The sequence below is a fragment of the Cervus canadensis genome, chromosome 5, assembly GCF_019320065.1.
Source record: "Cervus canadensis isolate Bull #8, Minnesota chromosome 5, ASM1932006v1, whole genome shotgun sequence".
NCBI lineage: Eukaryota > Metazoa > Chordata > Mammalia > Artiodactyla > Cervidae > Cervus > Cervus canadensis.
In genome coordinates, this window is record NC_057390.1 from 89,041,570 (window position 1) to 89,105,606 (window position 64,037).

The 64,037-nt window shown below is 40.9% G+C and overlaps 4 protein-coding genes and 1 long non-coding RNA gene across 8 annotated transcripts; 4 read left to right on the forward strand and 1 right to left on the reverse strand.

The window, feature by feature from the left end:
• The first annotated feature begins 13,799 nt into the window (after window positions 1-13,799).
• Window positions 13,800-14,826, forward strand: LOC122442685 (olfactory receptor 1L4). The gene has a single exon (XM_043470522.1). It carries the CDS (start codon window positions 13,891-13,893, stop codon window positions 14,824-14,826), a length of 936 nt encoding a protein of 311 aa, XP_043326457.1. The 5' UTR covers window positions 13,800-13,890.
• An 8,901-nt stretch (window positions 14,827-23,727) lies between these two features.
• Window positions 23,728-27,882, forward strand: LOC122442686 (olfactory receptor 1L4-like). Of its 3 annotated transcripts, none has more exons than XM_043470525.1 (2): window positions 23,728-23,773; window positions 26,963-27,882. In XM_043470525.1, exon 2 carries the CDS (start codon window positions 27,016-27,018, stop codon window positions 27,880-27,882), a length of 867 nt encoding a protein of 288 aa, XP_043326460.1. In that variant the 5' UTR covers window positions 23,728-23,773; window positions 26,963-27,015. The 3 variants fall into 3 exon arrangements, with proteins under 3 accessions (XP_043326460.1, XP_043326461.1, XP_043326459.1); XM_043470526.1 differs by lacking the exon at window positions 23,728-23,773 and adding an exon at window positions 26,203-26,219 and having other exon boundaries at window positions 26,973-27,882; XM_043470524.1 differs by lacking the exon at window positions 23,728-23,773 and having other exon boundaries at window positions 26,853-27,882.
• A 113-nt stretch (window positions 27,883-27,995) lies between these two features.
• Window positions 27,996-50,242, reverse strand: LOC122442688. The gene is made up of 3 exons (XR_006269698.1): window positions 50,098-50,242; window positions 35,752-35,757; window positions 27,996-28,006 (listed from the first exon to the last, which is right to left on the reverse strand). It is a non-coding gene; the product is annotated as an uncharacterized LOC122442688 (long non-coding RNA).
• On the forward strand, window positions 42,727-44,688 carry LOC122442687 (olfactory receptor 1L4-like). Its single transcript, XM_043470527.1, has 2 exons — window positions 42,727-43,660; window positions 44,678-44,688. Exons 1-2 carry the CDS (start codon window positions 42,727-42,729, stop codon window positions 44,686-44,688), a joined length of 945 nt encoding a protein of 314 aa, XP_043326462.1.
• Window positions 50,243-53,123: 2,881 nt separating the features above from the next.
• On the forward strand, window positions 53,124-55,107 carry LOC122442689 (olfactory receptor 1L4-like). 2 transcript variants are annotated; one of them, XM_043470529.1, is made up of 2 exons: window positions 53,124-54,035; window positions 55,081-55,107. In XM_043470529.1, exons 1-2 carry the CDS (start codon window positions 53,124-53,126, stop codon window positions 55,105-55,107), a joined length of 939 nt encoding a protein of 312 aa, XP_043326464.1. The 2 variants fall into 2 exon arrangements, with proteins under 2 accessions (XP_043326464.1, XP_043326463.1); XM_043470528.1 differs by lacking the exon at window positions 55,081-55,107 and having other exon boundaries at window positions 53,124-54,065.
• Window positions 55,108-64,037: the final 8,930 nt, after the last annotated feature.

Consider the following 64,037-nt stretch of genomic DNA (forward strand, 5'->3'; position numbering starts at 1 on the left):
AGATCTAAGACAATAAATCTTAAGTGTTTTCATCATACACACACAAAAACTAGGTGAGGTGACAGATGTGTTAACTAACCTTATTATGATAATCATTTTGCAATATCTAAATATATCAAATCATCACACTATACGTCTTAAATTTACACAATGTTATTTGTCAATTATGGGCTCATGGTAAAGAATCTGCGTGCCAATGCAGGAGCCACAGGAGACTCAGATTTAATCTCTGAGTCCGGAAGACCCCCTGGAGGAGGCAATAGCAACCCACTCCAGTATTCTTGCCTGAATCCCATGAACAGAGGGGCCTGGCGGGCTACAGTCCATGGGGTCGCAGAGTCAGATATGACTGAGTGACTACTGACCATGACCACGAGTATTTGTCAGTACTCCAAAGGGAGCTAACAGCAGAGGGCTGTCTGTCAGCAGCTCCCCGCCCTGCAATTACTGGGGCAAATAAGTCCTTCCTTCCTAAGGGGGGATCTGGGATGTGCACGACAATATCCATCACAGGTATTGTAATAACTGTAAACCAAGTGCAATCTATAAAAATATTGAATCACAATATTTGTACATCTGAAATGAACACAATAAATGAACTTTACTTCAAGTAAAATGAGTTTGGTGCTGTCCAGGGTGCTGAAAATCAGCAATGAGCAAAAGTATTAATAACAGAGACTCTGCTCATGGAGATGATCTTCTAGATGGCATAAGGCAGTCTATGTGAAGAAAGACCATATACAAGTCAATTAAAAAAAAAACTCCGTGTGTAGATTGGTGAAACCACTTTGGAGAACTCTGTCAGTTCAGTTCGGTTCAGTTGCTCAGTCGTATCTGACTCTTTGCGACCCCATGGACTGCAACACACCAGGCCTCCCTGTCCATCACCAACTCCCAGAGTGTACTCAAACTCATGTCCATCGAGTTGGTGATGCCATCCAACCATCTCATCCTCTGTTGTCCCCTTCTCTTCCTGCCTTCAATCTTTCCCAGCATCAGGGTCTTTTCAAATGAGTCAGTTCTTTGCATCAGGTGGCGAAGGTATTGGAGTTTTAGCTTCAACATCAGTTCTTCCAATGAATATTCAGGACTGATTTCCTTTAGAATGGACTGGTTGGATCTCCTTGCAGTCCAAGGGACTTTCAAGAGTCTTCTCCAACACCACAGTTCAAAAGCATCAATTCTTCAGTGCTCAGCTTTCTTTATAGTCCAACTCTCATATCCATACATGACTACTGGAAAAATCATAGCGATGTCTGGTTTTCTTCAATTAACCACAATCTTTTCTATTTTGACTACTTGATTTTTGTTGTAAAATTTCCTATGTATCTTGTCTCCACCTTACTTCTTCTGATCAGTCTCCCAGACTGAGACTTGGGCTTAAGTCTGAGAGAGTCAATTCCTAGGCAGGTTGATAAGAAATCTAGGGGTCCCCATGGAGAGAGGGGTTTGGAATTTTCAAGGAGGAAGAAAGGACAAACTTTTTCCCCCTTTACATTCCTTAGGATTATACAACAATAATGTATCCTGCTTAAGGACAGTCTCTGGAAAAAACCTTCTGGCTAATTCTGTTAAATATGGGAGTAGGTCTGGTGAGGTCTTTACAACCTCTAGACATTCTTTTGATTCACTGTAATAACTAATTTGAGAGTATATAATTCCAGTGCTAAGGCTAGCAAGGGGGTACTCTTTCTACCCCCTTCTGATGTCTATGTCAGAAGCTTTCTTTATCTCCTTTATACTTTAATAAAACTTTATTACATAAAAGCTCTGAGTGATCTGGCCTCATCTCTGGCCCCAGATTGAATTCTTCTCCTCCAGAGGCCAAGAACCCTGACATCTTTGCGTGATTCAGAAACAACCTTTCAATCCTTAGTTTTGTCTGCTGGATAAAATAAAATTCTCAACAAGAAGGTTGTATTTTTTTTTCAATCAACATCAGGCAGCAACATAAATTTATTTGCATTTCCTGAGTATAATAAATAGTCTCTAGCTACTTACAAAAAGATAAATTTCGGTAGGTGAAATAACCTATGGTGCATCCAGGCAATGGAATATTATTCAGCAATTTCAAAAAATGAGCTACCAAGCCATGAAAACACATGAAAGAAACTTCAATGCAAATACTAACTGAAAGAAGCCCATCTGAAAAGGCTACAGTGTATTTCAATAGTGTATTCCAGAAAAGGTAAAACTATGGAGACACTAAAAAGATCAGTAATTACCAGAAGTTGGGGAAGGAAAGAATGAAGAGATGGAGTACAGGGATTTTAAGGCAGTAAAAATTTCCTATGTGACACTCTAAAGATGGATACACATCATTTTATTTTTGTTGAAACACCTAGAAGGTACACCACGCAGAATGAGGCCTAATGTTAACTACAGACTTTGGGTGATAATGTGTCAATGTGGGGAAAGGTAATACTGGGGGAGCTATGTATACATAAGGGCAGGAGATAGAAGAAAACTCTCTGCACTTTCTGATGAATTTTCCTGTGAACCTATAACTGCTATAAAAAATAAAGTCCATTTAAATGGAAAATTTGAAAGAAAAAGATACAAAATATCTAACTAAAAGTCCTGATTGTTATGCCAAATATTCTTGAGGATAGTGTGGATTAGAGAAACTAAATAAATTGCCTCAATTCACCCATATAATAATTGATGGAACTGGAATTCAAAAACAAGTAATCTGGATTAAGAAGCTGAAGCAATAAAATGTTAAAGGAAGGCAAACAAAAAGTAATTGAAAATGAAGCTCGAAAAGGTTAACTCTTGCAAAACCTCATACAGCTTTTAAGAGGCAGAGTCAGTATTCAAATCCATTCAGTCTGACTCCAGATCTTGCCTGGGGACAAGACCTTATTCCTTTCCCTGTAACACTAACCTGCACCTAGATACAATCATCCACGCAGACATAGAACCTCAGAGATGTCAGAGGCCATCCCCTTTCCTTCCAGCCAACATGTTGACATGCACAGGAGAACAGGTATGAACAGAGAGCACATAGAGGATATCAGCACACACATGTACATTGCACACATACATGTGCACAAAAACACTTCCACCCTCCAGCACCATGGTCCTACTTCCCTTCCCAGGTGTAGAGGCTATACCTCCAGAGTCCAGATTCCCCAGTCTCCTGGGCACAGAGCTCAGTGAGGGCATCAGGACTGTTCTCCTCTCCTGGGAAGGCTGCAGGGATGATCCCCAGAGGGCTCTGGCTTTTGGGGGTTGTGGGGGAGAACACACCTCTGGGTCTCCCTTCTATCAACAGTTCCCACTGTAGGCAGAGAGAAGAACCAGTGCAGTTCTGAACATAGATCTCACCTGCCTCCTTCCTCAGAGATTCAGAGCCTGATCATAACCTGCTGGCAGGACCCCAGGCCTGACCAGGACACTGAGTCTCCTCTGTCAGGTCCACAGGTAGGCAGCATGATAGTCTTTTAAGAACAGAGACTAGGGGTTAACATCTTCATGTGACCTTTTCCTAATCCTTTCTTCTCTCCTTCATCTCAAAAGCCAGTAAACACTGCCTCTTCTCTTTTTTCCCTCTCTCTGCTTTTCATCACATATGACACAGTTTTGAAGAAGCTTCTCTGTGTAAAGTGCGACCCCTGTCTTAAAGGGCACAAAATGGAGTCAGCAGGAGAACAAGTGAACAAGACAGTTAAGATAATGCAGGTATTAAGAGGATACATCCTGAATCTGGCTCCTCTACCACCGAGTTGTGTGGCATTAACCAGGTCACTTCAGTTTCCTTGCCTCACTTTCATTACCTGTAAAATGAGATGCTGTAATGACTAAATGTCTTAACATGTGTGACGTGCTTAGAACAGTGTCTGGTATATATAAGCACTATGGAATTGTTAGCTATTTTATGACCTTGATGGAGAATGTACATGGAAAGGGGCTACAGTACATGGGGATCTCAAGGTGGAGGCATCTGGGGGAGTCATGCCAGCTCAGCAGAGGAACAAGAGATCTGTTTTCAGAAGTCCCAGTTCAAGCACCTCTGGTGGATCAGTATGTTGAGACAGAGGGAAGACAATAATGCAGAAGGGAATCCAGTAGGCATATTTGAAAAGTCCACCTGCCTTGTCATCTAGAATGGAACAGCTGGGAAGGGCTAGGTAAAGCTTTAACCTGCTATAGGAGTGAAAATTAGGCAGAAAGTTGGGGAGGGAAAGACCATCCTGAAAAGCACCCTGCAGACTCTTATGTAGGTTATATCACTTCAGGAGACTATACACTTGTGTGCCTTACTGCTGGTAGTGGGAACAGCACTGGGAGGGTCCAGGAGAAATTTTAAGATCAGGTCCTGATGGTGGGAAAGCAGAGAACCAGTCTTCATTCAGAATCTGCCAGAGCTGTCCAACCATTCCTCTCCAAAAAGAAGGAAGAGAGCTGAGCATAAAGATTTCTGGAATGAGAGGTAGAAATGGGAGCAGAAAGCAGGGGAAATGACAGGATCCCAGTGTGTGGGAGACAAGGATGGAGGAGGAGGAGCAAGTGAGCAAGGATGCTGAAGGCAGTTTGCAGGAAGGAAGGACTGCTGCCTGCAAAGGACTGGCCTCTGTTGCTCTTTAGCATACAATGATGGTTTGGGGAAGAAGTCTGATAAAGTAGTTTAAAACATACGATTTGAAATCAAACATACCTAGATTTAAGTGTCAGATATACCAGCTTTGTGACCCTCTGAACTTCAGTCTCTTAATCTATTAAAAAAAAAAAAAAGATGATACGATCATGGCAAATAGATGGGGAAAGAGTGGAAACAGTGGCTGACTTTATTTTCTGGGCTCCAAAATCACTGCAGATGGTAATTGCAGCCATGAAACTAAAAGACGCGGAAGGAAAGTTATGGCCAACCTAGACAGCATATTGAAAAGCAGTGACATTACTTTGTCAACAAAGATCTGTCTAGTCAAGGCTATGGTTTTTTCAGTGGTCATGAATGGATGTGAGAGTTGGACTATAAAGAAAGCTGAGCACCAAAGAATTGATGCTTTTGAACTGTGGTGTTGGAGAAGACTCTTGAGAGTCCCTTGGACTGCAAGGAGATCCAACCAGTCCGTCCTAAAGGAGATCAATCCTGGGTGTTCATTGGAAGGACTGATGCTGAAGCTGAAACTCCAATACTTTGGACACCTCATGCGAAGAAACTGACTCATTTGAAAAGACCCTGATGCTGGGAGGGATTCAGGGCAGGAGAAGAAGGGGACAACAGAGGATGAGATGGTTGGATGGCATCACCGACTCAATGGACATGGGTTTGGGTGGACTCCAGGACTTGTGTTGGTCAGGGAGGCCTGGCGTGCTGCAGTTCATGGGGTCACAAAGAGTCGGACACGACTGAGCGACTGAACTAAGAACTAAGAACTAACTAAGGCTACTAACATCACAGTGCTATTGTATGGATTACACGAGACAAGTGCTAAGCACAAAATCTGTTCAGTAAAACATCCAGTAATTTTTTTCAGTTTAGTCACTTTTCAGCTGTCCTTGCCTACTCGTGGGAGCAGGTGCATGAATATTGGGTAATTTTGCACCAGTGTATTGTGTGGTAGCTTAGACACAATTTAGCAACTAAAGCATCACCACGATTGCCTGGTGGCTCAGATTGTTAAGCATTTGCCTGCAATGTGGGAGACTCAGGTTTGAACCCTGGGTCAGGAAGATCCCCTGGAGAAGGGAATGGCTATTCACTTCAGTATTCTCACTTGGAGAATTCCATGGGCAGAGGAGCCTGGCAGGCTACAATCCATGGGGTAGCAAAGAATGGGACATGACTGTGACTAACGCTTATTACCTACCAAACACATTTATTTCCTATTCGGGAAGTGCATTTTTCGCTCCCAGTTCCTAATCCCTGGTCAGTTGGGCTGGTGCTAACGAAACTGACCTTGCATAAGTGGTTAGGAATCAAAGAAAGGAAAATCAATCTGAGATAGCAACTGTCCACAAAGTAGAAAATTCCAGTGGAGAAAGTAGAACACTAAAGAAATAGTCTTTATTTCCCGATTATCAAGGAAGGGAGCAAACCTTTCAAGTATGGGTAGTGTGATATAAAAGGCTTGCAAAAGCTCTGTCCCTCCTGGTCCTTCCCAGTCACAAACTGATGACAAACCCTATTATTTAAATGTCATTTTTCTAGCTTATTGTATGAGCAATGAAAGTAAACACTGGTGGGTGGCTCAGTGGTAAAGAATCCACCTGCCAATGCAGGAGATACAGGAGATATACATTCGATCCCTGGGTCAGGAAGATTCCCCTGGAGGAGGGCATGGCAACCCACTCCAGTATTCTTGCCTTGGAAATCCCGTGGATAGAGGAGCCTGGCAGGCTCCAGCCCATGGGGTCACAAAGAATCAGACACGACTTAACAACTGAGCACACACAGCACATACAGAAAGCTTTATCAAACACTCACTCAACTATCTTTTTTTTAATTTTACCAGTAATACAAAATGTTTTATTACTAACCATAATCAATTCCATTTAGATAGTACTTTACCATATAAAATGTGTTAGCATAAATTTTCTTAAATAGGTGGTGAGTGAATGTAGGGAATTAATAATGAACTTATACATAATCCAATCAAATCATAGAACTATGCTTTTGAAAGAAATGAAAAGTGCTTCCATTTTTACTTTTTTTTTCTTTTTATTTAGTTGGAGGCTAATTACTTCACAACATTTCAGTGGGTTTTGTCATACATTGACATGAATCAGCTTTGGAGTTACATGTATTCCCCATCCCGATCCCCCCTCCCACCTCCCTCTCCACCCGATTCCTCTGGGTCTTCCCAGTGCACCAGGCCCAAGCACTTGTCTCATGCATCCCACCTGGGCTGGTGATCTGTTTCACCATAGATAATATACATGCTGTTCTCTCGAAACATCCCACCTCGCCTTCTCCCACAGAGTTCAAAAGTCTGTTCTGTATTTCTGTGTCTCTTTTTCTGTTTTGCATATAGGGTTATCATTACCATCTTTTCTAAATTCCATATATATGTGTTAGTATGCTGTAATGTTCTTTATCTTTCTGGCTTACTTCACTCTGTATAATGGGCTCCAGTTTCATCCATCTCATTAGAACTGATTCAAATGAATTATTTTTAATGGCTGAGTAATATTCCATGGTGTATATGTACCACAGCTTCCTTATCCATTCATCTGCTGATGGGCATCTAGGTTGCTTCCACATCCTGGCTATTATAAACAGTGCTGCGATGAACATTGGGGTGCACGTGTCTCTTTCAGATCTGGTTTCCTCAGTGTGTATGCCCAGAAGTGGGATTGCTGGGTCATATGGCAGTTCTATTTCCAGTTTTTTAAGAAATCTCCACACTGTTCTCCATAGTGGCTGTACTAGTTTGCATTCCCACCAACAGTGTAAGAGGGTTCCCTTTTCTCCACACCCTCTCCAGCATTTATTGCTTGTAGACTTTTGGATAGCAGCCATCCTGACTGGCGTGTAATGGTACCTCATTGTGGTTTTGATTTGCATTTCTCTGATAATGAGTGATGTTGAGCATCTTCTCATGTGTTTGTTAGCCATCTGTATGTCTTCTTTGGAGAAATGTCTGTTTAGTTCTTTGGCCCATTTTTTGATTGGGTCATTTATTTTTCTGGAATTGAGCTTCAGGAGTTGCTTGTATATTTTTGAGATTAATCCTTTGTCTGTTGCTTCATTTGCTATTATTTTCTCCCAATCTGAGGGCTGTCTTTTCACCTTGCTTATAGTTTCCTTTGTAGTGCAAAAGCTTTTAAGTTTCATTAGGTCCCATTTGTTTATTTTGCTTTTATTTCCAATATTTTGGGAGGTGGGTCATAGAGGATCCTGCTGTGATTTATGTCAGAGAGTGTTTTGCCTATGTTCTCCTCTAGGAGTTTTATAGTTTCTGGTCTTACATTTAGATCTTTAATCCATTTTGAGTTTATTTTTGTGTATGGTGTTAGAAAGTGTTCTAGTTTCATTCTTTTACAAGTGGTTGACCAGTTTTCCCAGCACCACTTGTTAAAGAGGTTGTCTTTTTTCCATTGTATATCCTTGCCTCCTTTGTCAAAGATAAGGTGTCCATAGGTTCGTGGATTTATCTCTGGGCTTTCTATTCTGTTCCATTGATCTATATTTCTGTCTTTGTGCCAGTACCATACTGTCTTGATGACTGTGGCTTTGTAGTAGAGTCTGAAGTCAGGCAGGTTGATTCCTCCAGTTCCATTCTTCTTTCTCAAGATTACTTTGGCTATTCGAGGTTTTTTTGTATTTCCATACAAATTGTGAAATTATTTGTTCTAGTTCTGTGGAAAATACCGTTGGTAGCTTGATAGGGGTTGCATTGAATCTATAGATTGCTTTGGGTAGAATAGCCATTTTGACAATATTGATTCTTCCAATCCATGAACACAGTATGTTTCTCCATCTGTTTGTGTCCTCTTTGATTTCTTTCATCAGTGTTTTATAGTTTTCTATGTGGTGAATGAATGTAGGGAATTAATAATGAACTTATACATAATCCAATCAAACCATAGAACTATGCTTTTGAAAGAAATGAAAAGTGCTTCCATTTTTACTCTTAAATTGACTGTGAATCAAAACCCCATGTTTCTTCATAATCATTGGAAAGCCTTGATAAGGAAGCATCCTACCTCTCTACCTCGTGTGGGTCATGCGATACCAATACCATGGGAAAGAGGCTAAATATTTGGGAAGGGGCATAGGCAGTTCATTTCTGAATTCTAGCACACTCATTCTCTTTTTTCCCTGTCTTATCTTTTGTTTTTCTATTATTAATTTCTGTTGGAGGATAATTGCTTTACAATGTTGTGCTGGTCTCTGCCGAACACTAACTCAAATCAGTCATAATTATATATATATATATATATCCATAATTATATATATATATATCCATAATTATATATATATAATTATATACATTATATATATACATAATTATACATATATATATATATATATATATATATATATATATATATATATCCCTACCTCTTAAGTCTCCTTCCTCACCCCATTCCACCACCATTCCATCCCTCTAGGTCATCACAGAGCACTGGACTCCCTATGTTATATAGCAGCTTCCTGCTAGTTATTTATTTTATACATTATAGTGTATATATGTCAATGCTATTTTCTCAACTTGTCCTAGCCTCTCCTTTCCCCACTGTACTTATAAGTCCGTTCTCTACTTCTGAGTTTCCATTCCTTCTCTGTAAATAGGTTCATAACAGAGCCTCAGAATCCCATTGGTAACACAAGTTTACCTCCTTTATCTGTGCTGTGGTGGCAGCAAGCAGGTGTTGCAAAGAAGTGGAATTGACTCTTACCCAAGAGACTCAACCAACGGCAGTCAAAATCACTGAATTCGTTTCAGGTCTACCTTAGAAAAGTATTTAGGGAGAGTCAATAGAGCAGGGTCCTATGTGTATTAAGTTGACAAACCTTCCAGGCTCTGTAATGCTGGGTTTTGTTTTTGTTTTTGTTTTACAGCTTTATTGATTGTATAATTGATATATAAAATCTACACATAATTAATGTATACAATTTGATAATTCTCAGTATATGCATATGTCTAATGTTATTTGAGTCTCCAAATGACAGGTGTAAGCAGGTAGAAATTTGAAAAACCCCATTTTATTGGTGGGTGCACTGAGGGGAAAAGACCTGCCCAAAACATGAGGAAATAGACAAAGTTATCAATTTAAACTAAATGGAAAGGGGACTAACTACTGCCCTGAAAAATGTCACATAGATCTGAGGAATCCAGGTACAGGTCCAAGACAGGTCAACTCTTTACCACTGGGAAAACAAAGTCTTAGACTGAGATAAAAGACACAGTGAAAGACATGGGGAAAGAATCGAGAGTCAAATGAATACATTGCCCAAGAGTGAGTCTCAGATTAGGAGTATCTACTAAAATTTTCTGTGCTCATACTCTCCAACTCAGCATTCCATCTCTTAGAATGTATTCTGTATCATACAAACTCTCTCAAGAGTGCAAAATATTTATAGACAAAAGTATCCATTGTAACACTGTCTATGGAGGAGAAAAAGTATTATAAATAATATGACCCCAGTTCTGAATATGTGTGTATAGATAACTGTGTGTATAAAGTAACTGGAAAATATGCACATATCTCTAGCTCTCTGGGAAGTGGAATTTTAGGGAACATTCATCTTTAATTATAAAATTAATAAAAGAAACATGTGTCCCTTACTTTTTAATGTGAACACATAATGTAAGGTGAAACATGGAAGGAACTCCACACTTTGTCCCTTCATTCTCACTTCAGGAGGCAACTACAATAACCACACACACCATAACAAACACAACATATAAAGGAGATAACTTACTTTACAAAAATAAGATTTCTCTGTACCCATTGTTCTACAACTTGCTTTTGTCACTTAACAAAATATCACAGAGAGCAGTGTAACAGCCATAATATAGCTTAGCAATGAATAGCTCCTGCTCTGCCATTGGACTGCCTGAATTCAAATCTCAGCTCTACCACTTACTAACTATGGGATCTGGTAAGTTAATTGACTTTGCTAAACTATATTTTAATCTTTAAAGCAGGAATAATAGTGCATATCTCTCAAGATTTGGAGACATTAGAATGATAAGAGCCAAAGTACCTAGCATGTAGCATATATTGAGCGTTAATAAATGTTGACTAGCATCAGTCATCTACATTCTTTAGAGACTGTGATAGTAAGTAATGCAAATTCACCATAATTATTATAATTATTTAACTACCTATGAATATTTAGGTTGGGTTATCATTGTGTTTTGTTTGTTTTATCATACTGTTTTATCTGGTATTATAAGCAATATTACAATAAAAATATGTGTACATATCCTTGCGCTACAGATATGACTATTTTAAAAGGATAGCTTCCTACAAGTGTAATCATTGGATAAGGAGATGCAGGTTTTCAAATCTGATGGAGACTATCAAAAGGTTTATACTGATAATTGTCTCACCATCAGGTATGTGGAGGTCTTTTTCCCTTTGGATATTGTTCAAACAATTTTATGGATATTCTGATAAATGATAATTGTACTTAAGTCTAATTTCTATTTTCAGATTACCAATAAGGTTGAACATCTTACATGTTTTCTTTCATAAATGTGTTGTAAATATTTTCTTTGAGTCACTCGTTTATATTTTAGCTATTCTTGTGGTCTCTTTGGGGGTAGTGTTCATATTTTTAAGTATGGTATTTTGTCATTCTTGCTTCTACAACATTTTTCTTGCCTGGAATGGCATCCCCATCCTGAGACCATAAAAATGTGCTCCTTTATTTTTTCCTACTTAATATATTTTATGTTTTTGATTCTTAATGTTTGATAATTAATTCATATGGGTTTGTGCAGGTTAGAGAGAAATCCAGCATCATTTTTACCAAATGTTTAGCCAATTATCATAAATGTCACTTGATAGTCCATCCTTTCTCCATTACTACGAAATGAATCCTTATTATATATTAAGTTCCATATAGATCTAGATCTATGTATATGTATAAGTACAGGCATACAAACTTCTTTGTTGGTCCATTGACTTTTAACCTCTATGTACACTATTACCTTATTGTTTTTCATTTCTATGTCCTTTGATTTTCAGGTAAGAAAATTCTCTGTCATTATCCTAATATTTTCAGAATTACCTTATCTTTTCTTAGCCATTTACACATCTAGATGACTTTTAGAATGACCTTCTCAATTCCATGAAAAACTCCCCTTCATATTGGGATTGGTATATATACACTATAGATATTGTGTATAAAATAGATAACTAATCAGAGCATACTGGATAGCACAGGGGGCTCTACTCAATGCTTGTGGCGACCTAAACGGGAAGGAAATCCAAAAAAGAGGAAATAAATGTGTAGAGACAGCTGATTCACTTTGCTGTGCAGCAGAAGTTAACACAACATTGTACAGCAGCTATACTCCAATAAAAATTAATTTTAAAAGATACAAATATAAATCCTCTTGAGGTGTTATTATAGGTGCATTGAATCATTAGTTTGAAATTTTTTTCAGATTTATTGAGATATAATTAGCATGTAACATTGCATAAATTTAAGGTGTACAATGTGATGTTTGATACACTGATATATGGCAAAATGATTGCCACACTGGGATTAGTTAACACCTTGAACAACTCACACAATTACCTTTTTGTATGAGTGTAGGGTGGGAAGATCTAAGATCTACTCTCTTAAGAAGAATGGTCGTCACCAGGGATGGGAGTTGGAATAATGGGGAAAATGTTGTTTAAGAGTACAAAGAGTACAAAATTTGCAATCATTATTAGAACAATAAGTGCAGGAGATCTAATACACAGCCTAGCAATTACAGACAACAATACTAAACTATGCACGTACCTCAAAAGTAGCTAAGAGACTAGATCTTAATTACTCCCACCACACAAAAAGAAATGATAATTATGTGTAGTGATAGAGGTGTTAGCTAATGATATGCTGGTAAACAATTTTTAAAAAAGATTAAAGGAGCTAGATTATAATCTGAAAAAACTGTATCAAATCAAAAATTGCACACCTTAATTTACACAACGTTATACGTTGATTTTATCTCAGTTTGAGCAATGTAGCACAATAGTAGCAGCCAGTGGCCATCTGAGCCTTCTCTTCCATGATACTGGTGGGAATGGGGCTCATATTCAAAGTGTTATATTCCTGCAGTAATTGGATGTTTAGTATGAGAACTTCAACATTTTCAATTGGAAACAAATGTTTATTTAAAGGTATAAACTCAGTAACATAGGCTATTCCTGGGGTAGGACAGTTGACTCTTGAATAATACAAAAATAGAGGACATTGACCCTTCCTGCAGTCAAAAATGCACATATAACTACCCACTCAGCATGCCATATCCATGGGTTCTACTTTCAAGGATTCAACAACCAACAGATCATGTGGTACTGTACTACAGATTTATTGAAAAAATCTACATACAAGTGGATCTGCACAATTCAAGCCCATGTTGTTCAGTGGTCAACTATATTCCTATTTTGAATGACATCCCTGACCCTCAGTGCAGGAGACCCAGGTTCGATCCCTGGATTGGGAAGATCCCCTGGAGGAGGAAATGGCAACTCATTCTAGTATATTTGCCTGGAGAATTCCACGGACAGAGGAGCCTGGTGGGCTACAGTCCATGGGGTCACAAAGAGTCAGACACAACTGAGTAACTAACACACCTAAAGGAAAAACTTAGATTTTAAGTGTCCAGATCATTGTAACCAAAGAGAAGTGCTTAAATAAATATTAAGCAGGCTTTTCTATGAAGCCATAACATTCTCATCTGAACTCTGTGGATACTGGGGAGCACTGGTTAAACTCAATATGCACTTCTGTCCCACCTCCACTACCACCACCACACCTCTGTACATATGAGTAGGAAAGGATCTGAATGAGAGGACATCCAGGATGGGAGCCTCTTGTATGAAAGCATCCTGATTCAGATTAAGACCCAGCAGTTCCTTCCCCTATTTGACAAGAAGAAAGGAAGGGGGCTTTAGGGAGTTGGTCAGGAAAGAACCTAGGAAGAATCTTTAAAAAGAGAACTGAGAAGAACTCTGACAGAGTAGGCTACATAGAACACCCTAAAAAGGGAAATTTTTAGTTCTCATTTGTGAAGCAGCTTAAAATTATTTAACTTCCCCTGTGATGAGTTATAACCCCTTGTTTCCATAGTTTCTTGAAGAAAATAATCTAACAAAATGTGGTAGACTTTTTTTTTTTTAATAGGCTGGAGTTTAGGAAAGAAGCCACCCTCAAATTGCCCTTCACATCTCTCCTACACCATCTTCAAACCCTGACCAGGGGTCAAGGACATGGAGATGAAGAACTACAGCAGCAGCACTGCAGACTTTATCCTCCTGGGCATCTCTTCCAACCCCCAGATGCAGAAATCCCTCTTTGCTGTCTTCCTCATCATGTACCTGATCACCCTGGTGGGGAATGGACTCATCATCCTGGCCATCCACTCTGACTCCCGGCTCCACACCCCTATGTACTTTTTCCTCAGCAACCTGTCCTTCATGGATATCTGCTTCACAACAGTCATTGTGCCCAACATGCTGGTGAACTTACTCTCAGAGACAAAGTCTATCTCCTATGTGGGTTGCCTGGTCCAGATGTACTTCTTCATGGCTTTTGCAAATACTGACAGCTACCTGCTGGCCTCGATGGCCATAGATCGGCTGGTAGCCATCTGCAACCCCTTCCATTATGATGTGGTCATGAGCCCACGGCGTTGCCTCCTCCTGTTGCTGGGTTCGTGCACCATCTCTCACCTGCACTCCTTGCTGCGTGTGCTCCTCATGTCCCGCCTGTCTTTCTGTGCCTCCCACGTCATCAAGCACTTCTTTTGTGATACCCAGCCTGTGCTCAAGCTCTCCTGCTCTGACACTTCATCCAGCCAGATGGTGGTCATGACCGAGACCCTGGCTGTCATTGCCACCCCTTTCCTGTGCATTCTCTTCTCCTACCTGAGAATCATCGTCACTGTGCTCAAAATCCCTTCTGTGGCTGGGAAGTGGAAGGCCTTCTCCACCTGTGGCTCCCACCTCACTGTGGTGGTCTTCTTCTATGGGAGTGTCATCTATGTGTATTTTAGGCCACTGTCGATGTACTCAGTGGTGAAGGACCGGGTAGCCACAGTTATGTACACGATAGTGACACCCATGTTGAATCCTTTTATCTACAGCCTGAGGAACAAAGATATGAAGAGGGGTCTGAGGAAATTAAGGGACAAAATTCACTCATAGAAAAACATCAAGAGTGAATGTCATCATTGGGAGATGACCCAAGAAATGATCAGGTTATCCTTCCTCTGTATCCATTTTTCACATGGTACCCAAAGAGGCCATAAGAGGTGGTGTTGAATCACAGTAAGAGTACTGATCTGAAAGTCAGATCATTTGGCCTCTATCAATGACCTTGAACAAATATACGTTCAATCCTTGACCAAGTATTGCTAGAAATCCAGATTTAGGAAAACAGATTCTGCCACCCATATAGTAAAATAATAAAACTACCCCAAAAGAATTCTTTCATATGCTTCACACTGGCTAGTGCCCAAGAAATCATGAAGTCCTGTTATTTAAAAAATAAGAAATAATGTGGGTTTGATAGAAAATTGGGAAAGATTTCTTGGAACAATGACCTAAGATTGTCCTTAAAGATAGCTTGAATTTTGAGAAGAAGATTCAATAGAAGAGAAGATGAGCAGAACATTTCAAAGAATAGGAACAAATTTTCTCAGTATATAAAAATAGACCCAAAAGATTAAAGATCTAAATGTAATGCAAATCCATGGCTGATTCATGTCAATGTATGGCAAAAACCACTACAATATTGTAAAGTAATTAGCCTCCAACTAATAAAAATAAATGGGAAAAAAAAAGTTTCTCTCCAAGCAAAAAACAAGAAAAAAAAATCTAAATGTAAGACCTGATCCATAAAATTTCTAGAGCAAAACAGAACAGTTTTTAACATAAATTGTAGTGATAGTTTTTTAAGATCTTTCTCCTAAGACAAAAGAAATAAAGACAAAAAAAATTTAATGGGACCTAAGACAACTTAAAAACTTTTGCACAGCAAAAGAAACCATTGACAAAATGAAAAGATAACCTAATAAATGGGAGAAAATGCTTGGTTGTTATCCAAAATATTTAAATGTCTCATACAACTCAACAACAACAACAAAAAAATAACAGTACAATTTTAAAATGGCAATAAAACTCAAACTGACATTTTTCAAAAGAAGATATACAGATGGCCAACTGGAATTTGAAAAGATACTCAACATCTCTAATCACCAGAGATTGCACATCAAAACCACAATGTGATATCCCTTCATACCTGTCAACAGAGTGATCATCAAAGTCTACAACTAACGAATGTTATCAAGGCTGTAGAGAAAAGGGATCCCTAGTAAACTTGGCAGGAATGTAAATTCGTGCAGCCACTGTGGAAAACAGCATGGAATTTCCTCAAAAAAATAAAAAGAGAAATACCATGCATGCATGCGTGCTAAGTCATGTCAGTCATCTCAGACTCTGTGAGACCCTATGACCTGTAGCCTGCCAGGCTCCTCTGTCCATGGGATTCTCCAGGCAAGAATCCTGGAGTCAGTTGCCATGCCCTCTTCCAGGGGGTCTTCCAGACCCAGGAATCGGACGCACGTCTCCTGCGTCTCCTTCACTGCAGGCAAATTCTTTACCGCTGAGCCACAAGAAAGCCCAGAAATAACATATAATGCAGTAATTCTACTCTTAGGAATATCTCAGAAAAATAACACTAATTCAAAATGATGCATGCACCCCCAATGTTCACAACTCACTATTTATAATAGCCATTATAGAAGAACAACCTAAGTATTCCTAAAAAGATGAATGGATAAAGAAGATGTGAGATATATATATATACACATACATACACACACACACACACACACACACACACACACACATATGCTTCCCAGGTGGCTCAATGGTAAAGAATCTGCCTTCTGATGCAGGAGATGTAAGAAATGCAGGTTCAATCCTTGGGTCAGGAAAATTCCCTGGGGTTCCCTGGAGTAAGAAATAGCAACCCACTCCAATATTCTTGCCTGGAAAATTCCATGGAGAGGAGTCTGGTGGGATACAGTCCATGGAGGTCACAAGAGTTCAACACAACTGAATGACTGAACACACACACACACACACACACACACACGTATACACAACGGAATACTACTCAGCCATATAAAAGAATGAAAATACTGCCATTTAAAACACTGTGGATGGACCTAAATGGTGGACCTTAGTGAAATAAGTCAAGCAAAGAAACAAATATTCTGTTATCACTTCTGTGTGGAATCTAAATGTAAAACAAATAAATGAATATTTTAATAAAAACAGAAACAGACTCAAAGATATAGAAAACAAACTAGTGGTTACCAGTTAACTAAGCCAAGTGGGGAGGGGCAATATAGGGGTAGAGGATTAAGAGATATAAACTACAATGTATTAAAAAAAAAAACAAGGATATATTGTACAGCACAGGGAACTATAGCCATTACTTTTATATATAAGAGCATAATTTGCCAAAATATTGCAAATTATGAATCACTATGTTGTACACCTGAGACTAAAATAATATAATAAATCATCTATACTTTAATTTTAAAAAAACAAATAGTGGAAACCACCCAAGCAGATAAAAGCAATAAACACTGGAATGTGTTTGAGAGGCAGAGAAAAGCGCTGTGGGGCTTGTTCAATTTGAGAGCAGGGAGACTAGGACGAGAACACAGAGGTTGCCATTAAGCAGTCACTGCAGCTGCCCCCAGCCATGCACCCTGTGGAGACTCAGGATGAAAAAATACAGGATACTGGCCCCAGATAGCTGAGTGCATAGCAAAGGAATGATAACCTAGAGTCCAGACTTTGCATCTTCCCATCTGGTCCCACTTCATGGCAAATAGATGGGGAAACAATGGAAACAGTGAGAGACTTTATTTTCTTGGGCTCCAAAATCACTGCAGATGGTGACTACAGCCATGAAATTAAAAGACTCTTGCGCCTTGGAATAAAAGCTATGACCAAACTAGACAGCATATTAAAATGCAGAGACCTTTGCCAACAAAGGTCCGTCTAGTCAAATCTATGGTTTATCCAGCCATCATGAGAGTTGGACTATAAAGAAAGCTGAGCACCAAAGAATTGATACTTTTGAACTGTGGCGTTGGAGAAGACTCTTGAGAGTCCCTTGAACTGCAAGGAGATCCAACCAGTCCATCCTAAAGGAAATCAGTCCTGAATATTCATTGGAAGGACTGATGCTGAAGCTGAAACTCCAATACTTTGGCCACCTGGTGCAAAGAACTAACTCATTTGAAAAGACCCTGATGCTGGGAAAGGTTGAAGGCAGGAGGAGAAGGGGATGACAGAGGATGTGATAGTTGGATGGCATCACTGACTCCATGGACATGAGTTTGAGTAAGCTCCAGGAGTTGGTGATGGACAGGAAAGCCTGGCGTGCTGCAGTCCATGTGGTTGCAAAGAGTTGGACTCGACTGAGCGACTGAATTGAACTGATACATAGAAAAGTGAGAGTTTCTCCGACATGAATCACAGCAGGATCCTCTATGACCCACCTCCCAGAATATTGGAAATAAAAGCAAAACTAAACAAATGGGACCTAATGAAACTTAAAAGCTTTTGCACTACAAAGGAAACTATAAGCAAAGTGAAAAGACAGCCCTCAGATTGGGAGAAAATAATAGCAAATGAAGCAACAGACAAAGGATTAATCTCAAAAATATACAAGCAACTCCTGCAGCTCAATTCCAGAAAAATAAATGACCCAATCAAAAAATGGGCCAAAGAACTAAACAGACATTTCTCCAAAGAAGACATACAGATGGCTAACAAACACATGAAAAGATGCTTAACATCACTCATTATCAGAGAAATGCAAATCAAAACCACAATGAGGTACCATTACACACCAGTCAGGATGGCTGCTATCCAAAAGTCTACAAGCAATAAATGCTGGAGAAGGTGTGGAGAAAAGGGAACCCTCTTACACTGTTGGTGGGAATGCAAACTAGTACAGCCACTATGGAAAACAGTGTGGAGATTTCTTAAAAAACTGGAAATAGAACTGTCATATGACCCAGCAATCCACTTCTGGGCATACACACTGAGGAAACCAGATCTGAAAGAGACACGTGCACCCCAATGTTCATCGCAGCACTGTTTATAATAGCCAGGACATGGAAGCAACCTAGATGCGCATCAGCAGATGAATGGATAAGGAAGCTGTGGTACATATACACCATGGAATATTACTCAGCCGTTAAAAAGAATTCATTTGAATCAGTTCTAATGAGATGGATGAAACTGGAGCCCATTATACAGAGTGAAGTAAGCCATAAAGATAAAGAACATTACAGCATACTAACACATATATATGGAATTTAGAAAGATGGTAATGATAACCCTATATGCAAAACAGAAAAAGAGACACAGATGTACAGAACAGACTTTTGGACTCTGTGGGAGAAGGCGAGGGTGGGATGTTTCGAGAGAACAGCATATATATTATCTATAGTGAAACAGATCACCAGCCCAGGTGGGATGCATGAGACAAGTGCTCGGGCCTGGTGCACTGGGAAGACCCAGAGGAATCGGGTGGAGAGGGAGGTGGGAGGGGGGATCGGGATGGGGAATACATGTAACTCCATGGCTGATTCATGTCAATGTATGGCAAAAACCACTACAACATTGTAAAGTAATTAGCCTCCAACTAATAAAAATAAATGAAAAAAAAAAGAAAAGTGAGAGTTTGAGAGGCTGTGTTCCAGGCTGAAGTCCTCGTTTTGGTCTGCCAAATAAAATATAATTCTCAACTTTTAGGTTGTGCTTTTTTGTCTGTCAACCTCAGATAGCAAAATTAATTTTTGGAATTTCCTGTGTACAATAAGTCACATCTAGCTACACACAGAAAGATATATTTAGATAGGTAAAATAAACATCCAGACAATGGAATATTAGTCAGCAACAGAAAGAAATGAGTTGCTAAGCCATGAAAACACATACGGAAGAACTTTCAAGCATGTACTACCTCGAAAGAAGCCAATCTGACAAGGCTACATTCTATATGATTCCAACACATTATCCCAGAAAAGGCAAATCTACAGCAGTAAAAAGATCAGTAGTTGCTAAGGGCTGAGGGAAGGAAAGAAAGATTAGATGGAACACAGGAATTTTAAGGCAATAAAACTATTCTGGATGACACTATGATGACAGATACATGTCATCATATTTTTGTTAAAACTCATAGAAGGTACAACATCAAGAAAGAAGCCTAATGTAAACTATAGACTTTGGGTGATGATCTGTCTACATAGGTTAATCAGTTATACCAAATGTACTCTGGTGGGGAAGGGTAATCGTGGGGCAAGCTTTGTGTACCTAAGGAGAAGGAAATGGCAACCTACTCCAGTATTCTCGCCTGGGAAATCCAATGGATAGAGGAGCCTGAAAGGCTACAGTCCATGGGGTCGCAAAAGAGTTGGACATAGCAGAGTGACTAGACAACAACAACTATACCTACGGACAGGTGTGTGTAACGGGGACCACTCTGTACTTTCTGATCAACTTTTCCATTATTCTATAAATGCTCTGAAAAATAAAGTCTAATTAAAGGAAAAAAATTGAAAGAAAAGAAAACAAAATGCATGTCTAAAAGTTGTGATTGCTTTATCACTTATACTTGAGGAGAGTGTGGATTAAAGAAGTGAAATAACTTTTCCCAGTTCACCCATATAGTGATTGCTGGGAGTGAAATTCAAAAATAAGTAGTCTGGCTTAAGATCTTGAAGTAATGAAGTGTTTGAGAAAGACAAACAAAAATCAATCAAAAATGAGTTTCAAAAAGGTTAACTGGAGATCCAGTGGTTAAGACTCTGCACTTCCACTCAGGTGGCGTGAGTTCAATACCTGGTCAGGTAAACTAAGATCCCTCATGCCACATAGTACAGTCAGAAAAAAAAAAAAAAGATTAACTCCTACAAAAGTTCCCACATCTTATAAGAGACAGGGCCAGTATTCAAATCCAGTCAGTCTGACTGCAGAGCTTGTAACCTTAATCTCTTTCCTGTAACACTAACCTACACCTAGATACAGTCATCCCTGCAGACACAGAACTTCAGAGATGTCAGAGGCCGTCACTTCTCCTTCCACCCAACATGCTGATGTGTACACGAGCACAGGTGTGTACAGAAAGCACATAGAATGTACCAGCACACACATGTAAACATAGCACACATACATGTGCATGAACACACCTCCACCCCTACGGCTCCATGGCCCTACTTCCCTTTCTGGGTGTGGAGGCTACACCTCTGGAACCCAGATTCCCCAGTCTCCTGGGCACAGAGCTCAGTGAGGGCATCAGGACAGTTCTCCCCTGGGAAGGCTGCAGAAATGATCCCCAGGGCTCTGATTTGCAGAGGTTGGTGGAGGGGAATGCCCCTGGGTTCCTTTCTATCAACAGTTCTCATTGTAGGTAGAGAGAAGAACCAGCACGCTTCTGAAGTTAAATCTCACTGCAACCTGTCTCCTTCCTCAGAGATTCAAAGCCTGATCATAACCCCCTCACAGGACCCCAGGCCTGATCAGGACCCTAAATCTCCTCTGTTGAGTCCACAGGTAGGCAAGCTGAGCGGTCTCTGGGAACAGAGCCTGAGGGTTAACATCTTCATGTGACCTTTTCCTAATCCTCTCTCCTCTCCATTTCAAAAGCCAGGAACCAAGGCCTCTGTTCTACTTTTTCATCTCTCTGCTTTTCATCATGTATTACACATTGGTGAAGAATCTACTCTGCATGAAGCACTGGCCCCTGCCTTAAAGGGCTCAAAATGATGTCAGGGGGGAACAAGTGAACAAAAATTTTAGGATAATGCAGAGATTAAGAGCACACACTCTGAATTTGGCTTCTGCTATCACCTAGGTGTGTGGCCTTCAACAGGTCCCTCTGCCTCACTTTATTATCTGTAAAATGAGGTGCTATAAAGACTAAATTTCTTAATATATATGAAGTTCTTAGAGCAGTGTCTGGCATATTTTTAAAACATGATGGAATTGTTAGCTATTATATGACCATGATAGAGAATGTACGTGAGAAGGGCTGCAATGGGGGTATTAAAGTGGAGACATCCGGGTGAGGCATGGCCAGCTCACTGGAGGAACACAAGAGATCTGTTTTCAGAAGTCCCACTTGAAGCACCTCTGATGGATCAGTATGTTGAGTGAAAGGGAAGACAATTGTACACAAAAAGGATTCCAGCAGGAACATTCGAAAAGTTCACTTGCCTTGGCATCAAGAATTGAACAGCCGGGAAGGACTAGGTAAACTTTTAATCTTCTGTGGGAGTGAAAACTAGACAGAAAGAAGGGGAGTAAATACCTTTTAAGGAGGGATAGTGTGATTTAAAAGGCTTGGAAACGTTCCCAGCGCTTCCTGGTCCTTCTCAGTTACTACCTGATGAAAGCCCCATCATTAAAAATATCATTTTTGTAGGTAATTGTAGCAACAGTAAAATTAAACACCTATAGAAAGAATTACCAAACTTTTACCAAAATATATCTTTAATTTTGCAAGTAACACAAAATGTTTTATTGCTAATCATAATTACTTTCATTTACAAAGTCCTATACCACATAAAAAATGTCTTAACATATATTATTTAAGTAATTGGAAGGTAGTCAGATAATTTATGTAATTAATCATAAACTTAAAAGTGAAGATAATCTAATCAAATTGCTATAATTGTGCTTTTGAAATGAAAAGTGCTTCAATTTTCACTTTTAAATTGGCTGTGAATCAAAAACCCACATTTCTTAATTATCACAAAGCCTTGTAAGGCAGCATCCTAGCTCCACCTTCTGTGGGTCATGTTAAACCAACAGCATGAGAAAAAGTGAGGCTAAATATCTGGAAGGGGGCACAGGCAGTCCATGTCTGAATTCTAACATCTCATTCTTTGATACTGCATTTTCCCATCAAGAGTGTCAGGATAGGTAACACATGTAATGATCTGGCATCAGATAACAGAAGCTTCTCTCCTTTAAGTGTGCTCTAGGGGCAATAAACGGGTATTGCATGTACGTGGAATTGACTTTTACCCATGAGACTGCTCACCCAACTACAGTCAAAATCACTAAATTCATTTTAAGGCTAACCCCAAAAAGTTTTCAGGGCCAAATAGGCAGAAATCTCTTAAGAGTGTGGATTACATCTGCAAATCTTCAAGGCTCTGCAATGCTGCTTGCCTCTTTTTTTTTTTTTTTTTTTAGCTTTAATGGAGTCTAATTGATAAACAAATCTGCATGTATTTAATGAAACAATTTGATATGACGATGGCACACGGTAATATACAAATGTCAAATGTCACTTGAGTCTCTACATGACAAGAGCAGTTGGCAGAAAGTTGAACCATGCCCCCCCCCCCCCCGCCATCTTTTTGATTGGGTACACTGAAGTGAAGGGACCTGCCCAAGGCATGAGAAAATAGGCAATCTTACCAGTTTCAGCTAAATGGGAAGGGGACTCACTACTGCCCTGAGAAATGTCACGTAGATCTGAGGAATCTGGGTTCAGGACCAAGGCAAGTCAGATAGTCCTTGACCACCAAGGAGAACAGAGGCTAAAAAAAAGAGAGAGAGAGAGTGAAGGAAACCAGGAAAGAGTCCAGAGTCAAATGAATACTTTGCCCAGGAGTAGGTTGAAGACTAATTGCCTCAGATTGGGAGTACTAAAATTTTCTGTGTTCACAAGCTCCAACTCCGCTTTCCATCTCTTAGAATTTATTCTGTACCTTACAAACTCTCTCATGAGAGCAAAATATTTATATATAAAAATATCCACTGCAACACTGTCTATGGAGGAGGAAAAGTATTCTGAATAATATGACCCTATTTCTGAATATAATATGTGTGTGTAGATCCAGGCAGAGAAACCAACTTAAAAATATGCACACATCCCTAGTTCTCTGGGAGGTCGAATTTTAGGGGACTTCCACTTTTTAATTATAAAATTAATTAAAGAGACATATGTCCCTTATTTTTAAGTGCAAACACATAAAGTGAAATATGGAAGGAACTCCACACTCCATCCCATCATTCTCACTTCAGGAGGCAACTACACTAGGTAAACACAGACACCACAACAAAGAAAACATATAAAGGAAGTGTATCTCTTTACAAAAACAGGGTTACTCTGTATCCACTATTCTGCAAATTGCTTTTATCACTTAAAATATCATAGGCAGTAATGTAACAGTGACAACACAGTTTAGCAATGAATAAATAGCTTCTACTTTGTGATCAAACTGCCTGAATTCAAATCTCAGCTCAACCACTTACTAACTAGGGATCTGGTAAGTTGGTAAACTTTGCTAAACTTTGCTAAATTTTTTATCCTGTAAAACAAGACTATAATAGGGCCTATATCTTATGATTTGGAGACAATAAAATGATAAAAATGATACTAAGTACTTCTCACTTCTGTGTGGGGTATATATATTGAGTGCTACTAAATGTTGACTAACATTAGCCATTGAATATCTTTAAAGACTGTGTGTAGATATTTAGGTTGTTTCCTCTGTGGGTTGTTTTATTTGCATTGTTGTATTTGGTATTGTAAGCAATACTAAAATCCAAGTGTTGTTTATAATACCAAATTTTCCCTGATACCTCAGGTGGTAAAGAATCCACCTGCAATGCAGGAGACCTGGGTTCAATCCCTGGGCTGGGAAGATCCCCTGGAGAAAGAAAAGGCTACCGACACCAGTATTCTGGCCTGGAGAATTCCATGGACTCTATAGTCCATGGGGTGGTAAAGAGTCAGGCACAGCTGAGTGACTTTCGCTTTTCAGTTTCTTCAGTATTGTAAGCAATACTAAAATCAAAATGTATACACATATATTGTTGCCACCAAAAAAGAAATAATATAATGTGATTTAGGTGTTAGCTAAATTGTTACTCATTTGTAATATCTAAATGCATCAAATCAACATACTGAACACCTTAAACTTACTTAATTCTGTGTCACTTATAATTCAATAGAATAAATAAGAAATAAATGAATGCATTCCCTCTCAGCACCTTTCAAGTATATAATACTATATTGTTAATATTAGTCACCAGTTGTACTTTAGGTCCTTGAACTTATTCATCTTATAATGTAAATTTGTATCTTTTGATCAACACCTCATTTCCCTCACCTCCCAGTATCTGGAAACCACCATGACTCTCTGTTTCCATAAGTTAGTCCTTTTTAGATTCAACCATTACAAAAAAGGAAACTGCCACTTACAACCTGAATGGAACTTGAGGGCATTTTGCTAAATGAAAGAGACAGAGAAATACAAATATCGTATGATAAACCTTATAGGTGGACTCTAGGAATTGACATTTTCAAATATTGACTCTTCCATTTTTAGAAATATTTCTAAAATTTTTTCTATTTATTCAGATTGCTCATTTGTGGTCTGTTATAGTTTCTTCATATAGCCCTTTACCATTTCCTTTTTCCTTCCTCAGGTATATCCTAAGTGTGTTTCAGACTTTCTTACCATTGTCAGTTGTAATGTTTTGCTCCATTACATATTTTTTCTATAGGAAGAATGTCAATATTTGTATGTCAGTTCCAGTTCAGTTGCTCAGTCGTGTCCGACTCTTTGCAACCTCATGGACTGCAACATACCAGCGCTTCCCTGTCTATCACTAACTCCCGGAACTTTCTCAAACTCATATCCATCAAGTAGGTGATGCCATCCAACCATCTCATCCTCTGTTGTCCCCTTGTCCTCCTGCTTTCAATCTTTCCCACATCAGGGTCTTTTCCAATGAGTCAGGTCTTCGCATCAAGTGTCCCAAAGTATTGGAGCTTCAGCTTCAGCATCAGTCTATCCAATGAGTATTCAGGACTGATTTCCTTTAGGATAGACTTGTATTTGTATATTTATCTTATATTTGACCACTTTGCTGCAATTTTCGCAGGATTCAATTAAGTCACTTGATAATGACAGTGTCAACTTTTCTAATGTTTACGTTTTTTGTTTCTTTCACTTTGCTTTTTCACTGAGTTAAGACTGTCAACTGAACAGTGTGGCTTAACAGTGGTAACAGATCATCCTTGCCTTGTCTTTCCAGTGCCATTGGTGAGATGGAGTCCTTACACACAGTGTTTTAATTTCCTGTAATATTTGAATACTTGAAACAAAAACTTCCTACTTTCTTTTTCATTTTGTTTATTTTTGTCTGTGCAGGGTCCCGTTGCTGCATGGGCTTTCCTCTAGTTGCGGCTAGGAAGGCTATGGCATGAGGGCTTCTCATTGTAGTGCCTTCTCTTGTTGCAGAGCATGGGCTCTAAAGTGCGTGGGCTTCAGCAGTTGCAATTTCCAGGCTCTAAAGAACAGGCTCAGTAGTTGTGGCACATGGCCTTATTTGCTCCCTAGCAGGTGGGATATTCCCAGACCAGGGATCAAACCTGGGTCTCCTGCTTTGGCAGGTGGATTCTTAACCACTGCACCACCAGGGAAGCCCAAGATCTTCATAGTTTCTTAATCAGAAAAATCAATATATCAAGAGAATAAATCATAGTAACATTTCTGATACTGTGACTATTTGGAGGGGCATTCCTGAACTAAAAACCTAGAATCTGAGCATCCAGAACATGTGACCCAAATGGAATTGCTTAAATAAATCTTTAAGAACATACTACTCTGAAGACTTAAGGGAGTCTCAACTGAACTTTGTGGCTACTGAGGAGCACTGATGAAATCCAGTGCTCACTTTTGTCCCACCGCCACCACCACCACCACCTCTGGACAGTGAGCAGGAGAGGATCCTGATGAGAGAACCTCATTCATAGGGACCCCTTGTATGGAAGCATCTTGACCCATGAGGGAACTCAATAGCCTCTTCCCTTTCAAAATAAGAAAAAAGCAGGCAGAAGGGGAATTTACAAATTTTGTCAAGAAAGAACTTAAGAGATATCTTCCCACAAAGAATTGAGAAGAGCTCAGACAAATTATAAGTTCCTAAGAATACAAGGGAAAAATTTAGTTTCTCCTGTAGGGACTAGAGGAGACTTGTAGTCCCTACAGGAGACTCTCTACAGGAGACTTGGCTTGGACTTGTTTACCTTTCTCATTCTTGGATTTTATTCCCTGATCTCTGTAGTTTCTTGAAGGAGATATTCTTTAAAATCCTAATAATGACAGTGGGTTTCTTTTTCTTCTAGGCTGGAGATTAGGGAAGGAGGCATCTTGGTCAAATTGCCCTTCACATCTCTCCCACGGTGCCTCCAAACCCTGACCAGAGGTCAAGGACATGAAGAACTATAGCAGCAGCATCTCAGGCTTTATCCTCCTGGGCATCTCTTCCAACCCCCAGATGCAGAAATCCCTCTTTACTCTATTCCTTGTTATGTACCTGGTCACCCTGGTGGGGAATGGACTCATCATCCTGGCCATCCACTCTGACTCCCGGCTCCACACCCCTATGTACTTTTTCCTCAGCAACCTGTCCTTCATGGATATCTGCTTCACAACAGTCATTGTGCCCAACATGCTGGTGAACTTACTCTCAGAGACAAAGTTTATCTCCTATGTGGGGTGCCTGGTCCAGATGTACTTCTTCATGGCCTTGGGGAACACTGACAGCTACCTGCTGGCCTCGATGGCCATAGATCGGCTGGTAGCCATCTGCAACCCCTTCCATTATGATGTGGTCATGAGCCCACGGCGTTGTCTCCTCCTGTTGCTGGGTTCGTGCACCATCTCTCACCTGCACTCCTTGCTGCGTGTGCTCCTCATGTCTCGCCTCTCTTTCTGTGCCTCCCACGTCATCAAGCACTTCTTTTGTGATACCCAGCCTGTGCTCAAGCTCTCCTGCTCTGACACTTCATCCAGCCAGATGGTGGTCATGACCGAGACCCTGGCTGTCATTGCCACCCCTTTCCTGTGCATTCTCTTCTCCTACCTGAGAATCATCATCACTGTGCTCAAAATCCCCTCTGCCACTGGGAAGTGGAAGGCCTTCTCCACCTGTGGCTCCCATCTCACTGTGGTGGTTTTCTTCTATGGAAGTATCATCTATGTCTACTTTAGGCCACTGTCCATGTACTCAGTGGTGAAGGACTGGGTAGCCACAGTTATGTACACAATAGTGACACCCATGTTGAACCCTTTCATCTACAGCCTGAGGAACAAAGATATGAAGAGGGGTTTGAGGAAATTAAGGGGCAGAATTCAGTCATAGAAAGAATAACAATAGGGAATGTCATAACTGTGAGACGACCTAAGAGATGAACTAAAAGATGATCAGGTTATTCTTCCTGCATACCATTTTTCACATGGTACTCAAAGAGGTGATGAGAGCTGGTCTTGAATCACAGTAAGAGCATTGACATGGAAGCCAGATCACTTGGTCTCTATCAATCACTTTGCACAAACGTATGTTCAATTCCAGGCCAAATACTGCTAGGAATCTAGATGTAGGAAAACATTTTCTACCATTCATATATTGGATAAAACTATCCCCAAATAACTCTTCTAAATGCTTCACACTGGCTAGTGTTCCAGAAACTATAAAATTTTGCTATTTTTAAATAAGTAATAGCATAGATTTGATAGAAAATTAGCAAAGGCTTCTTGGAGGGATGATGTAAGACTGTTCTTTGCAAGTGTTTCGCTTTTGAGAATTGAAGATTCAATAGAACAGGAATTAGGTAGAATATTTCAAACATTGAAAATCAATTTTATTAAACCATAGAAAAAAACAGATTTGAGTTAAAGACCTAAATGTAAGGCCTGAAACAATAAAACTTCTAGAGGAAAACATAGGCAGACCACTATTTGACATAAATTGTAGCAATATTTTTTGAGATTTGTCTCCTTTTAAAGCAAAAGAAACAAAAGCAAAATTTTTGAATGAGACCTAAGTAAACTCAAAAACTTTTGCACAGCCCAAGAAACCATCTACAAAATGAAAAGACAACTTACTATATAGGTGAAAATATTTGATTAACATCCAAAATATATAAATGGCTCATACAATTCAATATCAAAAAACAAATAATACCATAAAAATGGGCATGAAACCTGAATAGATGTGTTTCCAAACAAGATACACAGATGGCCAACATGCACCTGAAAAGGTGTTCAACAGCTCTAATCATCAGAGAACACCGATGAAAAGCACAATGTGATATCACCTCATACCTGTCAGAATGTCAATTATCAAAAAGTCTACAAATAACAAGTGTTGGCAAGGATGGAAAAAAAGGATCCCTAGTACACTGTTGGTGGGAATGTAAATCGGTGCAGCCACTGTAGAAAATAGTATGGCACCTACTCAAACATCTAAAAATAGAACTACTATTCTACTCCTGGAACTATGTCAGAAAAATAAAAACACTAATTCAAAAAGAAACATCCATCTCCATGTTCACAAGAGCACTATTTACAATAGCCATGATATGGAAGCAACCAAGTATCTTTCAACCAATGAATGAATAAAGAAGATATGGTATATATACAATGAAATACTACTCGGCCACAAAAAAAAGAAAGAAATTCTGCCATTTGCCACAGTATGGATGGACCTATAGGGTATTATGCTTAGTGAAATAAGCCAGGCAAAGACAACTACTTTAAGTCATCACTTTTATGTGGAATCTAAAAAATAAAACAAAATGAATGAATATAACAAAAGAGAAACAGACTCACAGAGAACAAACAAGTGGTTACCAGTGGAGTAAGGCAAGTGGTAGGGGGCAAGATAGGGGTAGAGGATTAAAAGATACAAACTACAATGTATAAAATAAATAAGCAACAAGGATATATTGTATAGCACAGGAAACTATAGCCACTATTTTGTAATAACTTTAAACTGAGCATAATCTATAAAAATACTGAATCACTATGTTGTACACCTAAAACTAATGTAATAAATCAGCTAAACTTTAATAAAACAAATAGTAGAAATCATCCAAGCTGGTAAAAGCAATAAACATTGGAATTTCTTTAAGAGACAGAGAAAAGCTCTTATTGGGGCTTTTTAAACTTGAGGATAGGGAGGCTAGGATGGGAAAATAGAGGCTACCATCAGCAGACAGCCACTACCGTCACCCCTAAGGATGAACCCTGAGCAGACTCAGATGAGAAAGCACAGGATACTGGACCCAGAATAGCTGAGGTTCATAGCAAAGAAATTATTTCCAAGAACCCAGACTTTTGCATCTTCCCATACATAGAAAATGGGATTCCCAGGTGGCTCAGTGTAAAGAATTCTCCTGCCAATGAAGGAGGCTCAAGAGACGCAGGTTCGATCCCCGGGTCAAGAAGATCCCCTGGAGGAGGAAATGGTAATCCTCTCCAATATTCTTGCGTGGAGAATCCCATGGACAGAGTCCATGCAGTTGCAAACAGTAGGACACGACTGAGCAACCGAGAACGATACATAGAAAAATGGTAAATCCATTAACTCAAGATGCCTGATTTTCTGTAATTAACAGTAATATTTTGATATTCTGAAAGCCTGATCTGTGTTACAAAACCTCCTATATATCCTGACCTCTCAGTTGCAGTTTTGGAGCAGTCTCTCTGAATGATCTGAGAGGCTGAGTCCTGGGCTTAAATCTTCAGTTTTGTGTGCTGAATAATATATAATTCTCAACTTTCAGGTGGTGCATTTTTTTCAGTTCACATCAGGCAGCAAAATAAATTTTTGCATTTCCTGTGTACAATAAGTCATCTCTAGCTACTTACAAAAAGATACATATTGATAGGTGAAATAAACCATGATAAATACAGGCAATGGAATAGTATTCAGCTATGGTGGCTCAGATGGTAAAGAATCTGACTTCAATGCAGGAGACCAGGGTTCAATCCCTGAGTCAGGAAGATGCCCTGGAGAAGGGAATGGCTATCCACTTCAGCATTCTTGCCTGGTGAATTCCATGAACAGAGGAGCCTGGCAGGCTACAGTCCACGGGGTCCCAAAAAGTCAGACACTACTGAGCAACTAATACATCACACTTTCACTTTTTACAAGAAGAAATGAGCTACCCACCCATGAAAACACATGGAAGAACCTTCAATGCAAATCCTAACTGAAAGAAGCCAATGTGAAAAGGCTACATTCTATATGATTCCAACAGTGTATTCCAGAAAAGGCAAAACTACAGAGACAGTAAAAAGGATCAGTAGGTGCCAGGGGTTGAGGAAGAAAAGAATGAATAGATGGAGCACAGGAATTTTAGGCAGTGAAATTATTCTCTATGATACTATAATGAAGGATACATGTCACTAGATTTTTGTTAAAACCCATAGAAGGGACACCACCTAGAACGAAGCCTAATGTAAAACTATGGGCTTTGGGTAAGATGTGTCAATGTAAGTTAATCAATGATACCAAATATACCCTATGGTGAGGAAGGGTAATAATGGAGGGCTCTATGTATATAAGGGCAGGGGGTACAGGGGACTCGCAGTACTTTCTGATGAATTTTTCTGTGAACTTATAACCTAACCTATAAAGTCAATTTTAAGGGAAAAATTTTTAAAAAAATAACCTATATAAAAATTGTGTTTGTTGTGCCACTTATACTTGAGGATAGGGTGGATTAGAGAAGTTAAATAACTTGCTCCAATGTGCCCATATAATAACTGATGGAACTGGAATTCAAAAACAATAGTCTGGCTTAAGATAATAAGGCAATAAAATGTTTAAGAAAGGCAAACAAAATCAAAATTAGACTCAAAAAAGATTAACTCTTGCAGAGTTCACATAACTTCTTAGAGGCAGAGCCGGTGTTTGAATCTATTAAGTCTGGTTCCAGCTTCCCTGGTAGCTCAGATGGTAAAGAATCTGCCTGCAATGTGGCAGACCTGGGTTTGATCCCTGGATTGGGAAGATCCCCTGGAGGAGGGCATGGCAACCCACTCCAGTATTCTCGCCTGGAGAATCCCAGGGACAGAGGAGCCTGGAGGGCTAACAGTCCACAGAGTTGCAAAGAGTCGGACACGACTGAGCGACTAAGCACAAGTACAAGTCTGGTTCCAGAGCTTGTACCTTAATCTCTTCCCCATAACATGACACCTGCACCTAGACAGTCATCCATGCAGATGAAAAAACTCAGAGATGTCAGAGGCCATAACCTCTCCTTCCAGCAACATGCTGACGTGCACAGGAGCACAGGCATGTACAGAGAGCACACAGAGTGTACCAGCACACACATGGACATAACACACATGCACGTGCATGAACACACCACCACCCCTATGACTCCACGATCCTAATTCCCTTCCAGGTATAGAGGCTACATCTCTACAGCCAGGCTCCCTAGTCTCCTGGGCACAGAGCTCAGTGAGGGCATCAGGACTGTTCTCTCCTGGGAGGGCTGCAGCACTGATGTCCACAGAGGTCTGGCTTGAGGGGGAGGATACTCCCGCTGGGTCTCCCTCCTATCAACAGTTCTCACGGTAGGTAGAGAGAAGAATCAACGCACTTCTGAAGTTAGATCTCACTGAAACCTGCCTCCTTCCTCAGATTCAGAGCCTGATCATAACCCGCTGGCAGGACCCCAGGCCTGATCAGGACCCTGAATCTCCCCTGTCAAGCCCACAGGTAGGTAGGCTAAGGGGTCTCTGGGAACAGAGACCACGGGTTAACATGTTCATGTGATCTTTTCCTAATCCTTTCTTCTCTTCTTCATCTCAAAAGCCAGGAAACACTTCCTCTTCTCTATTTTTTCCTCTCTCTCCTTATAATCACATATCACACATTTTCGGAGAGTCTACTCTGTGTAAAACACTGGCCCCTGCCTTAAGGGGCAGAGCCCACGTCCTACAACCCAGAGCCACAGAATTATCTCTTCCAGGAAAGGAGTCAGCAGAGGAACAAGTGAACAAGAAAGTTAGGACAACACAGATGTTAAGAGGATACACCCTGAATCTGGCTCCACCACCACCTAGCTATGTGGCCTTCAGCAGGTCACTTCAGTTCCCTCTGCCTCACTTTCATTATCTGTAAAACAGAGTGCTGTAAAGACTAAATGTCTTAATACACGCGAAGTTCTTAGAGCAGTGTCTGGCATGTGTAAGCACTGTGGAATTGTTAGCTATTATATGACCATGATGAGAATATACATGGGAAGTGGCTACAATGACATGGGGGCCTCAAGGTAGAGAAATCTGGGGGAGACATGGCCAGTTCAGCAGGGAAGCACAAGAGACTGGTTTTCAAGAGAGCCACTTTAAGCACCTCTGATGGATCAGTATGTTGGGACAGAGAGAAGACAATTACACACAAAAAGGATTCCAATGGGCATATTTGAAAAGTCCACTTGTCTTGGCATCTAGAATTGAACAGCTGAGAAGGACTACATGAAGCTTTAATCTAAGAGGGAAAACTAGGCAGAAAGGAGAGATTTCATAAATATGGGGAAGGAAAGATCATCCTGAAAAGGGCCCTGCAGACCCCTCAGCAGGACTTTCCTGTTCAGGAGACCATACACATATGATCTTCATGCTGGCAGTGGGAAGATGCAAGATAAGGAGAAAGTGTTAGTCGCTCAGTCGTGTCCGACTCTTTGCAACCCCATGGACTGTAGCCTGCCAGGCTCCTCTGTCCATGGAATTTCTCAGGCATGAATACTGGAGTGGGTTGCCATTCCCTTCTCCAGGAGATCTTCCTGACCCAGGGATTGAACCCAGGTTTCCTGCATTGTAGGCAAACACTTTACCATCTGAGCCACCAGGGAAGTTGATAAAGAGAAGCTGAATTAAAAAAAAAAAAAAAGTGGGTTCAGGAAAGATTCTAAAATTAGGTCCTGATGCTCCAAGAGCACAGAGCTGCTGTTGGCTTAGAATCTGCCAGAGCTGAGGTCCAGAGTCTCCACAACCATTTCCCCATAAAGGCGAGGAACACACAAGCCTAAGGCTTTGTGGAACAGGAGGTAGACATGGGAGCAAGAAGGAAGGAAAATGAAAAGGTCCCGAAGTGTGGGAGCAAAGGATGGAGGAGGAGGAACAGGTCAGCAAGGAGGCTGAAGGTAGTTGGCAGGAAGAGGAGGGCTGCTGACAAAGGACAGGCTGGCTTAGCTCTCCACCCCATGATGATGGTTTGGGGAAGAAGTCTGATAAAGTGCTTTGAAACACACAACTTGAAATCAAGCATACCTGAGTTTGAATCTGTTTTATACCAGTTGAGTGATTCTCTGAACTTAAGTTCTTTATCTATAAAACATTAGTAGTATCTATAGTAGTTAGTGGTATCTATAAAATGTTAGTAGTAACATCCTAGGTAACTAACATCCTAGTTCTATTGTGAGGATTACATGAGACAAGAGCTAAGTGCAGAACCTGTCCAATAAAAGATAACTGAATTTTCCCCAGTTTAGTTGCTCCTCAACTGTCCTTACTCATTCTGGGGAGCAGGTGCATGGATGAGGTATAGCTTGACACCCAAATATTACTTGCTAACATTTGTATAGTCTGTTCATAAAGTGCATTCTCCCCTCCAACTTTGGATTCCCTGGTTTCATGTGGCTGATGGCTTGGAGACAGGTGCTGTTTTAGCAAGGAAGAGAAATCAACCAGTGATGACAAATGTCCACTAAGTAGAAAATACTAAGGAAGAAAAAAATGAAATGTATAGAAATAGTCTCTTTGTGCTTTCAAGGAAGATAGTAAATATCTTTTAAGGAGGGATAGTGTGATTTTGGTTCAGATGGTAAGGCATCTACCTGCAATGCAGGAGACCTGGGTTCAATCCCTGGGTTGGGAAATCCCCTGGAGAAGGAAATGGCAACCCACTTCAGTACTCTTGCCTGGAAAATTCCATGGACAGAGGAGCCTGGTAGGCTATAGTCCATGCGGTCACAAAGAGTCAAACACGACTGAGCAACTTGACCTTCCTGAGTGTGATTTCAAAGGCTTGCAAAGTTTCCAGTCCCTCCTGGTCCTTCCCAACTACTACCTGATGACAAGCCCTACCAATCATTAAAATGTCATTATCCTAGCATCTTGTCATAGCAGTAATATTAAACACCTGTGGAAGAGTTACCAACCTCTTCTACTCAACTATATTTATTTTGCCAGTGACATAAAATGTTTTGTTACTAACCATAATTGCTTTTATTTACAAAGTCCTATACCATGTAAAAGTGTGTTAGCACATATTATTTTGTTTAAATAATAGGTAAGTAGTGAAATAAGGTATTTAATTAATAATAAAATTGAGTGTGCATAACCTAATCAATTTATTATAATTGTGCTTTTGAAAATAATGAAAAGTACTTCCATTTTTATTCTAAAACTGGCTATGAATCAAAACCCCATGCTTCTTAATCATCACAAAGCCTTGATAAAGAAGCATCCTACTTCCACCTTATATGGGTTATGCAAAATAATCAGCATGGGAAAGAGGCTAAATATCTGGGAAGGGACATAGGTAGTTCATGTCTGAATTCTAGCATCTCATTCATTGACAGAGCATTTTCCCATCAGTGTCTCCAGATACATAACATATGTAATGATCTGGCATCAGATAACACAAGCTTCTCTCCTCTAAGTGTGCTCTGGGGGCAACAAGCAGGTACTGCAAGTAAGTGGAATTAACTTTTACCCTTGAGACTGCTCAACCAACTACAGTCAGAATCATTGAAATCAAGGCTCTGCAATATGGCTTGCTTTTTTTTTTTTTTTTTTACAGCTTTATTGAAGTATAGTTGATATACAAATCTGCACTTATTTAATGCAAACAATTTGATGTGGGAATGGTATGTGGTAATCTACCTATGTCTCCAAATGACAGGATCAGTCAGGCAAAAAGTTAAACCACACCCATCTTATTGATGGGTACACTGAGGTGAAAGGTCCTGCTCAAGGCATGAGGAAAACACAGTTATCAGTTTCAATAAGATGGGAAGGAGGCTCCCTACCGCCCAGGGGAAAGTCACATAGATATGGAGAATTCCAGGTTCAAGACCAACAAGGATGAGTTAGTCCTTCATCACCAGGGAAAAACCATGCCCCAGGAATGAGGCTGAGAGATATGGTGAACAACATGGAGAAAGAGAACAGAGTGAAGTGAATACATTTCCCCAAAATGGGATGAAAGGACAATTGTCTCAAACTGGGAGTATCTATTACAAATTTCTGTGTTCATGAACTCAGCATTTCATCTCTCAGAATGCATTATATACCATAGAAACTCTCTCATAAGTACAATATATTTATATACAAAAATATCCATTGTCACACTGTGATAAGAGAAAAATCATTATGGATAGTATGACCCCATTTCTGAATACAATATGCATATAGATCCATGTAATGAAAAAACTAAAATATGCACACAAGTCTAGGTCTCTAAGAAGTATAATTTTAGGGAGCTGTCACCTTTTAATTATAAAGTTAATAAAAGAAACAAGCATCCCTTATTTTTAAATGCAAACACATAAAATTAAATATGGAAAGAACTACCCACTACATCTGTTCATTCTCACTTCTGAAGACAACTACACTATGTAAACACACACACCACAACAAACACGACATATAAAGGAGATGGTTTTCTTTACAAAAATGGGATTATTCTATATCCATTGTTCTGCAACTTGCTTTTGTCACTTAACAAAATATCATAGGCAGGGGTGTAACACTGATAACACAGCTTACCAATGAATAGCTTCTACTCTGCCATCAGACTGCTTGAATTCAAACCTCAGCTCTACCATTTAGTTACTATGAGATCTGGAAAGTTACTTAACTTTGCTAAAGTCTATTTTTTTATTTGTAAAATAGGGAACTATCTTTTATTTGTAAAAGATAAGTTCGAGTTTGTCTGTAACACCTTACATAACCAATCTTTTGGCCAATCCAAACAATAATGCTTATCTCTTAGGATTTGGAGACAATGAAAGAGTCAAAAGATACACAATGTCCCTAACTAACTGTGTATGGTATGTATATACTGAGTGCTATTAATCATATATGTGACTAACATTGCATGTCTGCTCAGTCGCCTCTGATTCCATGGACTGTAGCTCACTGGGCTCCTCTGTTCATGGGATTACCCTGGCAGGAATACTGGAGTGGGTTGCCGTTTCCTTCTCCAGGGGATCATGCTTCCCTGGTAGCTCAGAGGTTAAAGTGTCTGCCTGCAATGCAGGAGAACTGGGTTTGACCCCTGGGTCGGGAAGATCCCCTGGAGAAGGAAATGGCAACCCACTCCAGTATTCTTGCCTGGAGAATCCCATAGACAGAGGAGCCTGGTGGGCTACAGTCCACGGGGTCTCAAAGAGTCGGACACAACTGAGCGACTTCACTTCACTTCACTTCTTCTCCAGGGGATCTCCCTGACAAAGGGATCCAGCCTGCATCTCCTGAATCTCCTGCATTGGCAGGCGGATTCTTTACCACTTTGTCTCCCAGGAACAGCAACAGTAACACCTAGGAAGTCCTGAGTAACATTAACCATCTAGTTTCTTTAAAGACTGTGAGATATTAAGTAATGTGAATTCACTAACACCTGTTTCATTAACTCACCTATTGTGAATATTTAGGTTGCTTTCTCTGTGGTTTGTTTTATTTGTATTGTTGTATTTGGCATTAGAAGCAATGCTACAATCAAAATGTGTGTACGTATATTTGTGCTATACATAGATGACTATCTTTAATGGACAGATTTGTATGTGGAATTACTGAATAAAGACATGAAGATTTTCAGTTCTTATAGAGACTACCAAAAGGTCTATGCTGATTACACTCTCACTCTCAGAGTATGTGTTGGTCTTCTTCATGTGTCTTGTTAATATATATATGTATGTGTATATATTTTTTTTAATATTGCAGAATTTTTCTGTACTCTTCAAAGGTTCTTTCAGCTGCTCTAATAATCAAATCAGCATGAGATAAATTAATGGGAAAATGAAATTTAATTTCATTTGTATGAAAACTTCATGTACATGACAGGGTCAGAGACCTCACACACATGGGAGGTTAAAAGATAGAAAGGTCCAATGAGGTCTATGTGCCGTCCTGAGCTAAGGATTGCTATAGAAGTCTGGGGCTCTCAAGAACAGCAGAGTCATCCACAAGACAATAAGAAGAGCAGATGTTGGGTGGTTGGATGTTTGTCCTGCCATACAGATGGGACCACTTAGATAAAATTTCTCTCTGGTAATAAATCTTCCATTTCAATTCTAAATAGTAAAGCGAGGAACAGCAGTTTTTCTTGAGTCCAGTGGGTCTCAGTTGACTTGAGTTCAAATTAATCTCCAGCCAAAATGATCTGGGGAAACCTGTTCTGAACCTCTACACAATCTCACAGGTATAAGTTGTAATTCAGTCTAATTTCTGTTTTCTGATTACCAGTGAGGTTGAACTTCTCCTTATAAGTTTTGTTTGGTAAATGTGTTGCTGATATTTTCTCTGAGTCAATAGTTTATATTTTAGCTTTCCTTATGGTCTCTTTTGGAGTAATGTTCTCATCTCTGAGTACGGTATTCTGTCATTCATGCCTCAATATTTTATTTCTTTCTTGGCATGGCAACCCCATTCTGAGACTATAAAATATTCTCTTTTATTTTTAGCTAATTATTTTATGGTTTAAATTTTTTTACTCTTAAATTGTTCATTCATATGAACTTTATTTATGTACAAGTGAGATACTGTAGAAATCTAGCCTTATTTTTTCAAAACATTGAGCCAATTGTCATCAGTATTACTTTTTAAATAGTCCTTCCTTTCTCCATTGCTGTAAAATAAATCTTTATTATTTATTCATTTCCGTATAGAGTTAGCTGTACGTATATGTATAAAACAGGTATGTAAAGTTCTTTATGTTGAACCATTGATTTGTTTTTCTGTGTGTATAATTATCTTTCTATTTTTCATTATGCCATGCTGATTTTTGGTTAGAAAATTTCTCCATCATTATTCCATTTTTTCAGTTGTTTTTCTTTGTCCATTATACCCCTAGATAAATTTTAGAATGGCCTTTTCAAATCCCATTAAATATTCCCCTGGGGTGTTATTAGTGAACTGAATTTCCTTGGCTTGAGAAAATTTTACTTTTTTCAGCTTCATTGAGATTTCACATATAACAATGTACATTTAAGGTATACAACATGGTGATTTGATCCACTTACATGTCTCAAAATGATTAACACAGGAGGTTTAATTAACATACCCATCACCTCGCATAATTACCATTTTTATTTGGGAGATCAGAACATCTAAGATCCACTCCCTTAAGCAGAATGGTGATTACTAGGGGCTGAAGGGTTGGGGAATTGGGCATTAGCACCTTTCAAGTATATAATACTATAGTGCTAACTTTAGTCACCAGGCTGTACATTAGATCCACAGCTATTTCTTCTTGTAATTGGAAGTTTGTACCTGTTAATTGACATCTGCCATTTCTCTCAGCTCCCAGCACCTGGCAACCACCACAGTACTCTCTGTTTCTATAAGCTTGTGCTTTTTAGAGTCAGCCATTAGGAAAAAGGAAACCCTGCCATTCACAGCATGAATGGAACTGGAGGGCATTTTGCTAAATGAAAGAGTCAGAGAAAGATAAATAATTGTATGATAAAACATATATGTGGAATCTAAGAATTAGCATTTTTAAATAGTGAATCTTCCATTTTTAGCAATATTCCTAAAATTTATTCTATTTATTCAGATCCTCGTCTTGTGTTCTGTTATAGTCTCCTCATATAGCTCATCACCATTTCTTTTTCCCCTCTTCAGGTATACCCTAAGCATTTTTCAGATTTTCTTACCATTTTCAGTTGTAACCTTTTTTTCCATTACATATTTCTACCATGAAATAGTATTTTTTTTCCAGTAACCATTTATTGCTGAATAAATAAATAATAAGAGCTACATTTGGTTTATTTATTTATGTATTTATTTTTGGCTGCTTGGGCCGTCATTGCTGTGCACGGGCTTTCTCTAGTGGTGGCAAGCAGGGCCGACTCTCCAGTTGCAGTGCACAGGCTTCTCATTGCGGTGGCTTCTCTTGTTGCTGAGCAGGGCCTCTAAGGCGCACAGGTTTCAGTAATTGCAGCATGCGGGCTCAGCAGTTGTGGTACATGGGCTTAGTTGCTCCACAGTATGTGGGATCGTCTTCGACTAGGGATGGAACCTATGTCCCCTGTATTGGCATGCAGATTCTTAACCACTGACCACCAGGGAAATCCCAGGAAGAGTATTAATATTCGTATATTTATTTGGTACTTGGAAACTTTGCTGAAATCTACACAATATTCAGAAGTTTTCAGACGACTGTCTTGGATTTCTTTAGATACACAATCAAACTACTTAAAAATAATGACAAGTTTAATTTTTCTAATGTTTATGCCTTCTGTTTCTTCCATTTTGCTTTTTTGCTGGGTCAGACAGCAAAGGTTTTCCTTTGGGTCAGACTATCATCTGAACAGTGTAGTTTGATAGTGGCAACACAGATCATTTTGCCAGTCTTTTCCATGACACTAGTGAAAATGGGGCCCTTGCATGTAGCATTTGAATTTCCTATAATATTAGAATGTTCAGAACAAGAACTTCATAGTTTCTTAATCAGAAAATTCAATATATTGAAAAGATTAATCTTGGTAATATAGGCCATTCTTTTTTTTTTTTGGATAGAAGTATTATAGTTTTTATTTTTATTTTTTTTAATTTATTTATTTATTTATTTTTTCAGTGGGTTTTGTCATACATTGACACGAACCAGCAATAGATTTACACGTATTCCCCATCCCGATCCCCCCTCCCACCTCCCTCTCCACCCGATTCCTCTGGGTCTTCCCAGTGCACCAGGCCCAAGCACTTGTCTCATGCATCCCACCTGGGCTGGTGACCTGTTTCACCATAGATAATATACATGCTGTTCTTTTGAAATATCCCACCCTCATCTTCTCCCACAGAGTTCAAAAGTCTGTTCTGTACTTCTGTGTCTCTTTTTCTGTTTTGCATATAGGGTTATCGTTACCATCTTTCTAAATTCCATATGTAGGTGTTAGTATGCTGTAATGTTCTTTATCTTTCTGGCTTACTTCACTCTGTGTAATGGGCTCCAGTTTCATCCATCTCATTAGAACTGGTTCAAATGAATTCTTTTTAATGGCTGAGTAATATTCCATGGTGTATATGTACCACAGCTTCCTTATCCATTCATCTGCTGATGGGCATCTAGGTTGCTTCCATGTCCTGGCTATTATAAACAGTGCTGCGATGAACATTGGGGTGCACGTGTCTCTTTCAGATCTGGTTTCCTCAGTGTGTATGCCCAGAAGTGGGATTGCTGGGTCATATGACAGTTCTATTTCCAGTTTTTTAAGAAATCTCCACACTGTTCTCCATAGTGGCTGTACTAGTTTGCATTCCCACCAACAGTGTAAGAGGGTTCCCTTTTCTCCACACCCTCTCCAGCATTTATTGCTTGTAGACTTTTGGATAGCAGCCATCCTGACTGGCGTGTAATGGTACCTCATTGTGGTTTTGATTTGCATTTCTCTGATAATGAGTGATGTTGAGCATCTTTTCATGTGTTTGTTAGCCATCTGTATGTCTTCTTTGGAGAAATGTCTGTTTAGTTCTTTGGCCCATTTTTTGATTGGGTCATTTATTTTTCTGGAATTGAGCTGCAGGAGTTGCTTGTATATTTTTGAGATTAATCCTTTGTCTTCTTCATTTGCTATTATTTTCTCCCAATCTGAGGGCTGTCTTTTCACCTTACTTATAGTTTCCTTTGTTGTGCAAAAGCTTTTAAGTTTCATTAGGTCCCATTTGTTTAGTTTTGCTTTTATTTCCAATATTCTGGGAGGTGGGTCATAGAGGATCTTGCTGTGATTTATGTCGGAGAGTGTTTTGCCTATGTTCTCCTCTAGGAGTTTTATAGTTCTGGTCTTACATTTAGATCTTTAATCCATTTTGAGTTTATTTTTGTGTATGGTGTTAGAAAGTGTTCTAGTTTCATTCTTTTACAAGTGGTTGACCAGTTTTCCCAGCACCACTTGTTAAAGAGGTTGTCTTTTTTCCATTGTATATCCTTGCCTCCTTTGTCAAGATAAGGTGTCCATAGGTTCGTGGATTTATCTCTGGGCTTTCTATTCTGTTCCATTGATCTATATTTCTGTCTTTGTGCCAGTACCATACTGTCTTGATGACTGTGGCTTTGTAGTAGAGCCTGAAGTCAGGCAGGTTGATTCCTCCAGTTCCATTCTTCTTTCTCAAGATTACTTTCGCTATTCGAGGTTTTTTGTATTTCCATACAAATTGTGAAATTATTTGTTCTAGTTCTGTGAAAAATACCGTTGGTAGCTTGATAGGGATTGCATTGAATCGATAGATTGCTTTGGGTAGAATAGCCATTTAGGCCATTCTTGATAATATGACTATTTAGAGTGGCATCCCTGAACCAAAAACGTAGAATCTGAGCATCAAGAACATGTTAGACAAATGGAAATGCTTAAATAAACATTAAGCAGGCTTTGCTTCAAAGCCATAAAAAATTCTCATCTGAATTCTGTGAATACTGAGAAGCATGGGTGAAATTCAATGCTCACTTTTGTCCCACCCCTACTACCACCACCACCACCACCTCTAGACATATGAACAGAAGAGGATCCAAATGAGAGGACCCCATTCATTAGGACTTCTTGAATGAAAGCATCCTGATTCAAGGTGGGACCCAGCAGACTTTTCCCCTACAACAAGAAGAAAAAGGCCAGGGAGGAATGAGGGAGTTGATTAGGGATGTTGGTCAAGCAAAAACCTAAAACAACCTAAGAACCTTTCAAAAGAGAACTCAGAAAAATTATGCTCCATAGATGTTTCTAAGAACACCTGGGAAAACCTTAGCTTCTCATTTAGGGAGTACCTTAAAATTGTTTACATTTCCCCTTGTTGGATTTTATCCCCTGATCTCTGTAGTTTCTTGAAATAAGGATTCTTTAAAACCCTAACATAAAGCAGTGGGCTTCCTTTTTTTTTAATAGGCTGGAGGTTAGGAAAGTGCCATCTTCATCAAATTGCCCTTCACGTCTCTCCCATGGCACCTCCAAACCCTGACCAAGAAGTCAAGGACATGGAGATGAAGAACTACAGCAGCAGCACTGCAGACTTTATCCTCCTGGGCATCTCTTCCAACCCCCAGATGCAGAAACCCCTCTTTGCTGTCTTCCTCATCACATACTTGATCACCCTGGTGGGGAATGGACTCATCATCCTGGCCATCCACTCTGACTCCCGGCTCCACACCCCTATGTACTTTTTCCTCAGCAACCTGTCCTTCATGGATATCTGCTTCACAACAGTCATTGTGCCCAACATGCTGGTGAACTTACTCTCAGAGACAAAATTCATCTCCTATGTGGGCTGTCTGGTCCAAATGTACTTCTTCATGGCCTTGGGGAACACTGACAGCTACCTGCTGGCCTCGATGGCCATAGATCGGCTGGTAGCCATCTGCAACCCCTTCCATTATGATGTGGTCATGAGCCCACGGCGTTGTCTCCTCCTGTTGCTGGGTTCGTGCACCATCTCTCACCTGCACTCCTTGCTGCGTGTGCTCCTCATGTCCCGCCTGTCTTTCTGTGCCTCCCACGTCATCAAGCACTTCTTTTGTGATACCCAGCCTGTGCTCAAGCTCTCCTGCTCTGACACTTCATCCAGCCAGATGGTGGTCATGACCGAGACCCTGGCTGTCATTGCCACCCCTTTCCTGTGCATTCTCTTCTCCTACCTGAGAATCATCATCACTGTGCTCAAAATCCCCTCTGCCACTGGGAAGTGGAAGGCCTTCTCCACCTGTGGCTCCCATCTCACTGTGGTGGTCTTCTTCTATGGGAGTGTCATCTATGTGTATTTTAGGCCACTGTCCATGTACTCAGTGGTGAAGGACCGGGTAGCCACAGTTATATACACGATAGTGACACCCATGTTGAACCCTTTTATCTACAGCCTGAGGAACAAAGATATGAAGAGGGGTTTAAGGAAATCAAGGGACCGAATTTACTCATAGAAAAAACAACAAGATTAAATGTCATAATTGGGTGATGACCTAAGAGATGATCAGGTTATCTTTGCTTTGTACCCATTTTTTCACTTGATATCCAAAGAGGTGATGAGAAGTGGTGCTGAATCACAGTAAGAGTATTGAACCAGAAACCAGATGACTCAGTCTTTATAAATGACCTTGACCAGATCCATGTTCAATACCAAGCTAAAGTGAAAGTGAAGTCGCTCAGTCGTATTTGACTCTTTGCGACCACACGGACTATAGCATACCAGGCTCCTCCATCCATGGAATTTTCTAGGCAAGAGTATTGGAGTGGGTTGCCATTTCCTTCTCCAGGGGATCTTCCCAACCCAGGGATCAAACCTGGGTCTCCCACATTGCAGGCAGATGCTTTACCATCTGAGCCACCAGGGAATCCCCAATACCAAGCTAGTACTGCTAAAAATTTTGATTTCAGGAAAATAGTTTCTGCTACCCATATAGTGGGGGAAAGCTCTCAGCAAGTAATTCCCTCATAAGCTTGACAATGGTCAGTACTTAAGGAACTGTAAAATTCTAATAGTATTTATAAGACATAACATGGACTTCATAAAGAATTGGGAAAGATTCCTTGAATTGTCCTTAAAGATGGGTTGAATTTGGACAGATGAAATTTAATAAAAATAAGAAATGGACAGAGCATTTCAAATAGTGGAAACCATCCAAGCAGGTAGAGGCAATACAGTGTTAAAATGTCCATAATATATGAAGTGATCTACAGACTCACTGCAATTTCTATTAAATCCTAACATGCCAATTATCCTTTTAAAGAAATAGACAACAAAATCCTAAAATTCATACGGAACTATAAAGAAATCAAAATGTCTAAAACAATCATGAGAATAAAAAACAAAGCTAGAGGCCTCACACTTTATGATTTCAAAATATATTACAAAGCAACAGTAATCAAAACAGTATAGTATCAGCATAAATACCAACAGAACAGAACAGAGAACCCAGAAATAAAACAAAGCATACACCATCAACTAATTTTCAACAGAGACATCAAGAATATATAATGAAGAGAAGAGAGTCTCTTCAATAAACAGAGCTGTTCTAGTCTTATTGAAAATGCCATTGGTATCTGTATATTGCTTTGGATAATACAGATATTTTAATAATATAAATTCTTCTAGTCCATGAGCACCGTATATCTTCACATTTTTCGTGTGTCATCTTTAATTCCTTTCATGAATGTTTTCCAAGTACAGGTCTTTCATCTTCTTGGTTAAATTTATTCCTAGGTATTTTATTCTTTTTGATGCAATTGTAAGTAGGATTATTTTCATAATATCTGTAATAGTTTGCTGTTAGTGTACAGAGAAGAAACAGATTTCTGCATATTGATTTTGTATTTAAGACAAACTCAGCTTGGTTTTAGTACTTCTGTGCTTTTATTGTTTATATACCATGTACTCTCGCTAACCTCATTATCATCTAATAAATTCTTTTGAAATCTGGTATTTTTGTTGCACCTATATGGAAACTCAGTAAGAAGGACGTATACTTTATTTGGTTTGATAATACTGTTAGCACTTATTGATTTTTCAAAACTTCTCTCTTTCAAAATCTTATTGAAATCTCTAAGTATTTTATAATTTAAGTTTTAAAAATACCTGTTAAATTTTGATATTCTATTTACATTTTTCTTATATTTTCTTATACTTAACAATTGGCTGAAATTGGATCATTGGCTCAAAAGAAGGACATATAAGAAAATTCACCTTCTCAACCCACAACTGCAATATCTACATTTAAAATTACTAAAACAAGTGAAACTGGCATATTAGAAGTTTTCTGAATCATGAAAGGGAGAAGTCTACCCCAAGGAAATTGGGTAAACTTGTAAAAAAGAAATTTAAAAATGACAAAGCTAGCTGTTCTTTGGTTTTATAAATGTTAATGACTTACCTTATTGTGCCATATAAAGCAAATAGTATTTTGATGCCAGTTAGGTTGCAACATCATTTTAAGTCCAATTGTTTTGCATTTAAAGAGAAAGAAAGTGACTATTTTAAACATGAATATTAGGAGCACTCTGGGTCAAAAATTGTATTATGTATACTTTACTACAATAAAAAAAAGTCAAAATTGTTTTTTCTAGTCCTTCAAACTGGAAATGAGAAAGCCATTAAGGCTTCTTACAGGTTAACTAAGCTTCTTGCTGGGTAAGTGCACACAGCAGTTGAGAAACAAATCCCATTCCAGTTGACACGACTAAATGCCTGCTGAATGAAAAGCCAGTAAAAAGAACCACAACTCTGTCATTCTCTGATATAGTAACTCATCAAATTGAAGATTTTTCTGCAAACATTAAGACTGAGGTTCTACTTGGACTGCAGAATTGCACTTTAGCCTTAAAAATGGACAAAACAAACATGCCACATGATGTATGAACACTGAAGACTCAAGTGAAATAAGCCAGATACAAAAGGGCAAATGCTCTACAATTCCACTAATAAGAAATACTTAGAATCATCAAATTCATAGACAAAAGGTAGAACAATAGTTTCCAGGGGCTGGAGAGAGAAATGCTCTATGATTCCACTAATAAGAAATACTTATAATCATCAAATTCATAGACAAAAGGTAGAACAATAGTTTCCAGGGGCTGGAGAGAGGGAGCAATGGAGAGTTCTTGCTCAGTGGGTACAGAGTTTCCGTGTAGGATAAAAAAGCTCTGGAGATGATGGTGATGATAGTTGCATCACAGTGTGAATGTACTTACTGCCACTTAATACATTTTAAAATGGTTACAATAGTAAACTTTATGTAATGTATAGTTTCTTAAGTGTTTGTTTTAGTGGACAGGTTGATAAGTGTGGTTATATTAGCACCAACTAATCTGCAAAGAATTTTTATATAAAGACCTGAACTCTTCTCTTGACATATTCTCCTCCACATCTTGGGAGAAGCCTCAGGCTTTCTCTATGCATTTGCCTGTCTCCTTAAAAATCACTAGAACAACAAGCAACTAATTATCTGGAACGCCAGGTTGGATGCATGAGACAAGTGCTTGGGGCTGGTGCACTGAGAAGACCCAGAGGGATCGGGTCGAGAGGGAGATGGGAAGGGGGATTGGGATGGCGAATATATGTAAATCCATGGCTGATTCATGTCAATGTATGGCAAAAACCACTCCAATATTGTAAAGTAATTAGCCTCCAACTAATAAAAATAAATGGAAAAAAAACAAAAACACTGCCATGGTAGCCTGAGTTTCCTTGGTTTCCACTGAGAAGTCCTACTTCTCTCCAAGCATAGTGTTTAATGAGCTCCCTCAGGTTGATAACTGGGGAGGTTGCCTGGCCTCTTGGGATGAAGTCACATGCAGGACAGTCAGGTACTCCCAGGTCCCCATCCTATCCCTTAACATCTGAGGAACCTAAAAGAGTCAGATGGTGGATAGTTGGGGATGGAAGAAAGGTTCATGATTCCAGTGCCAGGGGTTACACGGAGGAGTCACCTCTCAGGAGGGAGAAGAGCAGTCACTTCAGGAATTCATAACTTCATCTTAGGTTGAGGCAACCATCACAGGCACTCAGTATTGCTGGTCTTGACACCTCTCTCCAGAATCTGGGGCTTTTTCCTTTTGTTAGCCTGATATGAACATTCCTTCTATGCCTCAAGCCCTCCGTCCTCCTCTAGACACCATGGTCAAGAGGGCTGAGGAGAAGCCACTGGGACCCCACCCCCCCAAAGACCACCCTGGAGGTCACCATCCCTTACCTGAGTAAGTAGCTTGTATCTTCAACCATATTCAACCTAGAATATGTCTACCTTGGAGGGTCAGAAACATAAAGCCCTCCTATCTGATACATTCATTTTTACAGAGAAGGAAAACAAGTTGCCCAATTACATGCAACAAGTTAACGCTGTAGCTGGGCTACAAGACAGGTCATCTGCTCCTCATCAACCTGCATCCCTTATTTCTTTATCTGAGAACCTCAAACTCCTCCACACACCTCTGTCTCCCTTCTCCATTCACAAAAAGGAGGCAGACTGGCTATGAGTGAGTGAAACTCCAAGCAAAGGGGTCAACTCTTTCAGAGGAAGAGTGTAGCTGAAGCTGATGGGCCAAAGTTCAGCTTCCATCATTCCAGCCTGCCTTCAGAATGTCCCCAAAGCCAGTCTGTATCAAAGAAAAGTCTACCTCAATGGCTTTATGGCAGCCTCAGAGCAACACGGGGACACCACCTCAAGAGCTTCCTAGGTGAAATCTGAAACCAGACCTGCCCCCACCCCCACCCATACACGAAGGGCAGGGAGAGAAGAAAGAGGCAGATGGATGGGTAGGTGGCAGTTTTAGTAAGCCAGGGAATTTACAAGGTTTTCTTGCATGGCCTTAAGAGGAGGACATCTCCACACCTGCCTGCCAGAATCTTAACAGTTTATACAGAGGCCTTAACTGGTTAAGTCCGTGTATCAACAGATGATCCCAACACATCTTGCTCTCTAAGGCCATCTCCTTAGAACAATCCTATTGTGGGAACAGTAGGCAGAGTGTAATTGCCAAGGAAATGTTGGGGGAGGAGCCTTTGATTGCCCAGGTTCAGCTCCAAGAGCCAAGCAGCAGTCACATCCTCCTGATGACCTTTTCCAAATTCTGGACTGTCACACTAGTCCTGCAGCTCACTGATGGTACAGCACTAAATGACCAACTTCGTTCTTGAGGCTTCAACTGTTGTTGTTCAGTCACTAAGTCATGTCTGACTCTTTGCGACCCCATGGACTATAGCAGGCCAGACTTCCCTGTCCTTCACCATCTCCCAGAGTTTGCTCAAGCTCATGTCCATTGATTCGGTGATGCCATCCAACCATCTCATCCTCTGTCACCCCCTTCTTCTCATGCCCTCAACCTTTTGTAGCATAAGGATCTTTTCCAATGAGTTGGCTCTTCACATCAGGTGACCAAAGTATTGGAGTTTCAACTTTAACATCAGTCCTAGCATCAATTTGCAGAAGCTTCAATTGGCCCTCTGCTAATTGATCATGTAGAATATAATTTGATTTTGAAACTTTTCTTTAGCACTGAAAGCTTGTCTTCAAAATTATCTATCCCTTGTAAAAAGAATCTGTAAAACACATGAAGGCAGAATTTTTCTAGGTAAAGTGGAAGAATCCTGGGACTCCTGGGTCTCTCTGTTCACACTATGCCTCACCAGTGACCTGTCTGTCACATGGGAGTGTCAGCCATGGGGTGAAGAAAGAAGAGGATGAAAGATGTGGAGAGAGGATTTGAAGCTGTGTCCTGGGGGAGGGCCAGAGGAGGTAAGAGACAGATGATATGGGAAAGGGAAGCTGTCCTCTTCTCCATCCCTCCCATTGTCTCAGCTCAGAAACAGCCTGCTTTGGTACCAAGGGTGATATGTAGAAATAATGATAAAAGCTGGGGAGCTGATAGTCTATTACACCACATCAAACAGCTTTTGAATAAGTGAAAAATATTGCATGAAGAAAGGTCATCTGGCTTTGCTGAGGCACCTGAAACCACACTCAGTGACCATTTGATCCTGGGCTGGTTGTCAGTACCAAGCCCCTTAATTTATCTGTCACTGCAGCAGGAAAGACTCTATGAAGCAGGAAGCCCACTAGAATCTCTGTTCCTTCCCCTTCTCTGACCAGGAAATTCTCATACCTCCCATTCTGCAGCTCTCCGTGTTTTGATCTTATTCCCCTTTCAGTGGTTATCTCACTATTTTACACACAATCACACGCTCCCTCACTTTCTTTCTTTTTTTTTTTTTTTTCTCTCCCTCACTTTCTTTTACCCTAACCAGCTTAACCAGTTATTATATATTAAGTATGAGAATTATTGGGCTTCCCTGGTGCCTCAGTGGTGAAGAATTCACTTGCAAATGCAGGAGAAGCAGGTTCAATCCATGGGTCAGAAAGACCCCCTGGAGAAGGAAATGGAAGCCCACTCTTGCCTGGAAAATCCCATGAAGAGAGGAACCTGGTGGGCTACAGACCATGGGGTCACAAAAACAGTCAGACATGACTTAGAGACTAAACAACATGAGAATTATGACTTTTCATTGTTTTTTATATTACTTCTATCATTACATATTATTTATATAATTAGTACAAATTTTATAGCACATACTCTTGAACAAAGCACTTTACACTCCTTTTCGAAGACATGTTCACTCATTTGATGCCCAGAACATTCTGATGGAAATAGGCATTGTACTTCCATTTTTTCACAAGAAAAATAAACTAGGCACAAAAACTTTTCAGGGGAAGCAACTGGTAGGTAACTAAACCAGGAGTAGAACCCAAATCCTGTACTATTTCCATTAATTCTCCTGATCCAAAGAATATGATTCAGGTCCCTATGCAACACGTCCCCGTCATTCAAGGTGTTGTCAAAGTTGCTTATTCTGAATCTGTGTGCACTCGGTCACCAAGTTGTGTCAGAGTCTTTTGGGACCCCATGGACTGTAGCCCACCAGACTTCAATGTCCATGGGATTTCCCAGGCAAGAATACTGGAGTAAGTTGCCATTTCCCTCTCCGGGGGATCTTCCCAACCCAGGGATCAAACCCATGTCTCTTACGTCTCCTGCATTGGCAGGCAGAGTCTTTACCACTGAGCCACCTGGGAAACCCATTCTGAGTTTACTCTGCAAATGAAGTCTGCAAGTACTTCATAGGGAGAGAATTAGTATGGTTTAACGGCTAAGAACAGAATCCTGAAACAAAACCACTCTGAGTTGGAATTATAACCACTTACTTATTATATAATCTTGGGCAAGTTATTGAATATCTCTTAATGGTTCTGTAACTGCTTCTTCATCTGTATAGTGTGGGAGTTCTTAGGTGGATTAAATCATCATACAGTGCCTAGCATATAGTAAATACTTTCATTGTGTTCAGTATTTTTTTTCTTTTAAAGTCTGTTTATTGTTCTTTTTTTTAATTGAAGGATAATTGCTTTATAGGATTTTGCTGTTTTCTGTCAAACCTCAACATGAATCAGCCACAGTATATACATATCCCCTCCCTTTTGAACCTCCCTCCCATCTCCCTCCCCATCCCACCCCTCTAGGTTGATACAGAGCCCTTTTCCTGAGCCATATAGCAAGTTCCCATTGACTATCTACTTTACATATGATAATTTAATCTTCCATGTTACTCTTTGCATACATCTCACCCTCTCCTCCCCTCTCCCCATATCTATTCTCTACGTCTGTTTCTCCATTGCTGCCCTGTAAATAAGTTCTTCAGTACCATTCTTCTAGATTCCATTTATGTGTGTTAGAATATGATACTTATCTTTCTCTTTCTGACTCATTTCACTCTGTATAATAGATTCTAGGTTCATCTACCTCATGAGAACTGACTCAAAGGCATTCCTTTTTATGACTGAGTAATATTCCATTGTGTATATGTACCACAACTTCTTTATCCATTCATCTGTTGATGGACATCCAGGTTGCTTCCATGTTCTAGCTATTGTAAATAGTGCTGCAATGAACAATGGGATGCATGTGTCTTTTTCAATTTTGGTTTCCTCAGGGTATAAGCCGAGGAGTGGGATTGCTGAGTCATACTGTGGTTTTATTCCTAGTTTTTTAAGGAATCTCCATGCCATCTTCCATAGTGACTGTATCAATTTACATTCCCACCAGTGGTGCAAGAGCATTCCCTTTTCCCCACACCCTCTCCAGCATTTGTTGTTTGTAGACTTTTTGATGATGGCCGTTCTGACCGGTGTGAGGTGATATCTCATTGTGATTTTGATTTGCATTTCTCCAATAATGAGCAATGTTGAGCATCTTTTCATGTGTTTGTTAGCCATCTGTATGTCTTCTTTGGAGAAATGTCTGTTTAGGTCTTTTTCCCACTTTTTGATTGGGTTGTTTGTTTTTCTGGTGTTGAGTTGTGTGAGTTGCTTGTATATTTTGGAAATTAATCCTTTGTCAGTTGTTTCATTAGCTATTATTTTCTCCCATTCTGAGGGTTGTTTTTTCACCTTGCTTATAGTTTCCTTTGCTGTCCAAAAGCTTTTAAGTTTAATCAGTACTTTTTAACCACAAGGATACAATGGTGAACTGGGGAATACAATGTTGAATAGCCAATCAGATCCCTGGAAGATGTCCTTGGAGAAGTAATACCCTGGCCCTCTCCTATGTCAATCAGGTCTCCTAATAGGAGAAATCATCTTGATCGAAAGCACTTTGGGGAGAAAAAGATGCTACAGGAACCTATGCCATTGTATCTTAGGAAAGTGCCAAGAGAGATGCAGACTGTAGGGATTCTTTCCAATGATGCAGAGAATTTCATTTAAGGGCTTGAAACGTTAAAAAAAAATTAGTTCTCAGTGTCCTTGGGTGTAGACTTCTTCTCACCCATCTTTTATATATCTTTTTCACTCTTTATCACTGAGAGACATCTGCAGATTACTTCCTGTGCTCGCTTCTGGAAATAATCCTGATTGTAGGAAAGGTGGACAGTAGGAACCCAAGTCCAGGCACAGAATGACTGACTCAGCCTCAGGTAGTTCTGGCTGATAACCAGGATCTGATCCTGGGTGTGAGGGCTGATAGTTGATTGCTGATCTTATTCCACTGCAGCTGAGTCTCCACCTTTATAATTGCTGAGCAGAGACATAATTCATTTCCGACAGGGGTCCTGCTTTTTTCTCTGGCTCCTCTGTGCCAGTTTTCAGATTAGAATCCAGCTCCTGAAGCCCAGAACCTTGCTATCCAGTCCTCTCACTGTTTTCTGCCAGCCTACTTACTCCATTTATATAGTTCCTATGCTCAGATGACAATTTATGACTCGACTCACCTCTGATCTACTGTCAATACACTCACCTGTTACTTCCATGATGACTTCCTAATTACCTCCCAACTGAATGAAATAAAAAGTTTAACCCAACCAAACAGGTGCTCTCTCCTGATGCCAGAAAGTGGTCTTCCCCTATGCCACACAACTCCAGAAACTGGTTCTGTCCCCATACCAGAAAGTTTCATCTCCTGGAGGGTCATAGACTTTCCAATTTCACGGCACTCATAAAGTGATTGTTACTCAAACCCTCAAATGCATTTCACAAACTTTTCCCAAAGAGAGTGGAGCTAGGAAAACCATCTGTAGGATGTATATGTTTTCTCATGGAGAAGTTAAGGTATTCTAATATTTGTTTTTAGGAAATCAAAAAGAATTCCTGTCCAAAACAGAACAGCCTGAGGAGGTAAATTTCATACTTTCTGTCTTTATGGATGAAGGTAATAAAAGTCCAGGAGGTGGCATTGTGCCCTGTTCAGTCAGTGAGAGCCAGGGTGGAAAGCCAGACATGTGTGACGCTAAAATCCATACGCCTGTCGACTATACCAGCCACTCATCAGAATTTAGAACTGGAGAGTCCAAGCCAGGACTCATGCCTAGCATTCCTTTAGATTTTCCACTAGGGGGACAGCAATGACAAGAGGAAACCAGAGCCACATCACTGAATTCCTCCTTCTGGGACTGACCAGTGACCCCAAACAGCAGGTGTGGCTCTTTGCCAGCTTCCTGGCTATGTACCTGGTCAATGTGGGTGGCAACTCGGTCATCATTGCAGCTATCCGAGGGGATGTCCGCCTCCACACCCCCATGTACTTCTTCCTCTCCAACCTGTCTTTTGTGGACATCTGCTTTACAAACGTCATTGTGCCAAGGATGCTGGCAAACATGCAGAGCAAGAGCAAGAAGGTCCCCTTCATCCAGTGCCTGTCCCAGATGTATTTCTTTGTGGCCTGTGCAATCACTGACAGCTTCCTCCTGGCTGCCATGGCCTTGGATCGCTATGTGGCCATCTGCCACCCACTACATTACACCACCACCATGAACCCCAGACGCTGCCTCCAGCTCGTGACAGCATCCTGGCTGGTGTCCCACCTCCACTCACTCACCCACACCGTCCTCATGGCCCGCCTCTCCTTCTGTGGGCCCAACATCATCCACCACTTCTTCTGTGATGTCCAGCCTCTGCTGATGCTCTCCTGCTCTGACACCTCTGTCAATGAGCTCTTGGCCTTCACAGAGGGCTCCTTTGTGATCATGAGCCCCTTCATCTTCATTATCATCTCTTATGTCTATATCACCCGTGCTGTTCTGAGAGTCCCTTCTGGGAGAGGCAGGTACAAGGTCTTCTCCACCTGTGGGTCCCACCTCACGGTTGTGGCATTATACTATGGGACTGCCATCTCAGTGTACATCCGCCCCTCATCCACCTACTCAGTGACAAAGGACCGGGTGGTCACTGTCATTTACACTGTGGTAATCCCCATGCTGAACCCTTTTATCTATAGCCTTAGGAACAGGGACATGAAGCAAGCCTTGAGAAAGCTGGCTAGGAGAGAAGAACAGAATAAGCATTGAAGACAGAATGGGAAGATAGTCTGAAACTGCATCAATATCTCATCCCTCATCAAACTTCTTCCCATCTATTCATTTACTTATGTTGGTATAGACTTATGGTTTCCTGCTTTGTCCAGTGAGTTATAAGCTATTACTTCTGTGCCTGTTGATGTTTCCACCATTCTCTGAGCACTTTCTTGCCTTCTATCACATCAAGATATTCCAGACTCATCTTGCACTTTCTCTACTCCAGTCCTGAAATCAGCCATTTCTCTAAAAGCCAGGTTTCCCAACATGGATGTCAGCTTCACTCTGTGAAGACTCTCATAGTGAGGCAGGGGATAAATGAACCCCAGGCTGAGCAGCTGAAATCTATCCCTTGTGGACAGATACTCCAAGATAAAGATAATGGCGGGAGCAGTTCAGTTCCATTCAGTTGCTCAGTTGTGTCCGACTCTTTGTGACCCCATGGACTGCAGCACACCAGGCTTCCATGTCCATCACCAACTCCCAAAGCTTACTCAAACTCATGTCCATCAAGTCGGTGATGACATCCATACAACCATCTCATCTTCTGTCGTCCCCTTCTCCTCCTGCCTTCAATCTTTCCCAGCATCAAGGTCTTTTCCAAGGAGTCAGTTCCTCACATCAGTTGGCCAAAGTATTGGAGCTTCAGCATCAGTCCTTCCAATGAATATTCAGGACTGAGTTCCTTTAGGATTGACTGGTTGGATCTCCTTGCAGTCCAAGGGACTCTCAAAAGTCTCAAGAGTAAGGAGGAGCTGAATCCTGCTTTGATAAGAGATAAAGAGACCACATATTTCTCATTCTTGAGCTCAAGGAGACCTTCCAAATTACACATGTGCAGAAAGTTTCCTCAGGGGTCAGAGAAGGGAAGGGACACCAGAAAATAATATGTTTTATTAACATCCCAGAAACCCTTGTGCTGGAATCCATCTTGGCTGAAAGATGCACATGCACACAGAAGAGGGCCCTGAGTCAGACTAAATATGGACTCAGAGCCAGAAAAATCAAGATGAATGGCCAGAGGAAACCTGAATAACTGCCCCCATATAAGTGATTTAAACCACCCCAAAGGCACAAAACTCTCCGATCCAATCTGTGTGCCTATCCACACCCACTCTTTTCTCCTAATAAACACTTTACTTTTTTCACTACATTCCGTCTCTTTGCTGAATTCCTCCCTCAATGCAGACAAACAGCCAGGGCCCTACTCCTATCTATTGATTCTAGTCCCTGGTGATATAGTGACTAAGATTCATCATCAAGGCCTTTCTGCTTCTCCCACTTCTTGATTATACGAAATAGGTATCATTCAGCCTCCATAACCTTCCCTGAGTTCTAAGGAGTAGGTTCAAATGGTTGCTCTTCAGGGAAGGGAGAGGATGCAGAGACAAGGGAGGAATAGTCAAGAGAAACAATAGTGCAGCCTTGGGGCAGGGTCCTGGTTCCCGATAAAGGGGTATACATAACAATATCTGAGCTCTTTTGCTAATATTGAAACCCCCACCAGGTGGGAGAAGTTAACAGTACATTGCTCACAAGCACTTAGACCCCAGGCCAGTTGAAACCAGAAGGTTGATGACACTGAGTGTCATTTACCTCACTACCAACCAATCAGAAGAATTTCCATGAGTTGATCACCTCCTCCTTGAATTGTCAACTTAAAAACAATTGCAACCTAAAAGCTGAGAGCTATGTTTCATTCAGTGGACATTTTTAGGACTCCAAGCCTGGAAGACAGCATCTCAGGTAACCCTGAGAGAACTGTTCCAAGGAGGCAAGTGGAGGAATCAGGTTATATAGAAGTTTGCCTCAAAGGGCAGGTAGTCTTGAGAGGGTAACAGGCAAGAAGGCCAGGGGTCTCCAAATGGAGGAAAGAGGCTGTAAGTGCCAGACATTTTTATCTCTCTTAAGCGGCAGGAAGAAACAAACCAGCGATCTGTTTTTCCTTCTCTATACAAATTTAAAAGGAGGTTTCTCTTAACATTCTGTGTTGCCATGACACCTGGTCTCACCTAAAGCTAACTACTCTCAAACTTTGAGTTAACCAATACATTCCTTTTTCGTATGGAAAGGTTGTCTTAAGCTATGTTAATGAACCCCAGACTCTATCTTCAAGTTGGTTCCGCCAAACGGCCTAACTTACTTACTCAGGTATTGTTCCCCTAATCTATGTAAACGGAACTATTTGTTGGTGTTCTGCCCTTCTACAAGATTCAAGTCAATCGTTTTATGGCCTGGGATGAATTATCTGATGCCATTCTAAATTTTATGACATTCCTTTCATTTCATTAACAGACTGTGAGTGACTATATAACATACAGCTAAAGACTAGGAGGGGGGTACTCTTTTGCCCCCTTCTGATGCCTATGTCAGAAGCTTTCCCTATCTCCTTTATACTTTAATAAAACTTTATTACACAAAAGCTCTGAGCGATCCAGCCTCGTCTCTGGCCCCGGATTGAATTCGTCTCCTCCGGAGGCCAAGAATCCCGCGTCTTATCGTTCAGCAACAACCTTTCATCTTGGGGGCTCGTCCGGGATCCTTCAGGACAAGGTAAGGATGCTTGGAGCTCTAGTTCTTTGTTCTCCTAGCGAACACGTTTTCCGCTGTACTTTACTAACTCTACGGTGTGCTTGTGTGAATGAATGAAACTCCCTGCACGAAGCAAGTGAGGAGCCCTGCTCTGCGGTCCCGCGGTGACCTCATAAGGCTATGGCAAAAACCTGTCGGGCGTTTATACCGACCTGCCAATGCCAAGAGGCAACCAATGTCTCCTTCGGGAACTGACCAGAAACGGGCAAAGCGTGTGGACCGAACTCTCCTTTCTCGGTCAAACTTTTCGGTCTCTTTGACCATTTCATAACTCCTTGGGAATTAGAAGTACTAACCTTATCTATCGGATCATAGACTTTCAAGGGACTTGTGACCTATGTTGCTGCTATACTGTGGTCTAGGTCTCAAACTTGGATTGGTAGTCAGGAAGCGCCTAGCCTCGCTAGGCATGGAAAGTTCGGAAGCTAGATGGAGCTCCAACTCCCAGAGCATCTCTGAGGTTAAAGGTTACTCGGATTGGAACTGCAATGGTTTTTTCCTTTGGTAACACTGGCTCTTAGTGGACCAGAGGAGGCTCTTATACCGGTGTGGTGACGCTTGGAAGGAACATCTCAGTTTCATGTTTGTATCGGTCTTATTGCGGTCAGGAATGTACTCAGGGTCGTGCACAGGCACTCAGGTGATGAATGTGTCCCCCAGAGGTCTTAGCTTGGGAAGCATTCCGGAAGGTTACTCTGATTGCGCCCCGGGTGGCATCAGAGGCAAGCGAGGTGAAGGGCTGGACGTCAGTCAGGGATGCCATCAGGTCTACCCCTGGTGCATCCCCACCCCGTCTCGGTGGTAGAACCGGGAGGGACGCGTGTGACGCCTGCGTCGGTAAGAGACAGACTAAGTCCGACCAGGAAGGAAAAGCTTTTGGTGTAACGTCTGTCTACACCCCCATCTAGAGCAGGGAGGGACGCCTCCGGTAGAAAAAATGGCGCTGGTCGCTTTTTTTCTCTCTTACAGATGGGAGCTAACAATTCCAGCCTCACTCCTTTGAACTGTATCCTGAAAAACTGGGATAGATTTGATCCCCAGGGCTTAAAGAAGACACACCTGGTCTTCCTATGTGATACTGCATGGCCACGGTCCCCACTGGGAGTCAGGCGGTCCCAGCTACAGAACCAGACTGGGACTATAACACTGCTAAAGGAAGATGGGATCAGAGTCATTTTGTCAGATGTATTCTTGAAGGACTCAGACAGGTGCGTTCTAAGCCTTTAAACTATGGCAAACTGGCAGACATAGAACAGGAGGAGAAAGAAGCTCCTGGTAAATTCCTAGATAGACTGAGAGAAGCCCTTCGCAGATTCACTGAGATTGATCCCGAAAGTGAAGAAGGGAAAGTGATCTTAAAGGATAGATTTCTCACTCAGTCGGCTCCAGATATTCGCCGTAAGTTATCAAAACGGGCGTATGGACCAAATCAGTCTTTAGATAATCTGTTACAACTGGCTCAGACAGTCTATTATGGTAGGGAATATGAGGAAAAGAAAGAAAGGCAGAGAAAGACGAAGGAAAAGGCGGAAGCCCTCGCAATGGCTATGAAAACCGTTATTAAGCAGCCTGAGAAAAATGCTCAGAGGGACCCAGGTGAAAAGGGATGGGCTTGCTATTGCTGTGGAAAGGAGGGGCATCTCAAGCGGGATTGCCCTCAGGCATCTAAGCCGCCCCCGGCTCCATGTCCGGTCTGCAAGGGACCACACTGGAGGAGAGACTGCCCCCAGAGGCGTAGGTCTCAGGGGTCTGACTCTCAAGACAATCAGGACTGAAGGTGCCCGGGGGTCCCCACACAAGCTCCCGTCCTAATTACACCTGAGGAACCCCGGGTATTAATAACAGTGGGAGGCCAATCCGTCAATTTCCTTTTAGATACTGGGGCAACTTACTCCGTGCTTACTGAAGCCCCTGGCCCACTTTCTTCCCGATCCGCTTCCGTAATGGGACTGTCTGGACGAGCCAAAAGGTATTACTTCAGTTATTCTCTATCATGCAACTGGGATTCTGTGCTATTTTCACACGAGTTTCTTATCGTGCCAGAATCACCCTCACCCCTTTTGGGGAGGGATATACTGAGCAAAGTCCATGCCTCTGTTTTCATGAATATGGAGCCTTCCCTTTCTCTCCCTTTAGTTGAACAAAATGTGAATCCGAGAGTGTGGGCTGATGGAAAATCTGTGGGTCGAGCACAAAATGCTATTCCTGTAGTTGTCAAGCTCAAGGACCCACACTTATTCCCACATAAGAAGCAGTATCCACTGAAACCTGAGGTTAAGGAAGGGTTAAAACCCATCATTGAGAATTTAAAGGAGCAGGGACTATTAGTTCCCTGTAACAGTCCATGCAACACTCCTATTTTGGGTGTAAAAAAATCAAATGATAAATGGAGATTAGTTCAAGATTTACGAATAATAAATGAGGCTGTGGTTCCTTTACACCCTGTGGTGCCTAATCCTTATACTCTATTGTCTGAAATTCCTGAACGAGCCAAATATTTCTCAGTAATTGATTTGAAAGATGCCTTCTATTCAGTGCCTTTGGCGGAGGAAAGTCAATTTCTATTTGCCTTTGAAGACCCCACACAGCCAGCTTCCCAGTTAACCTGGACAGTTTTGCCGCAGGGATTTCGTGACAGTCCTCACTTATTTGGACAAAGTTTGTCACGAGATCTACAAAACTTTAATAGCTCTGAAGCGGTAGTGTTACAATATGTAGATGATATTTTGCTCTGTGCTGAGACAGAGGAAGCTTGTTCACGAGCCTCAGAAGATTTCTTAAACTTTCTGGCAGGCTGCGGTTACAAGGCATCAAGAGAAAAGGCTCAGCTTTGTCAACAATCTGTTAGATATCTGGGCCTAATCATCTCAGAAGGGACTAGGGCCATAGGCCCTGAGAGAATTAAACCTATACTAAACCATCCCCTACCTATGACTTTAAGACAATTGAGAGGATTTTTGGGAATCACAGGCTACTGTCGTATTTGGATTCCGAGCTATGGGGAACTTGCCCGGCCTTTATATAAACTTATAGCTGAAACTCAGCAGGCCCAAACCGACAAACTGGTTTGGTCTCCAGATACTCAAAAGGCTTTTAAGGTTCTTCAGACTGCTCTCCTGCAAGCTCCGGCTTTGAGTTTGCCCACAGGGTCAGAATTTAACCTGTTTGTCACTGAAAGAAAAGGTATGGCCTTGGGAGTTTTGACACAACCCCGGGGGCCTCACCAGCAACCTATTGCTTATCTAAGCAAAGAATTAGATGTAATTGCACGTGGGTGGCCCCACTGCCTAAGAGTAATTGGGGCAGCGGCTTTATTAGCACCTGAAGCTTTAAAAATAATTAATGGGCGAAACCTTACCGTACTGACTTCTCATGATGTGAGTGGAATCTTAAATTCTAAGGTTAATATTTGGATGACAGACAGTAGACTTCTTAAATATCAGTCACTGTTGTTAGAAGGACCAGTAACTAAGCTTAAAGTTTGTGGAAATTTAAATTCTGCCACTTTCCTTCCTGAGAAGGAAGATGAAACACCTGATCACGATTGTTCCCAATTCCTAACTTTAAACTATGCAGCTCGGGAGGATCTAATGGATACCCCATTAGACAATCCTGACATGGAAATATTTACAGACGGCAGTTCTTTTGTTCGGGATGGAAAGCGCAAAGCAGGTTACGCTGTGGTGACTGCTGAACAGGTTTTAGAAGCAAAATCTCTCCCCCAGGGAACCAGTGCCCACTTAGCGGAGCTTGTGGCTCTGACCCGAGCTCTAGAGTTAAGCAAAGGGCAACGAGTGAATATCTACACTGATTCTAAGTATGCTTATTTGACTTTACATGCTCATGCTGCAATATGGAAAGAAAGACAGTTTAAAACAGCAACAGGAGAACCTATTAAGCATTTCAGAGAGATTGAGAGACTTTTAACTGCTATCTATTGTCCTAAAGAAGTAGCTGTTATGCATTGCAAAGGGCACAGCAGGGATGGGAGTAAAGTAGCTGCCGGTAACCTGCTGGCTGACTCTCAAGCCAAAAAAGCGGCACTTTACGAAACCCCCTCCCTACAGACGCCTTTGATCTGGACAGGTCCTGTGGAACAGGAAAAACCACAATATACTGAGGAAGAATTAGAAAGATATGAGAAAAGAGGAGCAAAGATTACTGATAAAGGATGGTTACAGTCCGAGGATGGACGATTAATAATTCCTGAAAATGCTCAGTGGAAAATTCTTAAGGGTTTACATCAGAGTTTTCATTTGGGTGTAGAAAGTACTTACCAGATGGCTTCTCGTTTGTTTGAAGGTAAAAATATAATGAAAACTTTAAAGAACATTATCAAACGGTGTGAGGTATGTCAGAAAAATAACCCAAAGACTGAAAAGCTAGCAAAATCTGGATTACAACGAAAGGGAAAGTATCCTGGAGAGGACTGGGAAATTGATTTTACTCATATGCCAAAAGCTAATGGATATTCTTGCTTACAAGTTTGGGTGGATACTTTTACTGGATGGATTGAGGCGTTCCCCTGTCGTAGTGAACAAGCTAAGGAGGTTATAAAGATTTTAATCCATGAAATTATCCCCAGGTTTGGGCTGCCACGGAGCCTTCAGAGCGACAATGGTTCTGCCTTTAAAGCTGCTGTAACTCAGGGGGTGTCTAAAGCTCTAGGAATAGAGTATCACTTACACTGTTCCTGGAGACCCCAATCCTCAGGAAAGGTTGAAAAAGCTAATGACATTATCAAAAGACATCTGCGCAAATTAACTCAAGAAACGCAAGACAACTGGATTAAAGTCCTACCCATAGCTTTAATGAGGGCTCGAACTGCCCCAAAAAAGGAGGGACTGTCCCCCTTTGAATGTATTTATGGAAGGCCTTTCTTACGCACAGACATTGTTATAGATCCTGAGGCCTTAGAGTTAACTAATTATGTAACTCAACTCTCAGCTTTTCAACAGGCATTAACAGAACTCCGGGAGACGACTCCTGACCCAGCCTCTGAATCCAGCAAGCCTCTATTTGAGCCAGGAACCGAGGTCCTCATAAAAACATTGGGATCTGGGGGCCCATCCCTCGAGCCCCTCTGGGAAGGCCCTTACCAGGTTATTCTTTCTTCTCCCACAGCTGTCAAAGTCCCAGGAATTGATTCGTGGGTACATCACACTCAAGTCAAGAGGTGGCACCCTGACCAGAACTAAGTGATGTCATTTTATGTTTTTACTTTCTATGCTCTGACTTTGTATGTTTCAGATGGGCCTGATAATCTATGTGAGCCTACTTCTGCTGACTCCAGAAATCCTGAGTCTGCCCTTTGATCCTCAAGACAATGCCTTCCTGTCCTGGGCTCACTCCTATGCTGCATTCCACAATCGGTCTAACTGCTGGGTCTGCGGAGCACTCCCCTCTTCATCAGTGGAAGGCTTCCCTTGGTGGACATCTCCACTTCAAGGAAAAGACTTTCTCCAAGTCTGCGAATACCTTCGACAACAATCACATGTGATGCCTCTTCTTCGTCTGATGACATCTAACAACCCTAGAATGGACTGGTGCAATACTTTGTACCTTAACTATGGACATAACGTGACTTTTAATTCTGATTGTTTTGTTTTTGCTGTTTGCTCCCTGCATCTGTAACTGTGTAACTGGATTTGTTTCTAGTCGCCTGAAAGCTTTTAAGTTACAAATGGTTGCTCAAACTCCTGCTATCACTGCAGCTTCTTCCGACTACTATTTGGGGCCCCTGGATCAGACATCCTCACTATGAGGATTAGGAGAATATGTTGCCTCACCAATTTAGGGACAATGCCCCTTGTCAGCTCGGAAGCAGTTATGGAATGAAAACGACGCCCCTTTTCCCTAGGCAACATAATTCTCCTAAAAGAAAAGGGGGGAATGAGAGGGTAACAGGCAGAAGGCCAGGGGTCTCCAAATGGAGGAAAGAGGCTGTAAGTGCCAGACATTTTTATCTCTCTTAAATGGCAAGAAGAAACAAACCAGCGATCTGTTTTTCCTTCTCTATACAAAATAAAAGGAGGTTTCTCTTAACATTCTGGTCTCACCTAAAGCTAACCACTCTCAAACTTTGAGTTAACCAATACATGCCTTTTTCGTATGGAAATGTGGTCTTAAGCTATGTTAATGAACCCCAGACTCAATCTTCAAGTTGGTTCCTCTAAACGGCCTAACTTCCTTCCTCAGGTATTGTTCTCCTAATCTATGTAAACGGAACTATTTGTTGGTATTCTGCCCTTCTAAAAGATTCAAGTCAATCATTTTATGGCCTGGGATGAATTATCTGATGCCATTCTAAATTTTATGACATTCCTTTCATTTCATTAACAAACTGTGAGTGACTATATAACATACAGCTAAAGACTAGGAGGGGGGTACTCTTTTGCCCCCTTCTGATGCCTATGTCAGAAGCTTTCTCTATACTTTAATAAAACTTTATTACACAAAAGCTCTGAGCGATCCAGCCTCGTCTCTGGCCCCGGATTGAATTCGTCTCCTCCGGAGGCCAAGAATCCCGCGTCTTATCGTTCAGCAACAACCTTTCATGAGTATTCTCTCCTTGGCCACCTTACGCCAGGGTCCCCTTCACAGCCGGAAGTGCCACCTCTCTGTGTACCTACATACACACCTGCCGTCTCCTCCACAACTTCACAACATGGGGGAGGTGAGGTGTGGGCTGGGTTATCAGTCAGTGGGGACCAGGCCTCCACCCTGCATTGAGAGGGAAACCCCAAGTAGCTTCATGCACGCCTTCTCCCTGGCTCTGCCCCATGTGGTGTGACAAGGGCACCACCCCCCCGCCCCCTCAGCAACACAGTAATAGGTTTTCCCCGTCAGTGCTCAGTTCCAATTTCCTGTCTGGCTGTCCGTGAGCCACCCTGAGCCAGTCCTTAATAAGGTCCGCATTTCCTGTCCTGCTTAAAGCCTGTGTCTCCGGGGCTGCTGGCAGCCTGGGAACTTCTCAAAAGAAAACAGCGTCCTGCTTTAATTGTCTCTGCTGAACCCGGGTCCTGACCCTCCCCATGGCAGAGCCTTGGCCAGAGGGTGAATATTCTAGAAGCTGGGCATAGGGTAGGACTGGGAGTTCTAGGAAGGCACAGGGTTTCTCGAGGCAAGGAGACACAGTTTCAGTCTTGAAGCCCCTCTCCATTTATTTAATCTCTCAAGATTTCAATCAGCCAGGCCTAACCTGACAAGCTCCACAGACCAGAGAAAAATCATATTTCCTCTTGAGTGAATCATTCGTTTCACACAGACCAGCTGCTACCGGAAGAAGGCATCAGCAGTCCCAAGGCACCCCCACACCTCTCAGACCTTCCCTCCCTTGTGAATGCGCTTTCCTCCACTGTTAAAGTGCCGAGT

Excerpts from the sequence above, each read along its gene's own strand:
- LOC122442686 (XM_043470524.1), top strand. The coding sequence starts at position 26,953 with ATGAAGAACTATAGCAGCAGCATCTCAGGCTTTATCCTCCTGGGCATC.
- LOC122442685 (XM_043470522.1), top strand. The coding sequence starts at position 13,891 with ATGGAGATGAAGAACTACAGCAGCAGCACTGCAGACTTTATCCTCCTG.
- LOC122442687 (XM_043470527.1), top strand. The coding sequence starts at position 42,727 with ATGGAGATGAAGAACTACAGCAGCAGCACTGCAGACTTTATCCTCCTG.
- LOC122442689 (XM_043470528.1), top strand. The coding sequence starts at position 53,124 with ATGACAAGAGGAAACCAGAGCCACATCACTGAATTCCTCCTTCTGGGA.